Below are 72,089 nucleotides of genomic sequence, written 5' to 3' on the forward strand. Positions count from 1 at the left end.
GAGGAGTCTGGAAGCCACTACAGCTGCCCGTAATTCAGTCCTCTGAGGCCTGCTCTAGGTTCGCTGCTGCCCGCACGCCCTCTCCGAACTGCATTCCTCTCCCCACCTGGCGTAATATGCCTTTCCAATCAACCATCCAGGCTGTCTTGGGCTGGAAATTTGTTTTACTCTATCTTTTTGTGGGTTCTGCTGCTTTAGAATTTGTTCAGAGCCATTTTTTGTGGGTATTTGGAGGTGTTTGGGGGAGAGCTGAAGCAAGTCACTGCTTTCACGCTGCCATCTTGGCTCCGCCCCCCAGAATTTAATTCTTCCAAGTGTTTCATTTCTTTTCAGATTTCTCCTGTAGAATTTTATGTGATGGGATTCTACCTGCTCTTTGTTTGAATTCTGAAATCCACTTCCCCTCCTTCCAAATGTAGGATGAGATGCCAAGATTTTCTCCCAAAATCCCTTCCATTTTTACTTTAGCATAGAGGCCTAACCTGACTGATTTCTGGCAAAATTCTGGAACACGTATTATGAAAGGAATAGTTAATAAACATCTAGAAAATAAAAGTACAATCATAGATTAATCAAGAATGAGTTATTTCAGATTAAATTCACTTTCTTTTTACCAGGGATACTGAATTCGTAGATCAGGAAAATAATATAGTTTACCTAGATTAGAGTGAAATATTAGACAAAGTCTTCATGATTTTCTTATGGATAATATAGAAAAATGTGGGCTAGAGAGTTGTACAGTTAGGTAGATTTGGAATGGACTGAATGGTCACTTCCAAGGAATAGTAATTAATGGTTCAATGTCAACATGGAAAGTGGCCTCTAGAAAAGTGTTTCAGAAACCTTTGCTTGATCCTGTTCTATTTAGAATTTTCATCAGTGACTTGTATAAAAATATCAATGGCTGTCTTTGCAGATGAATCAAAGGTAGAAGGTAGAAGTAGCACATTCAATAATAGAGACAAGATCTAAAAAGACCTAGACATTAGAATATTGTACCAAATGTAATAAGATGAAAAGTAATAGGGATGAATGAAAAGTCTTAGGTTTAAAAAAGTTAAAAGATTTAAAAAGTCAGCTTTAGCTCAGAATGGGAAAAGCAGAGCTAAACAGTAATTCATCAAAAAAAAAAAAGAAGCTAGAAATTTTAGTGCACTACAGAGATATCAAACTCTTAGAAAGTACCAGCAAAACTGTCTGGTGAAGCAGCCCATCTAGATTAAAATGTAATTGGGAAATAAATTAAAATAAATTTATAAATAAATAAAAATACAATATAACATAGATAATGTTAATTTGAGGTTTTCTAAGTTAGTATGTAGCCTGTAAGGATTGTTTCTATTTGAGTTTAACACAACTGGTAGAAGCTTAACGAATCAACAATGGGATTTGACAAATAAGAAACCACTCAACCTTTGGCTATATTTAAAGAGGTATAGTATCCAGTACTAGAGAGATGGAGTCCCACTGTACTGTTCTGACTGTACTATCCCGTCAGACATAATTCTTAAATATTATGTTCAATTCTAGGTGCCACATTTTTTCCTTTTCTTTTTTCAATTATTGAGCATTTATTTTTCTCTCTCCTATTCATAGACCATAATTTGTTCAACCATTCCCCCAATTGATGGACACTCCCTTAGTTTAGAGTTCTTTCACACTATCAAAAGAACTGCTACACATATGTTTGTAGATGTAGGCCTTTTTCTTCTTTCTTTGGTGTCTTTGGTGTCTAGAACAAGTAGTAATATCCCTAGGTCATAGGGCCTCTACAATTTAATAATTTGGGGGAGGGGAACATAATCCCAAATTGATTTTCATAGTCGGTGGATCACCAAACACTTCCATAGTGTCTGTTTGACATCACCTCTTCCAACATTTGTCATTTTCTTTTTTTCTCACAGTTACTTGGGCATGTTACTCATGCAGACCAAAACCATAGGAATAATTAAGCCTTCACAATTTGAGTAAGTGATCTTGAGCAAGTGAGTAACTCCTGGCAGTTCAGAGAAAATGTTCATAGTACATGGAGGACCCTCATAGGGTCAGGAAGACTTTGGTTAAAGTCTTGCCTCAAACACATAATGATTTTTGACCACAGGCAAGTAACAGCTCTCAGCACCCACAGTTGACTCCACAAGATTATAAATTCATAGGATCAAAGAATCAGATCTAGAAAGGGGACTGATAGGTCATCTAGTTCAAACTTTTCATTTTAGAGACCGGGGAACTGAGGCTCAGAGAGGTTAGTAACTTGCCTAACGTCACAAAGGAAGTAAATGTCAAGGATAGAATAACAATAATAATAACAACAGCTAACAAAACTACATTATTACACACGTTACCATTTGCAAAGCACTTTGCATGTATGGTGTGTGTGTGTGTGTGTGTGTGTGTGTGTGTGTGTGTGTATATATATATATATATATATATATACATACATAGTGCTGTTCAGTCATTTAAGTTGTGTCTGACTCTTCATGACTCCATCTGAGGCTTTCTTGGCAAAGATAATGGAGTGGTTTGACATTTCCTTCCCTAGCTCATTTTACAGATGAGAAAACTGAGGCAGAGTTAAGTGACTTGCCCAGGGTCACACAGCTAATAAATGTCTAAGGCTGGATTTGAACTCAGGTCTTTCTGGCCCCCAGCCAGGCACTCTATCCACCCTCACCATCTAGTTGCCCTTGTATACATATATACATTCTCTCATTTGATCCTCAAAACAAATCTGTGAAATGGGTATTATCTTTTAGATGGATAATATCCATTATTTTCTTTTTTGGTCACCTTTGCCTACCTGATGGATGTGAAGTGGACCCTCAGAATGCTTTTATTTGTGGTTCTCTAATTATTTGTGATTTGGATCATATGTTTTCATATGGATATGAGTAAGTTCCAAATGGATTTATGACCCACATATAAAATGTCGCATTTTTCAAGGAACAAGGAAGAAATTATCTTTCAGATCTATGAACTGAGGAAGAGTTCATAATCAAAAAAGGGATAGAGAGGATGGCAGAAGATAAAATGAACATTTGAAGGTGTAAGACATGAAAAGATAGTGCACAAATAAATTCCAAAACACTAAAATCAGAAGGGAAACTGTCAATGAGGTGCCATATTTATGAGAGTGCAGCTGGAGAGTATCAAGAAGGTAAGGAGAGACCTCAAGATCATGCCTTGAGAACAGGGCCACCAGGAGCACTGCTTGAAACAATGAGGAATGTTTGGCTTCAAGAAGAGGAGACTTACGGGAAGGCATGAGAGTTATCTTCAAGTATTTGAAGGGTGGAAGAAAGATGAGAATTGGTCTGCTTGACCCCAGAAGGAGCAATGGGTGGGAGTCACAAAGATGTAAATTTAGGTTTGACATAAAGGAAAGCTTCCTAGTAATTATAGCTGTCTAGAAGGAGAATATGATAGCTGTAGATGTAGGACTTCTTGAATTGTAGATTCTGTAAGCTTTTTTAAAAAATTTTGATAACTATATTCTAATAAAATTGATTCCCCTTATAATCCTATGTATTTTACTTTGTGCATTTAAGAATACTATTTGGAAAAGGGGCCCACAGGTTTTAACAGGCTGTCAAAAGGGTCCAAGATGCAAAAAGGGTTAAAAGCTCTTGCTAGAGTTAGTGGACCTTTTAGCAAGTAAGCACAGATGATTGTTTTCCAGATGGTTCTTGTTCAGAGAAGGAAGCAGCTAGGTGGCTCAGTGGATAGAGCACTGGGCCTGGAGTCAGAAAGATCTGAGTTCAACTCCAGCCTCAGATACTTACTAGCTTTGTGACCCTAGGTAAGTCACTTAACCTCAGTTTGCCTTAATCCACTAGACAAGAAAATGGCAGACCACGCCAGTATCTTTGCCAGGAAACCCTATGGCCAGTGTTAGTGTGCTATGATCCACTGGGTCACAAAGAGTTAACTGGACATGACTCAACAACAATTCTTGTCCAGGTGTGACCTAGAATAGATGACCTCTGAGGGCCTTTCCAAATTTGAGATTCTATGATTTCTTCTTATTAGTCAGAATCAAATTCAGAATAACTCTTGTATATGTGTGAGTGTGAGTGTGTATACATATGGATGTACATATGTGTATAGACATATGGGTGTATATATATGTGTGTATATGGATGTATATATGTATACATATGTACGTTGTGTATGTGTGTGAAACTAGGGGCTCAAGCCCACTACCATAAGATTCTCCTCACTGTTATTAATTGACTATGTTTCACACCTGAGTGGGGGGCATGAGAGTTGGAGAGAGCTCAGGAGAAGGGATACACATACACACACACACACACACACACACACACACACACACACACACACACAGAAACTATATGACATAGAAATTTCCTCAATCTATAGAGTTCTCATCTCAACCTGGCCTTGGATTCTGTAGCTTATTTGGGGGTGTGGGCGAGTAGAGAGGGCCCAAATGATGTACTTTCTCTACCCATAAAGACAGCCTCCTCTTCAGCAATCTAGAGTCTTAGAGGATTGCCTGGGGCACTGAGAGGTTGGGGCCCAGGATGAAAGAGCTTACAAGAGAGTATTTAAAATATTATTGGAGTACTTATAATCACATCTCTAGGGAGTAAGAAGGGAGAGAAATAGAGTACTGATCAAAATGCATGCTTTCTTACACTAAACAGTTATGTCCATATGTCCCCATACATCCTCCACAGAAGATCTACCCCAAATGCCAGAGGATTTCCTCTAGATTTTTGGTTTGTTTTTACATTTTAGGGGCATCGAACAGCACTTAAGCTATAGATCCTTCTCATGGTCACTGTCCTTTGACAATCATATATTTCTGCAAGATTCCCCTTAGGCCACTTTTTGTGTTAAGATTAGCATTGGAGGTATGCTTTAAAAAAAAAAAAGGTGTCCTCCATGTACCTATCTTTCATTTATTTCTTGGGTCACTTAAGATATCGATTCTTCAGAAGTTATGGTGTTCCAATATTCCTAACCCTGAGTCATATGAGTTATTTTGGGTATTAGAAATACCCAAATGAACTATGAAAGACATATGAAGAAACACATTATCTGCATCTAGAGAAAGAATTGATAAATAGAAGTATGTGTAGAATAATTTTACATACATATGCCTATTTGTGTCTAATAGTAGCCATATCTGGGGGGGAGAGAAGAAACAAGTTTACATTATAATTTTGTTATATATTTGAAAGGATTAGCAGCTTGTGCATAGTAGATTTGCAGTTTCATATACAGTCATCTTTGTTATTGTACTATGCTATGAAAATGCTTTATTCCATAAATTAAAAATAAAATAAAAAAAAGAATATTAGTGTTAAAAAGCTAAAATTTTTGTGTATGAGGAGCAGTTTGGGGTCCTTGAAAAAACCACATGTTTTCCCAAATGAAATCAAGCCTACTGCTTTCCCTTTATTTAAACTTGTCTATGTTCAGTGCCAAGCCCAGATGTAAGATGAGGAACTTGAACCCAGGTCCTCCTGACAGTGGAAAGCTCTCCATCCACTGAGCTACACTGACCTCAGCTTCATTCTTTTATATGCAACATTATGGTCAAAATAATAGGAACTGAGTTCTAGCTTTTCTTTGGTGCTCCCATTAGACTCTCCAGAGGTACTCTGGACTACCCTTAAGTTTGCTTGTTGAACCATAGATTCTTTGTTGGCAAATATACACACAAGAGACCAGCCCTGGGGGAAGATCCAACCTGGACAAGAAAGAGCTTTTATCCCAGTGACCCAAACCTGTGCTGTTTGTTTGTACTTCTTTGCTACTGACCTCAAGGGCAGCTTTCATTCAGCTGGGCTATCTTTTAAAAGAGAAATCACACACTGCGCTTAGAGTTAAGCTTTGCCTTTATGTCTGATAGGGCTATTCTCCATTGATAATGAAAATTAGAATGGGAAAATAGTATCATTATTATAAATATTAATTCGATGTTTTAATCTAATCATATTAATGATAAACTTTAATTTAATATTTGAATTAATTTTAATATTTGAAAGATTATTATTTAAAGTTAGGTGATTCCCCCCTCCCTTTACTATAAAACTGATTCTTACTTGGTCTGATGGTGAAGTTTGAGCATTAGTGTCACAGACCTAGAGCTGGAAAGGAAAGGAGCCATGTAGCCCAACCCTCTCATTTTGTAAATGAGGAGACAGGGGCCATGGGTGTTGAATTATTTGCTCGAAGTCATCCAGAAAATAGGCCTCAGAGGCAGTACTGATTCCAAAACCAATATCCTTTCCACTATACATCATTTGCTAACTGAACTAGCTCAAACCACTTGCCTATTATTGGAGTACTTGTAATGACTTCTTCAGGGAGTAAGAAGAGAGAGAAATAGGGTGCAGATCAAAATGCATCCATGCTTTCTCATCCTGTAAAGTTATGTCCATATATCTCCGTACGTCTTCCACAAAAGGTCTACCCCAAATGCCAGAGCATTTCTTCTAGGTTTTTGGTTTATTTGTTTATACATTTCAGGAGCATCAGAACAGCTGTCAGTCCTTCTACATGGCCACAGGTCTTAAACAATAATACATTCCTGCAAGATTCCCTTTAAGTCACTTTTTCTGCTTAGGTCACCACTGGAGATATGCTAAAGAACATTGTGCCCTCCGTGCCTCCTTGGGTCACTTGCAACATTGATTCTTCAGAGGCTATGGTGTTCCAAGATTCCTAACCCTAGAATATCACTAAGAGAACATTCATATTAAAAAGTTAAGTTTTTTATGTTTGAGGAGCAATGTGGGGTCCTTGAAAATACCACCTAGTTTCCCAAATACGATCAAGTCTCCTGCCTTCCTTTTATTTAATCCTTGACTTTGTCTATGTTCAGTGTCTAGCCTAGATTTTTATGCTGAAGTACTTATTCAATAGATTTGTCATTCAACTGCGTGATATGATAGGGACAACAGTCCCATGGAACATACTTAATACATGTTTGTTGAATGGAATGGACTGGAATGAAATATTCTTTCCTTCAACAAACTCTAACTGGTTAGGGTGTAAACTTATTAAGCCAGGCAAATACATGTGTATGTGTGTGTATCTGTGTATGTGGGGGGGTAGTGAAAAATAATTTTAGTTTTATTTAAGCACATACATGTATGTTTGCATGTGTGTTATACATACACATGCTACTATAATTCAGTCATTTCAGTCATGTATGAATACATACATATATACATACTATACACATATTACTGTTGCTCGGTCATTTCAGTTGTATTCAATTCTTCATGAACCCATTTGGGGTTTTCTTGGCAAAGATACTGGAGTGGTTTGCCATTTATTTCTCTAGCTCATTTTATAGATGAGGAACTGAGGCAAAGAGGGTTAAGTGACTTGCCCAGGGTCACACAACTGGTAGGTGTCTGAGGCCAGATTTGAACTTAGGAAGATGAATCTTCCTGACTCCAAGCCCAGTGCTCTATCTACTGTGCCACCTAGCTGCCCATATCTACTGACTATATGTGTGTGTATGTATAATATATAACACACTGATGTATATGTATAAATTACATACATATTTGTATATATACTATATATGAAAGTGTATGTTATAGCACCATAAATGTACATTTATACATACATATATATTATATATATACATAAATAATTTCCTTTTGTTTTAAGTTTTGGGTTCAAGGCTTAAGTAACTTTAGAAGAGAGAGAATAACCAGTATCTATAGCTCAGCTAAATTTTCAATCTATACCTTAGAATTAGAAAGGTGAGGCATAAGTTCCAGATTCTTAGCACAGAAGCAATAGCAAGGAAATTGAGAGCAGAAGAGGGAGGGAGGGAGAGAGAGAGAGAGAGAGAGAGAGAGAGACAGAGAGAGAGAGACAGAGAGAGACAGAGAGAGACAGAGAGAGAGACAGAGAGAGAGACAGAGAGAGAGAGACAGAGAGAGAGAGAAGAGAGAGAGAGAGAGAGAGAGAGAGAGAGAGAGAGAGAGAGAGAGACAGAGAGAGAGAGAGAGAGAGAGAGAGAGAGTTCACAAGGTTGAGGGAGTGGATCAGGAAAGACTTGGGTAGGGATTGGCATCCAAACTGTATCTTGATGAAGACTATGGATTTCTAGAGGCAAAAGTAATGAGGGGGAACTTGTAGGGGAAGCCTTGTACAAAAACCTAAATATCAGAAATGAAATGTTGTGTTTGGAGAATAGTTTAACTGGGACAGAGAGTGTGTAAAAGGGAATAATATGAAATAAGACGAGAAAGGTACATGATGGAAGCCAAATCAACCTAGAGGCAATAGGGAGCAAGTAAAAATATTAAATCAGGTGTGGTGCCATAGTCAGGTGTATGTTTTTGGAATATCAGTGAGAATAAATTAGAAGGGGCAGACATTGAAAACAAGGAGGCCAATGAAGAAGTAGTCTGGGTGAAGGGCTATGAGGTCCTTACCTGGAGTGGTTACTATGAGCAGAGAGAAGGGAACAAATGCAAGAGATGCTGGGGAGATAGAATCACAAAAGACTTCGTAAATATGGATGATGTGGGGTTGGAGAGAGAGCAAAGTCAAGGATAATTTTAAAGTGATGAACCTGGCTGACTGGGATGATAATGGGGGCCTCAAGAAAAACAGAGAGTTTTGGAGGGGAGATGGGTTTGAGGGGCAAAGTCAAGGAACTCCTGCCCTCCATCTTGTAAGCAGAGGAAATGATCGGCCACTACCTACTTTGCTCCTTTTGATTCCTTTTTCCCTTTCCCTCTCACCCCTGGCTCATTTTTTTTTATTCCTTTCACCTGCACAGCAATGTAATTACAGCAACCTGAGTTGAGTAACTACAGAAGACCCCATGGTTGGGGACCAGAGAAAGATCCAAGCTTTTTTGTTTTAAAACCATCAGTGTTCCATGAAGACTATGAGCTTCTCAATGAGGAGGAGTCTTTGGGTCCTTGTGTTCTGTACAGCACCTGGACATATTACTCTTAGTAGTGATTCATGGTAGCCTCTTTCTTCACTCATATTATTTCATTAAACAGAGGGATGCATGAAGTGGATGAGCTCATTAGGGTCTCCCTCCACTGACAGCACCTGGTACATTGCTCTGCATCACAGGCACCCAATAAAGGCTGTTGCCAAGATGATTTGAGCAAAATGGCACTTTTTTTCTCTCTCTCTGAGTCATCTGTCGCCTTTTCTTTTAATGTCCCTTTGGCTGCAGAGCTGGGTCTCTCAGACAAGAGAACAGTGAACACGCTCACCTGTCACATGGCACTTGAAAATGAGCACATTCAGAAAGCCAAGTCTTAATGAGCGTGTGGCGGAACATGGAGGGTCCCCGTGGATTTGCATGACCTGTGTGTGATGCCAGACCCATAGCTGCAGCTTATTAGTGCAGATGACAATTTTTTTTTAATTTAAAAAAAGTGTGTCATTGACTCACACAGCTAGAGAGACAGAACAAGAGGCCCCTTAATTTTTTAGGTCTATTCAGCAAGCCCTACTTTCTCTAGCCAGTATAGACAGAAGAAGCTAACTCCTTCATTATCCCATTCACAGCATTTCTTACTTTATTTATGGAATGAATGTATTCTTATATGTATCATGTTTATCTCAGTGCATGTCTTACAGCCTCAACTAGATTATAAATTCCTTCAGGAAAGGAACCCTTTCTTACTTATCTTTGTATCTCCCAGCTTATACTTAATACAGGTATTTAATACCTGTTTGTTGAATGAATGAATGAATTTGTTAATCACAACAATGGCTGACATTTATAAAACACATTACGTACATTAGCTCTTTGAGCCCCCTGACATCTCTATGAGGTAAGTACTGCAGGCATGATCATAACCATTTTATAGATAAGAAAACAGACTCAAATAGATTTGCTCAGAGTCACATAGCTACGAGTAGTCAGAAACAGGATGCAGGCCCATGTCTCTCCTGACTCCAGCTTTCTTCTAGAGCAACATGACATAATTTAACATACTGACAAGTATTTGTGTAAGTTGCCTCGTATAAGGCAACTAACTATAGGAAAATGTTTTCAGCTCTCAAGAGAATGAAATCCTCTTGTTAGCTGTCAAGAGAATGGAATTGGTAGCCACTTCGTGGGCCCAATAATATTTCCTGTTATGAAGCTAGCTTCACTTCATTTTGCTGCAGTTTAAACCACATCATTTTAGTTTGTATTCAGAAACTTGTGCCTGATAACCTTTCATATGCTTAACGATTGAATAACCCTTTAGTCTCCCCTCCCCTCCACCTCTCCAGGTCTCCATTCCCTACTCCCACCTTCTTCCAACCCTTTAAGGAAAGAAATACCAATTTAAAATAAAAAGTAAATTTAAATTAAAAAAAAAACACAGAAAAACCTCAATTAAATTCCTGGATTCCAAAATCAATGGTTGATGAATGAGTTCTCTTCCCCAGAATGTTGTCAAAGCTCCACCCCAGCAGTGAATCCCTCTTTATAAGCCAGATATTTCCCTTACCACACAAAAAGTGACAGGTAAGCCCAAACCACATGGAGGGAGCAGTTGCCACAAGCCCACAAGGCAAATGACAGCCACCAAAGCAGTGAGATAGCCCATGGGAGAGCTATCATCAGGGGTTGTGTCTCACTGAAATCCTAATAGTTTCCAAGTTTTCCAGAAAAGAAAAAAAAGAGGTGAGGCCCTCTTAGTAATCTTAAGTACTCAACTCATATCTGCCAACTTTATCATTTACATATTTATACATGGTATAGATCGGAAGGCAAATATTCTCCCTCCCCACCCCCTACTGCACACACCCTCTCCTGACTCTTCCTGGATTCTTTGGCTAATGTAGACCAGTGCAGAGCAGATGCGTTTGTGTAGACAACTCCAGTGGAAAGTGCGGTCTAAAGCTTCACTTCTAATTACAGAAAATCCTCTTGTGGAGTTGGAGCCAGCTTGGTTATTTTTCTGAAACAGGGTCTTAAAGGGCAGCAGGAAGAATAGGGAGAGTGAGCCCTTTCCTCTAAGGCCTAACTTTGCTGAACAAAGGAAGTATCAGGATGGTTTGAAGACGGTCTCTATTCTTTCTCTTGCACAATGTGATGTAATGGAAAGAAGCTAGAAACCAGAGGACTTGGCATCTGTTTCTGGCTCTGATATTCCCTAGTTTTCTCTTGGAATTTCAGTTTCTTCATCTGTGAAATGGTGATAACATTATTTTTATTAGTTGCCTCCAGGTGTATCATTTTATGAGGAAAGTTCTTGCCATATAAACTTAACTTGCTATATAAATGAGAGCTGTTACCTTTTTTTTTTTCACTAGAGCTGTGGTTTTATTGGTGTGTGGAAGGAACTCTAATAAAGGAGCTCCCTTTGCCAAAACATAATTGCTCTCCAACTTATAGTCTTACAGAGTGCCTGGGGCATTTACAGTTTAAGTGACCTGACCAAGGTCACATAACTAGTATATGTCAGAGGCAGGACTTGGGTTCAAGACTCTATGATTAGTCCTCTATCTACTGCCTAGCAATAGTATAGCAAAGTAATAGTAGGTAGTAGTTGTAGCAGTAGTAACAATAGTAGTAGTAGTAGTGGTGGTGGTGGTGGTGGTGGTGCTAGAGTAGTAGTAGTGGTGGTGGTGATGGTGATAGTAGGATAGTAGCAATGACGGTGTTGGTGGATCATGAGACTGAACAACCTTAGCCTCCTCCAGTAGCAGGGATCCCAAAGATGTCCCACCAAGCCCAGCAGGGTCTTTATATCTTGAAAGGTACAGCAGCAGCAGTAGTAGTTGTTGCAGTAGGAGGAGGAGAGTAGTAGTGGTAGTGATGGTGATGGTGGTGGGAATGGTAGTAGTAGTAGGGTAGTATTAAGTAGTATTAGTAGTAGTAGTACAGTAGTACTGGTGGTAGTGGTGGTGGTGGTAGCAGCAGTAGCAATAGCAGCAGCGGCAGCAGCAGCAGTAGTAGTAGTGACAGTCATCACAATAGTGGCAGTAGCAGAAGTAAGATCACTTGCCTGGACCCCAAGTTGGGCAATCAAGGCTTTTTTTCTGAGTGAATGCTGTTATAGCAATGTTAAATAAAGCATGTTGCCTCCTTAAACTAATGCAACAAGTTCTATCCCCATATGATTCACACCTAAGGCACACCTAGTCTAAAGGCCACATGGAAATAACCCAATAAGTCCTGCCTACAATCATCAGCACCATGTGCCTTTTGTGCTGCAGGCATTTCACTAACTAACCACCCTCAGTCAAGTGGGTGCTTCATGATTCCTCTTCTGACTGACTTCTTCATCTGAGGAGGGGTTTCCCCTTGCCTTATATGGCTACAAAGGGCCCTGGTGCAGCAGTGATTAAACAGAGACAAATACCAAGGAATCAGCTGCAGGAAAATGGAGCTAAGCCTGGGACCTCACCTACCAAAAGGCTCTCCTTAGTTCATCTGCTTGTGTTTCACAGAATTTAGTTAATATCCTCTCTCTCCCATCCCTTCCAACTAGAACTCATAGTAAATGGACTACAAACTTGAGATCCCCAAATATCTCAATAGTCTTAAAAAATAGACCAAATCTAATAAAATTACACATAATAGAGGTAAATATAAGCCTCTCCTTGGGTTCAAAGATTTAACTGTAGAACAGCAGAATGAAGGAAATATAATGAGACAAACAACCCACTTAGAAAAAGTCCTGGGAATTTCAGAGGATGGAAAGCTGAATATGAGTCAATCACGGGACATGGTACTCAAAAATTAGTCAATATAAGCTCTAACTACATTAATAAAAGCAAAACAATTGAGGTTATGGTTCTGCCTTATTTTGCCCTGCTCAGACCATACTGAGAGCATTAAGTTTAGTTTTAGGTCCCCTTTTCTGAGAATGACACTGACATATTGGAATATAGCCAGAACTGGGGTGCTACAATGGTGAGAAAACTGGAGACCATGAAACATTGGGATCATGATAGCATCTTTGAAGTTTTGAAAGCTTGCCACACAGAGTAAGGATTGTATTTGTTTTTCTTGGCCATTGAGGGCTGAACTAGAAGCAATGGTAGAATTTTAGAAAGATTTTTTTTCCTGGATGTAAAGAAAAACTATAACAATTAGAGCTATCTAAAAGTGGAAAGGCCTATATTGGGAGAGAGATACTAGATTCATGAGGTCAAAGTCACAAGGAGGCAGATTTGGGCATGGTATATAAGGAAAAATTTCCTAGTCAATCAAGCAATCCACCAACAAGCATTTATTAAGTCTTCACTACTTTTCCAGGTACTGTGCTTAAGTATTGGGGATGCTAACAATTAGAGATGTTCAGGACAGGAATGAGCTGTCTTGGGAAGTCTTCAAAGGGAAGCTATAGAAGGTGAATACCACTTGTTAGAAATGTTATAGGATGATTCAGGGACAAGTTGGACTAGATATCCCTTCCACCTCTGAAATTCCATAAAATCCCCAAAGTCTTTAGGATGTGGTCATCAGAAGAAATACAGAGAAAAGAAAGTCAAAAGTCAATCAAATGATAAAGCAAAAAAAAAATCACTTATCAGTACAAGTAACCTGGATTAAATATGAAGGGACATAGTTTTTACAATAAGTAACACTTTTAAAGCCTTTTAAATCAGTCACACAAAATAAGATATGAATGTGCATACCTACACATATGTGCATTTATTTATTTAAATTATTATCATTTTAATATCTTTAAAAACAATTTCCTACCTGACTTTCCAAGACAGAGGCTAAAAGCCTCAGGACTCAAGCACAGCAATAAATCACTTACTGAAGCAAAGTTCATCAGATACCTGGAACAAGGACAACAAGAAAAAAAGTCAGCAACACCTAACAGTCTTACTTACACTATTACTCCATCTGAGTAGGGTAGCTAGAGGCTTATATCATCTCCATCACTGTAGGCCTTCAAACTAGGCCAGATGGATGACTGTTTGTGGAAGACGTCATAAGGGGAGCTTCTAGCCCTGAGTGCTACTGTTCCTTTCTCTTTTACGCTTCTTTGATTGGTCAGACATCTATCAGTGTGTCTCAGAGAGACATCTCTAGGCAGATGTTTACTTTCCTTCAGCTTGCTGGTATGCTGGAGTTGAAGGTAATGTGTGATGTGTACCTTGAGGGCAGGTGCAGGGAGAGAGTTTTGACTTATAAAAGTAAGAAAGATCCAATATAAATTTAGCTGGCTCTCTGGGATTTTAGCTGTCAAGTAGTTTTTGAGAAGCCGTGTGGAGTAGTGGATAGAGAGCCAGTTTTAAAGTCAAGAAGACCTAGCTTTAAATTCTACCACAAGCACTTACTAGCTGTATGGCCATGGGCAAGAAATTTAACCTCTCAGTGCCTGCTGGGAGCATTTAACAAGCCAGGAGCTCCTTTCAGTTACTAAATCACAGACCTAGGCCCCACCCTCCCTAATAATGTTTGAAAGTTACTTGCAAAGCTGTTCCAAAAAACCAAATGCAAAGTCTCTCAGAATAGTAGGAGAATGGGGGGAGGGGGCCAGGAAAGGGGGGTATCAAGAATCTAACAAGATAGCATCGTTAATAAAATGAGGAAGCTGAATTATTTTAATGCCAAATTCCCTTATGACTCTTAACAGGTGATCCTGTGATTTGCCAAAAGCCCATGTTCTATAGTAACTTTGCTACCCATTTCCTGTGGCTTCCTGCCTTCTTTCACCCCAAGTCTATTCAGTGTTACAACTTGAGCTACTTCGTCTTAGAATAAGCTAGGAAATGAGTGATAGTGGATTTAACCCAATGGAGCCAAGACTTATTGTTTGTATGTACAAAAAATACTTGGTCCCAATACGATCAATGTTTATTGATCTCCATTGCCATGTTATAAAGGTAGAAAGAAACTAGGTGGTAAAGCAGACAGAGCTACTGACCTAGAGTCAGGAAGAAGTTAATTCAAATCCAGCCTCAGACTCTTACTAGCTGTGTGACCCTGGGCAAGTCACAACCTCTGTTTGCCTCAGTTTCCTCTTCTGAAAAATGAGGCTAATCATATTACCAGCCTCCTAGAGTTGTTATGGAGAACAAATGAGATAATTACAAATTACTATCTCATCTTAGTATTATTAAATTATTATGTACACAGTGCCTGATAAATAGTAAGTATTATATGAATGTTAGCTATCATCATTATAGTTATTAAGATTTAGGCAGGGGAGACACTCTGGTATAGTGCAAGGGTTTCAAATACGGGCCAGTGGGCACACTGTGGCCCTCAACATTCCCAAGTGTGAGCCAAACCAGATTAACGTATAATTGATAAATATTTAACAAAGTAAATAAAAATATAACATAGATAAATGTTAATGGGGTTTTCTAAGTCACTATGCAGCCCTTGGGCATATTTAGGTACAGTTTAGTGACCCCTATTTTTATCTGAGTTTGAAATGACCAGCTTAATGCAAAGAACACTGGACTTGGAATAGTACCCGGATTTGTTCACTACTTACAAGCCATGTAACCTTTGGCCAATCTTTAAGCTCTCTGAGCTTCAGTTTTCTTATCTGTAAAATGAGGGTGAAAAATGATAGAATGTGTATATTATTTATCTCAAGGAATTGTTGGGATTGAATTAAATAGCTTGTGTATGTGAACACGATTTGTATACTTCTCCCTTTCCCCTAACCCAAGAACCAACCCTTATAACTGAGAAATAAACTGAAAGAAGGGGGGGGAGCAGCTTAGCAAAAGTAATCAATATGTTATATATATATATATATATATACATATATATATATATATATATATGTATGTATATATATATGTATATGTATGTATGTATGTATGTATATATACGTATATATACATATGTGTATATATATGTATATGTATGTATGTATGTATATATACGTATATATATACGTATATATACGTATATATACATATGTGTGTATATATATATATATATATATATATATATATATATATATATATATATATATATATATATATATATCTTAGCCAAGTGTGACACGATATTCAGTGTTCACATCCAAAAACCCCCTACCTCTGTGGAGAAGAAAGGAGCTCCATTCTGATATCTCTTCTTTGATGACAACTATGATCATTTAAAATAATAATGACATGATATTTTTAAAGGGGGAGGGGAAGTGTTTTAACTACAAAGAATAGTGTCTCCTACACATAGTAGGTGCTTAATTAGTTGTCAAGTCTTGTCATTCTATTGCTAGAACATCTTTCTAATCAGTCCTTTCCTATCTACTCACAAAACCATCATCCTTGTTCTGGCCCTTGCTATCTCATGACCAGACTATTTCAACAGCCACCAAATTGCACCCCTGACGCAAATCTCTCTCTTCTCCAACCCATTTTCCATAAAGCTGTCAAAGAGATTTTCCAAAGCACAGATTGGACCGTGTCGCTCCAATGCTAAACAAATTTCAGGGGCTTCCTATTACCTCTCCAGTCAAACACAGATTCCACTGGCATTTAAAGCCCTGCCCAAGTTGGTTCTAAACTGTCTTCCCAGCCTTATTATACATTACTGCTCCTTCCTGCACTCAATGAGACAACCAAAATGACCTGTTTACTATCCCTCATACAAGATGCTCCATCTCCCAACTTTACCTTTGCCTAGAATACATTCTTCTGCCCCTCACCTCCACTTCTTAGAACATACAATTTTTTAAAAACTGAGATTTTTTTGCCTCTTTCCCCCCAAATTACCTTTAATGTATTTTATTTATAATTACATATATACACATTATCTCCTCTGGTAGAATATAAGCTACTTGAGGGCAGGGAATGTCAGTTTTTGTCTTTGTAGCCCTGGTGCCTAGTAGAGTGGTCTGGAATATAGTAGACACTAAACAAATACTTATTGATTCATTGATTTTAAAAGGAGCTAGCCTCAGAGTTAGGAAGACCTAAGTATAAGTCCTATCTCTAGAATAGGCTAGCCATTTAACCCTGTTATTTCATTGATGTGAAGTACTCCTAGAGGAGGAAAATCCCTCTGTCTATGCAAGTTGGTACCTTCCTGGCAACTTCATATTCTTAAGAAAGTTCCTAGAGGACCAAGAAATTAGGTGACTTGTAGGGAGTTTCACAGCCAGTATGTCAGAGGTCAGATTGGAACCCAAGTCTTCTTGTCTCCAAGACTAGCTCTCTCTAAGTAATGCAATGATGCCTCTCGTTGTGACCCTGGTCAAATTGTTGAACTTCTTAGTGCCCTGGATAACTCTACGATGATGAATTACAGAAAAGGTGCTGATCAATTGATACAGGAAGTTCATAGATTGTAGATTATAGGGTTAGAGCTGGGAAGAACCTAAGAGGCCATAAAGTCCATCCTCCTCATTCTATACATAAGGAAACTGAGGCACAAATTTAAAGTTAAGTGACTTACTTAAGGTGTCACAGCTCATAAGGATTTGAATTCAGGTCTTTCTGACTCCAAATCCAAGACTTTATCTAATTATGACACAAGTCGCTTCAAGTTCTTCACCACCAAGTCTCTACATAAAAAAAAAGTGATCCAGCAAAATATATATATGTAATAACATTATGAACATTATATATTTATATGATATGAATATTATTAAATAATATCATAAATAACCATAGAAACAATATATAATTATATATTGCACATATTATACATAGTATCATCTAAGTCATATCTACATATACATCCTTAATGTCTAAAACACTACTTGATACATAATAGATGCTTAATAAATTCATATTGATTGATTAATAGATGGTAGTATGATTATAAAAAGCAATTTACTCTTTACTACTGCTGTTATTATCTTATTTATTTGCCCTGGGATTCAGACACTCCATAGTAAGACTATTTCTCACAAGAGTTCTAGAAGCCCAACACTTTAAGCTGCTTCAGAAAAGAAAAAAAATCAACTCCAGAGAAGTTTTTATTCATAAAGCCGTGTTTCTTCTGCTTATCTTCCTGGACACCAAAACTGACGGATGGGTGTGAGGAATTATAGTGAAACCTAAGCACTGGTGAGAAATGAAAGCTAACACAATGATGTAGGGTGGGGGTAGGGAGGAGTGGGGGGTGAACTTCCCCTCAGTTCTCTTTGTCCAATACATTTGCCGTCAGTTTCAATGTTCTCTACCCTACGTGTCTCTTCATGAACAGGAAGTTCTTTGGGGGAAGGGGTGGGAAGACAAGTCGTGGGAAAAAATTGTCTCTCCAGCTCTGAGAGAAGAGAGATGGAGTCACTTGGATTGCTCCCAAAAGACATCCTCAAGGTGTGCCATAAGGGATGAGGTCACTTGGCTCATTTTACCACCTGCATGATGGCATTGAGGCAACGCCTGGCAAAGCTGGAGAACAGGTATAAGGGAAGCAGTCTGAGGCAAGGCAGCCACAAATGAGGAGCCATCCTGCCCCCAGCGGAGGTGGGAAATGCATTGGAGAAAAATGCCAGCCAGGGCCTCACCCAAGAGCTGTAGATAAGGACAAGGTGATTTCCTGAGGATCAGACTGCCCAAGCAAAAAAGCAGTCAGTGTTCCCTTCACTGAAAAATGGATGCCCAATATCTAACATCCCATTCTTTCCACCCATTGGTGGTGTCCTCATCATCTCAGAATTCCTGTCTCCTTTCAAGATGTAGCTCAAATACCACTTTCTACATGAAGCCTGTCCTGATTCCCCAACCCCACTGCTTATATCCTCCAAAACTACTTTAACTATTTTGTATTTGTCTTTATTTTCTTTATATTTATTCTGCATGTATTTATATACATACTTATTTTCTTCGCTGTTAAATTTTGAGCTCTTTTAAAAAAAAGGAGTTGTTACATTCTTTCTATTACTATCCTCCAGCACCTAACAAAGTGTCAAACATATAGTAGGCATATATTGACCAAGCAACAGATTTCCTGGAAATTAGTTTTTCTTTGAGTTGATTATATTTTTGACTAGTAGAACAAAGAAAACAGGAGGTACACTGGAAAGATGTTATCATGCAGTGTGTCTATTTTGAAAAAGCCTGACAATAAAAAAAGAATAATTGGAGGTGATTGTTTATATGCCCAAATAACTCATGCTAGGTTGTTTTTTGTAATGAAGCCCCTTTTTGCGTTTTAGAAAAGTTTGGTTTTCCAATATTCATTTTGACTACATTTTCTGGAAACATTTCATGCATTTAATTTAATTCACTTGAATTCCATTCAATTCAAATCATCATACATTTACTGAGCACCTATTATATAGAGAGAGTCTTGTGCCAGCCAATGAGGAGGTACAAAGTTTAGATAAGATATAACTAAATGAAAAATAAAAATGTTTCAAATCATCAATATCTAGAGGAATGCAAATTAAAGCAACTCTGAGATTACACTTCACAAATATCCAGATTAATAAACATGGCAAAAAATAAAAATGCAATTGTTGGAAGGACAGCAAGGAAAATAGACACATTAATGCACTGTTGGTGAAGCATGAATTTTCTCATACATTCTTGAAAAAGATGTGCATACATCCTCTTTGGTTAAGCAATACCACCACTAAGAATACATCCCAAAGAAATCAAAGGAACAGGGAAAGACCCATATGTACAAAATATTTATAGCAGTTCTTTTTGCTACAGTAAAGAACTGGAAACCAAGTGGGTACCCATCAATTGCAAAATGTCTGAGTAAATAATGATGTATAATGAAACAGTATTATACTGTAAGAAATGATGAAAACAATTCCAAAAGACTCATGATGTAAAAATGTTATCCACATCCAGAGAAAGAACTATGGAGTCTGAATGTAGATGGAAGCATACTATTTTATCTCTTTTTTTTCTTTTGGTTGTTTTGTTTCTTCTTTTTCATGGTTCCTCCTATTGGTTCTAATACTTCTTTACAACATGACTAATGTAAAAACATGATTAATATGAATGTATATGTAGAGTCTATATCTGGTTGTATGCCATCTTGGGAAGGGGGGAAGGGAAGGAAGAGGAGAAAGTTGAAAACAAAAGCTTATGGAAGTGAATGTTAAAAACCAAAAATAAATAATTGTTTTTAAAAAGAAATAGTTCAAGAAGAAAAAAAAGAAATGACGACAGCAAAAGTTTCAGAGAAACCTGGAAAGACATAGATCAGGTGTAAAGTGAGCAGAGTCAGGAGAATAATTTATAAAATAAACATAACATCATAGAGGAAAACATTTTTGAAAGACTTAAGAATTCTGATCAAAACAGTGAGTAGCCATTATTCCAGAGGAACCATGCTACTCACCTCCTGATAGAGAAGTGATAGACTCAAGATAGAAAATAAGATATACATTTTCTGAAATGACCAATATTGAAATTTGTTTTGCTTGACTATACGTATTTGTTACGAGTTTTTTTTTTCTTTTTTTCCAATGGAAGTCTGGAAGAAAAAGGATAGAGTAGCAAAAAAATGGAAGGAAGAAATAAGAAAGGAAGAAGAAAAAGAAAAAGATTGAAGCATTTTTAATGCACAGAAGAGATCAGAAGGAAGGCTAGAAAGAAATACTGACAAGTAGGACAGCCTTGAAAGTTTTTTGTTGAATTTGTTATATATTTTAAAAGAAAAGCAAGTTGCACGTAGGAGAGATTTACAGTTTCATGTGCAATCCTTTTTTTTTAATTCTGTGTATGTGAAATGCTCATTGCATTTTGTGTTTGCTAAGTTGAGAACAAAAAAGATAAACTTTTTAAATAAGAAGCATTCCTAGGAAGCGTGATGATGTTACTGATTCCCTGCCAGTAAACACTTTGGTTGCTTTCCAGTGATGATAATAGCTTTATACTGATTCATTTGCCATCTATGCCCTATTCCTTCTAGTAGACCAGAGTCATGGTCTTATGAGATGGCTGGTCAGAGTTAGAGGTGAGACCACAAAATAAAGCAAAACAAACTGACCCCAGTGAGAAAAGAACCCATGATCTTAGCCTCATTCACACAATGATCTAACTAATGTTGTAGGAATTATCTGGCAACAAAAAAATATTGTCAACGGACTAGTCAATCTCTAAGAAAACACCTAAATTGACAACTTGCTGGAATAAGTCCTAAATATTTGCCACAATAGGAATTCATTGTGTGTGATGGGAAGCCTTTCATATCATATGACACCCACTTGGCTGGCCATTTGCTTGATTTTCATAAAGCACAGAGCCTTACAGAGGCATTGTTTGGTGAATTACACTTCCAGGGTTTGGTCAAAACCAATTAAAATTGCTTTTGCTTTTCTTTTATTTTAAGAGATGATCTATATTCATAATCCCATCAATCCCAGATTTAAAAAGAAAAAAGAAATTTATACTTTTTCTTTCTTCTTAAAATTCATTTCTTCAGTGTCTTTGAATGAACTACCCTCTCAATCTTTTAGGAAGAAAAGAAAAGCTATTTATTTTCCACACATAACTAGATTGTCCTTTCTTCTGCCAGTGTTAGGGTTTCTGACTGTGGTTTAGCCAAGCAATGAACACACTTGGGTCTCTGCCCACTTGGGTATCACCATTGTCTGGCCTATTGTTCCTTCTTGCATTCTGGTAGCATTTATAATCCAAGGAAATCTATCTGTCTATCTACCTACCTACCTACCTATCTCGTCCTCATGAGACCCCAGGAGGAAACTGTTGCTGACCAAGAACCAATCACTCATCTCAGAAATATTAACTGGGTGCCCAATATGTTTAGGGTTATATGCTAATACTGGGGGGAGAGGGCAAAGGAAGGGGGGAATAGAAGGAAAAATAATAATTCTTGTTTCACAGGAGATTATCATCTACTTAGAGAAATTAGATACGTACATAGCATGATGTAACAGTAGAAAGCAATAGCAAACAAAGTAGTTACAGGAGCATCCTATGTACCACTTTAAAAATCTAACTACCTATGTGACCTAGGGTTAGTTACTTCTCTCTTCTTGGCCTCTCCATACCTGTAAAATAGGTAACTTCTAATGTCCTTTCCAACTCTAAATCTGTGAGCCTATAACTTCAATGTTCCCTTCAAGTTCTGTCATTGTGATCTAGCTTCCTATAAGAGTGGCTTGGGTCCAACATCAAATTTAACAAACATTATTAAATACCTATTTGCTAACTAATGTGGGGCCTAAAAGACAAGTAAGGCACTGCCCTCAAGGAAACTGCAGTCTAATAGGCAGAAAGGCAAAACCATGGTTTTTTTTTTCTGCTAGTCTTAAAAGAAGAGAAGTAAAAGGCACCAGTATTATGCAATATGAATGAATGAAAATGTGTTCATTAATCATTTATTGTATGCCAGGCTTTGTGCTAAGACAAATGCACAAGTGGGATAGCTCTTACCCTCGAGGAACATGCATTCTAGTGAGTAGAGATAATCTGGATTGGGGGGTAATGACCAGACAAGAGAGTTTTAGTCAGGGCAGTGGCAGAGATAATGAGCTGATATCTATGGGAATCAGTTGAAGGAACTGAAGATTTTTAATCTGAAAAAAGAATTATAAAAGAAGCAACTGCTGTTTTAAGTGTTTAAAATGTCTTTACCTGAAAGAGATTTAGATTTCTTCCACATGGCAGAAAGCAGAACTAAGAGCAGTGGGGGCCATTGCCAGTCATCTGGAGGAGAGAGTAAGGCTGATGATTTTGCACAGCTCTGTCTCACTTGAATCCAATCCACTTGTAAGTCAAGACATCACCCTCCTGATGTCATTGGTCCTCTTTGAGAATGAAGGGCAAACAACAGCAATGATCTAAAAATTAGAAGTGCCCAAAGGGCAATGGGCTGCCTCAGGAGGTAGTGAGTTCCTCCTCCTCAGTGGAGGTCTTCAAGAAAAGGTTGGATAACCCTTTGTTGATTATGCTGGGCTTGTTCAGGAAAAAGATGACCTCTGAGGTCTCTTTGAATTCTGAGATTCTGTGACTCTGTGATTCTTTCACCAAAGCAGGATGTGTTAAATGCCATGAGGCTTTAGAGAAGAAAGAGTCCATACCTATTAGGACTATCCCAGTTAACTTCATGAAGGAGATGATATTTGAGCTCCGCCTTCAAAAAAACAAGTAGCATTTTGACAAAGATATAAGGGAAGGACATTCCATGAGGAAGAAACAGTCTGAATTAAGGCATAAATAGAGAAACATATAGAGTGTATTCAGGAAATAATGAGTTAAAGTATGTCTGGAGTGTAGAGGAATTTGTAGGAAATTTGTGAGGAAATGACTGGAAAGATAATTTTGGTTCATGTGAGGAAGATCTTGAATGCCAGGCTTAGGAGTTTGGAATTTCATTGGTAAATAAAGAGTCACTGAAGGCTTAGGAACTTGGAATTGAAATTTAATCTAGAAGCTGTATGCATGATGAATTGGAGGGTCAAGGGCCTCCTAGACTCATCTTTAAGCAGATTTCAGGTAATTTCAATGTTCATTAGATCTAGACTCTGAAGAACTGAAATTTGCTCTAAGAAATTTCCTCTAGGAAACCCTTGAGAATTACCTAGATACCCAATTCAAAGTAAAACATCTGCAGGTGACTACACTAAGACTGACTTTCAAGTCAGCGAGAAATATACCAGGAGTTTTTTTTTCATTTCATCGTCCAATAAGTATTGTTGAGTATGCACTATGTGCAAAACATTGTTGTAAATCCAATGAAGGAAAAAAAATGATAAATCAAGACACATAAAGTCCTTTTCCTTTCCAGTAGAGACTACATGGGATGAAATGACACATGTGTGTCCATACGCATACCCACATATTTTGTGTATATGCATATCTTCATATACGAATGTGTATGTATATATGCATATATAGTGTTACGAAAATAATGCAAAGTTATATGTTTTAATACTCCTGTGAGATTTTTTAACTCAATAAAAATACAAGGGGAAAGACAGAGATGGGGACACATGAAAATCCAGGCTGATAAGGAGGCTGAGTCTAAGCACCTAAACTATATTCAGATATTAGTCACTAGTTTCAGAACTTCCAATCCCCTGTTAAGGATGGGACAGCAGAGACAACTGCTTGAGGCACTCAGAACCAAAGGGATTAGTTCAGATCTGCCCTAGTAAAGGAGTGGCAGGTTCATTGAGAGCAAAATATTCCTGGTGTTTCAATTGTGGTCAAGGGTAGAAGGCACTGCTATAACCCTGAATAATGAGGACATTGAACCATTCAGAGTAAGAAACACAGCAATGGTCAAAGTGTTAGAACCCAGATTGCTAACTTTGGCAGGAGAACCATGGAGACATACTGGTGACCCAATGGTTTGGATTGATTCCCCCCCCCTTTTTTTTAATCATGCCCAATACCATTCCCCTATAGTTCTCCAACAGCGCTGACACTTTCTGTCTCTCTTTAGTTATTACTGCCTGTGCTCACAGGAAATTTTATGATACTTGAATACACATTTGTCACTCTAATTCTTTCCTAAGTGTCAGATATATTGCAAGTCTTCAAGTCAGTAACATATTTCACAGCACTAAATTTGAAGTGGAATTATAAATTTATTTGGGGCTTTTCTCTCAATTGTGAATCCATATTCATCATGATCACGGATGATTTCATAGGTGAGAAAGTAGACATAGTATGTCCCCTACTTTCTCTGCTATGACAAGGGGGTTAGGCAAGGAGAAGAGAATGGTCAGTCTCTGGGAGCCAAAGAGATAGAGATGAAATGACATAACCATGATGTTGTTCAAGGATGTGGAGAGAGGATATGGGATAATGGTCTTGTGGGGCTTGTGTGTGTTTCTCCTTGGCCTCTGGACAGGCCCACAGGCCTGGACTGATCCTTTCCCATGGAGACCTGCATCATTACACTTGCTGGTTTAGAGGAAAATTATGAGCTAAAAAAAAAAAGTGGTAGCTTTAGGAGCTAGCAAAATCTAGAATGCATGGATAGCCAAAATCCAGTCAGAGGAGGAATGAACGTCTAAATTGCGAATGGGCTGCCACTGATAAAGGGGCATGAAGCAGTTGAGTCTCCCAAAATCCTAAGTTCCTCCAATTACCTGAACATTGATCCTCCTGAGTCATTAGTGGAATAGCATTGGGGAATAGCTGCTCTCTTCTGGGAGGGGGTGGGGAGGTGGCTGATAGGGAGGTCTAAGGACTCAAACTGTATTTGGAAATTCCTGGCTTTGGGGCATGCCTATAACTAGTTAAGTATTGTCTAAGAAAAGTTACAATGCCTTTACTGTATAGTAGTTGTGCTGACACGTAATTGTTTTTATTCCTTTTCTTTTCTTTTTTTAATTATGAACAAAAAAAATCTGCATACATTTATCCAGCTTGTCTAGTTGTCTGCATTATGGGGTACATTAAATGGAATTGAAATAGGGAAGTTAACAGGACAGACTCTCCCCAGGGGTCAGGGCCCAAGGTAAAATTCTGATTGGATAAACCCATACTGACTCCACCTCCTTCATTGAATAAGGTGCTTAGCTACCACCTACTAAAGGGCAAAACTTGAAAGTAGCAGTGGTAGCTCTCAAGGAACCAGAGAAAAAATTACATTCTTCCCAAGAATGCTGGTGTTAGGTGGAAAACACAGTCAATCAACCAAACACTGAGCATTTAGTAAGTGTCTGCTATGTGCTAGGCATTGTACTGGGTGATAGAATACAAAGGAAAACTAAAACAGTTCCTGCCTTCAAAGAGCATGTAATCTGGCCAAGGAAGACAATGTGTACCTATATTGGTATAACCTGGGATGTTTTGCTGCTGCAGCTTAAAAATGATTACAGGCCCACATGAGGGGTGGAGTTGGCATTTGAGTTTTGGAGAGGAAAAACATTCATCTAATTCACTCTATGCATTTTCTGGTATATTCTGTTTTGTATAACTTCTCTGATTTCTGTTTGCTATCTGCTTAGAAAAAAATTACTCACTAGTTTCTATTTGTGGTGGTCTTTTGTGTAACTAGTATTTGGTGGGAAAGAGTCTTCAGGTATAAACTTGGGGTTACTCCTCCCCCCCTTAGCGGACAATGACCAGGAAAGCAAATGGAACCTAAAAAAAAAAATCATACAGTTAGGCCAGCAATATTTAAGGGAGCAGAAAAATACAATTCTGGTCCAGTGTTCTGAGAGATGAATAGTGACCTGTCTCATAATCTCTTCTCCAGCTCCCCTTTAGGCAAGAATAAATGTCTCCCTTTGAAAAGCTGTCAGCAAGATTCCACAAACCACATATACTCAACCCAGGTGACATACATATGGGCAACATTTATATCTTACATAGATACATACACAACCACCAAAGTCAGCATGATATTGCCAGCACCTGGGCCCTCCTTCCTAAAAAGGCCAGGTTACTATACAGCGCACCTCCTACTGCACTGAATAGACAAACAAAATGCTAACAACTAGGGGTATGAAATATCAGCCTCCTAGCAAACTTGTCTGCATGGGGGAGGATCAAATCAATAATCAAGGTGGCAATGCTTTGGGAAAGATAAATATCAATAGACTAGGAGAACATAAATATCTGCCTCAAGTAGAATTCTTTAAACTCCAGATGCAGTATCCTGTGAAGGTGGAACCTAAAGGAGAGAGAAAAGAGAGGCATAATTTATGAAATTTGTACTAGACTTCCTTCTCAAATTCCCTTAACTCACATGTGACCTGATTCTTTTGAGACCTTGGACACATGAGGGCTTATTTTTATAAATATGGGAGTTAAAATTATATGACCTTGCTTCTGCATCACAAAATTATAGGATTATAGATTCAGTATTAGAAGGATCTTTAAAGCTAAGGTACACTCAGGCCAGCCTCCTCATTTTGCAGAGAGGTTCCCATGAAAACAAAACAGAACAAAACAAACAAACAAACAAAAACCACCCTCTGCTTTCTCATGATCTCAGCGTGATTTGGTAATTAGATTCTCTGGAAAAAAAATCCCATTTTCTTTCCATCACTCTATAGAAATCCACTTATCCAGAGCTATGGAATGTCTGCCCCTCTCCAGGCTTCTACCCGTAACAGGCAGACCGAACGTTGAAAAATCTTGGATTTGGATTCCTGAAGGCAATCAAACTGGAATGCATAACTTTAATGGTTAGAGCAGTGTTATAAAGAAAAATAGATGAAATTTCAAAGAAGAGAGATTTTTTTTTCCATTTGTCCCTTTCAAACCCTTCTATTTAAAAAATACTTGTTCGTCTTCATTCTCACCCTGATTGACAGGTGTCCCAGGGTGAAACAGCTGTCCTGTATTCTAGTCCTAACCTTGCCTCTAACTAGCTGTGTAGCCTTGGAAAAGTCACTTAACTTCTCTGTCTGGGACTCAGTTTCTTCCCTTGTAATAATGTAAGGGAATTGGATTAGATGACCTCTAACATCTCTTGAGACTCTAAGACTCTCTGATTTGGTGAATCAATGGCTTGACCCTGTGGCTTCTTTATCTCATCTCAGTGGTGTGGGAGGGAGGTTTGAGCTTCCAAATGAATGACTCTTTGGCCATTTTATGTGTGACTTCCTATTGTTACCAAGAGAGAGCTCTTGTGGGAATTCTAAGTCAAACACAACAGCCTGGGCTTGTGTTTCAGTTAAGCCATAAAGAGGGTTAAAGACGACTGCCAACTGTTTTGTTTTGTTGGGTTTTTTCCCTACAATAGAGGCCAATCCCTGGAGAAATGGAGGGCCTTTAATTACTGGGGGTCCTCATCCACCTGACAAAGGTCACCAAATCTCCTAGTAGTTAGCAGCAACAGTGGTCCCTCTGGGGCTGCTCCATTTGGAATACTGAGATCAAAGCTTTGCTTGATGGAGACTAGTTGGGAAAGAAAAAAAAACAGATTGCAGAAACTGTGCCAAGATGGGCCAGCATTCTTAGTATTTGGGCATGGGCCATAAACCAGGGCTTAAACAGTACTGAGCCTACCCTGATTGCAGTATTGTGACCCTCCCCCAGCCTCATATCTCAAGGACCAACAAGATTATTCTATTACTCCTCATACTAGCTGAAAAGCACCTTGTTGTATGTAGTAGAAAGAGATCTGGCATCAAGTCAGAATACCAATGTTGTTCCTGCCCTGGCTGACTGGGGCATTTTAATGTCTCCGAGCTTGCAAATCTGTGTTTGTAAAATAGGAAGACTGAATATTCTACCTAGTTCATAGAGAGAGTTAAAAATGAAATAAGACTATGTATTTTACTTTGGAAACTGAAAACTTCATAAAAACAAAAGTCATTACCTTCTGTGTGCTCTTGACCTCTGTTCGCTACAAATTGAAAAAGCAGGAGGATGATTAGAGCTCACGGACAGGCAGATAAAACAAATTCTCATCACCCTCATTCCAATGCTCCACTGAGTCTCTTTGATTTTGTCAGTCAACAGACACTTATTAATCCCATACTGTGTGTCAGGTACTGTTCTAAGTGCTGTAGATACAAATACAGGTATATCTGTTTTATTGTGCTTCACAGATATTGTGATTCTTAACAGAATCTGTGGCAACCCTGCATCAAGCCACTCTGTGGGCGCCATTTTTTCCAACAGCATGAGCTCACATCATGTCTCTGTGTCACATTTTGGTAATTCAAACAATATTTCAAACTTTTTCATTAGTATTACATCTGTCATGGAGCTCTGGAATCACTGATCTTTGATGTTACCATTCTAATTGTTTTGGGGTGCCACAAACTGAACCCGCATATGATGCAAACTTAATTGATGAATATTACATGTGTTCCAGTTCCTCCATCAACCTGCCATTCTCTACCTGTCTTCCTTTCCTCAGGTCTCCCTATTCCATAAGACACAATAATATTGAAATTAGGCTAATTAATAACCCCACAATGTTCAAGTGGAAGGAAGAGTCAATCTATGTAATAAACTTCATTGCTGTCTTATTTTAAGAAATTTCCACAGCCACCCCAACCTTCAGCAACCAACATCCTGATTCAGCAGCCATCATTGCTGAGGCAAAACTCTCCACCAGCAAAAAGATTATGACTCACTGAAGGCTCAGGGATGGTTAGCATTTTTTTTTAGTAATAAAGTATTTTTAATTAAGGTATGTACATTTTTAAAGATAGAATATTATTGCATTCTTAACACACTATAGTATAGTATAAACATAACTTTTATATGTGCTAGGAAACAAAAAATATTGTGTGACTTTGCTTTATTTCATTATTCACTTTATTGCTGTGGTCTGGAGCCAAACCAACAATATCTCTGAGATATACAAAAATGAGACAGTTCCTGCTCTCAAGGAGCTTACATTGTTCTGGGGGAAATATAAGGCCACATACATGTAAATGCAGAATATTTGCAAAATAAATACACAGCAGTTTAGTAAGTAGACACTAAGAAGTGGGGAAATCAAGAAAGGCCTCTAAAAGGATGTAGTATATACAACGCTTATGTGACACTTTGACATTTGTATTCTGTGAATGGCATGTGCTCTCCAAAGACCTACTTAAGATCCCCTGTTTTTATGCTTCCCCTTTTGCCCAGTCCATGGCTTGCCTGTTCTGTAGCCAGTGGGGCACACTCTACTTCTCACTATGCTCTTCTGGGAAGCTGTAGTAAATGTCCCACCTGCACCACTGGTGTGAAAGCTTGCTTTCCATAGCTGCTCATCCACCTTTGGGGTCCATTTGGCACTCAACTCTCACCTGTGGCTCCAAGAAGCTGTAGCATGTGAAGGGGACACGCTTCAGTAGAACCATCTGGCAGATATGCTGAACTAGATTGAGGATAACCAACAGATCTGTCAAACCCATCAGTGAGTTAGAGGGATGTCTACCCTAAACATTCCCTCAGAGGAATGGGCAGATGAGGCCATTTTGTTCCAACGGCCATGAAGGCAGCTGAAGCAGGTGCTTAGAGCTTAGAACCAAGGTCATCCACTGCATCCTGGGCTATTTCCAGTTGTCTTGACTTTTGTCTTACCACTGGACTTCAATGACTTTGAGACAGTGAGGGAAGCTGATGACTGTGCAACTCTGCCTCACTCAATTCCAATTCATCCACAAGTCAAAACATCGCCCCATGATGTCACTGGTCCTCTTTAAAAACAAAGGACAAATAACAATAAGCTTCCCTGGTGGCCAGAAAGGCCAAGGCACTCTACCCACCTTATAAATGGTCAGAAGAGCAACTCCAGAACAGCACCTCTGCCTGTGGGTTTTCTTAGGAAATATCGGGCCCTTCCAACCCAGAAACTAGTCTCTGATAGGACTTGACCCTCACTCATAGTAAAGATTTGAAAAAACAACCCTGCATTCTACCACCAATCAAAAGCTCTTACCTCTGACTCTAAGGCCACGTTCATGCTCTTCATTCTTGGTATATGCCAGAGGAAACTCTGCCCTTCCCTATAGACATTACCTAGAACTCCTCTGACCTGTTCCTCTGCATTACAATTTCATTTTTCTCTCTGATGCCATTTGCCTCTGGACCTTGCTGTCCACCCCCACTCCAGAGCTTCCCCAAAAGTAGAGGAGCCAGACAAAATATAGACTGACGGTCGTGGCATTCAAGCTCCTGAAGGAAGCTCGACATTCTCTGAGGTAAGAGTGAGGAAAGAGGATGGTGCTATGTGTGGTGGTGCTATGTTTTATGTGAAGAACTTTTAGTAGGCTGGTTTGACTGAAGCATTGAAGGTATGAAAAGGAGAAAAGTATAATCAGCCTGGGAAGACGAGCTGGAATTCAATTGTAGAGGGCTTTAAGTGATAAAAAAAAAGGATGTTTGTATTTCACCCTAAAGTCAATAGAGATCTACTGAAGCTTCTTGATGAGGGGAAAAGATCTGTGCTTTGGGAATATAAATTTGGTACCTGTGTTGGGGAGGGGCTTAAGAGAAGAGGGATTGGAAATAGGGAGACCAACTGGCAGCTATTGCAATAGTCCAGAAGAGAAGTGATGAGGGCCTGGACTAGAGTGGTTATAATGTGAGTAGAGAAAATGAGTACATAAAAGAGAGAGAAGACTTAAAAGTTGAGAAGATAGAATCAATGAGATTTGGTAATTGGCTGGATATGGGGAATGAACTAGAAGGAAGAGACAAGGACAATTCCTAAGTTAGGAATCTAGGTGACTGGAAGAATAGGACTGCTTCAATGGAAACACAAAAGTTAGAGAGGGGGTGTGGAATTACGGGATGATAGTCTCTGTGCTTCTAAAAGCTAGTTTCACCAGGAACCTTAGACTTTACCTCTGGGATGCAGGGCCCTGATAGGTTAGCTTTCCTCTTACCTTGCTGAGATCCAGCTGTCTCCATATTTTGCTGCCATTCTGTACCCCTCTCCCTTTCCAGATCTTCTTTATTAATTATCTTCTCCCCTCCCCATTAAAATATAAGCTCCTTAAGGGCAGAAACTCTCTTATTTTCTTCTATTTGTATCCTCCGTGCTTAGGCCACTGTCTGGTGTATAGTAAGCATTTAATAAATGTTCTATCCTTCTATCTATCTATCATCATTATAAACATCCTCATCTATCTATCTATGTTCAGTTAAAGATAATTCTGAGACATCCAGGTATAAATGTCCATTACTCAGTTGGAAGTGTGGAAATGGAGCTCTGAATAAATGTAAGTGCCAGATACTTAGATATGGGATCAATGCCCTAGAAATAAATCCAAATCTAAAATGAATGAATCAATGGGAATTGATATCACCAAGAAGGAGAGAGTAGTGATAGAGAAGAAAAAAGGACTCAGCAAAAAGCCCTGGGACATACCCATACATAGGGAATGTGTCCTGGATGAGGAGGAGATGGAGGAGAATTGGTCCTAAAGTCAGAAACAACAGAGTAGTACCACAGGAACCCAGGGAAGAAATAGTATCCAAAAGGAGGGGGTAGTCAACAATGCCAAATGCTACAGTCAAGAAGGATGAGGATAGACAAAAGGCCATTGGATTTAACAATAAAGAGAGCATTAATAACCTTGGGAAGAGCATTTTCAGTCTGCTGGGAACAGAAGCCAAACTTCAGCAAATTCAGAAGTAAGTGGGAGGTGTAAATACGGAGGCAACAATTTTAAGAACAACTTGTTAACTCCCAAAAGGAATTAATATGGTTCCTTTTAGAAAGGTACTTCACATATAAAGTAGAATAGATATAGGACAGCTATTTATTTCCTCCACCACAAAGAAGTGCTTAAAACACAAAAGACATAAGCTCACATTGGCAAACACTTAAAATACAAAACAGTAAATCATAACTTCCATTATACTCTTCCAGGATGTAAAAACTCCCAGGAGACTTGAGGGACTGCTGAAAAGACATTCATTTTCATCGTAAATCTTCACTACAAGTCATTAAAAATCAAGGTTTTTAGTTAGTTTTTCATCTGTAGTATTTACCTGGTGGTGGTCATCTCCATGAAGTTGATTCGGTGAAGACCTCTTGCTGGGGAACTAGCACCTAGAGTTCCCAATCTCTCAAATTCATGAAGTTGTCACCCAGGCTAAGAGCATCCACATCAATATTGCCATTCAGGGAAAGAAATACAAAACTGTAAAGACACCTAGGTCCCTGAGATTCAGTTTGGGGTTCATCTAGACAAGCATACGCTCTTGCTGCCATACCATGGAAGCCACCATAGCTACCAAGGATGAAGAGGGTGATTTACCTCCATCACAACAAGCAAGCTCTCACCACTACAGGAAGTCTTAGGGTGAGCTGAAACAGTCCAACAGTCCAACAAGAAGGTGAGAAAAGGGATGATTCAGTGGTCAATCCTCTTTGACATAGCATCTTCCACTCCAGTCACAGAGACCAAAGGGCAGACCAGGAGCTTCTCATCTGAACATGCACAGAGTGTCCACTCCTGATTCCAGTTGAATTGGTGTGCTAGCATAGCACACATCTGATCAATGTAGGGATGATGAACTTCCTGGCCAGTCATGGGTACTCAGTGATTAAAGACTCAGAGGCTTTGGAGGTGACAAAGCAATCCCCTTATTGGCCACTAAGAAAGAAGAGCCGAAGATTTAGTGGACCTTGGAAAAGAAAATGTCCTGCAAGCAGGATGATTTCAGAAAAACCTGAAAAGACTTACATGAACTGATGCATAGTGAATTGAATGGAACCAGGAGAATTTCATACAGTAACAGCAATATTATTTAATGAAGAATTGTGAACAACTTAGCTATTCTAAAAAATACAGTGATCCAAGACAATCCCAAAGGACTAATGATGAAGCATACTATCTGCCTCCAGACAAAGAAGTGATATTGATTGAATACAGACTGAAGCATGCTATTTTTGCTTTCTTCCTTTCATTCTTTCTAGTCTTCTTGCATAATATTACTAATATGTAAATGTTTTACATGATTGCACATGTATAACCTATATCTGATTCCTTATTCTTTCAGGGAAAGGGGAAGGGAGGGATAGAATTTGGGACTCAGACCTTTAAATAAAAATGTTTAGAAATTGGGCAGAAAGGCAGGGCTTAGAGGCAGTCTTGTGAGTTTGTGGGGCTGAGAGAATCTGAATGAGTGATGACTACACTTGAGAAGTCATTCCTGGCAACAACTCCATCACTCTTTGGGAAGATAATTACCATTTGGAAGAGGAGCCCATTCCCTCGCCAGACTCCTTGCCAGAAGGCATTTGTCTTGAGGAGGTCAGTGCAGAGCTGAGGTGAAATGTAAGATGCTTATTCACTAGTCTCTGATGAATATTTGTTTTTACAGTCTTAAGTGTTTCTAAATAGAGAATAACAGTAGTTATTACTGTTGCTTTTTCAACTAGCTTTTCTGTCAATGTTTGCTTGTGAGAGGCTTTTGGGTCAAATTTTATTTTGTGTGTAGAAAATTAATACCTGTCCCATACCTGATTTACATTATAGATTGAATACCATTCTACTTTCTTCTTCAGGGGCACCCTAGACATGAACCAAAAACAAAGTTCCCTGGGGCAAAAGTGTGAGAAAATAATGAGCCAAAGTTATATTAAAAAAAAAAGGAGTCTAATTCTTCTTTCAGGTCATCATACTTCTCCAGGACTGAACCCTATTTGGATCACTGAGGTTCTAGAGATGGAAGAAGCCTCTTAGTGGAGAGGGAAAGGGCAAAATGCCCCAGGAATCTAGGCCCAGCAGCAGTTTTAAGTATTAATATGCATGACCATCAGCAGAAAGTCAGAGCACATGTGGGATCAGGCAGAAGTAGTCAGGTTACAGGCTTAGCTACAGGGAAAGTACACCATCCAAAAACACGTATCACTCTAAATTATCAGGGATCCACTCATGCTCCATGTTGTATGCAACAATTTATCCCTAAACTATACCTTTAATGATTGTTTTCTTGTCACAGAATTTGTTAAATATTGGGTACAATATGTTTGTTATAACAATAAGCAATCCCACATGTGCAGAGTTATGATTTCTTGATACATTTCCCAGAACAGAAAACTAAGCCTAAAGAATTGAAATTGAGGGAAAGAGAAAATGGTGATAGCTCCTAAGGTTCAACTATCATCTCTGCAGATGTCTCCAAAAGCTACATATCTAGCCCTAATCCCCCTCCTGAGCTTCAGTCTCACATTTTCAACTGCCTGATGGATACCTATCTCTGGGTGTCCCATAGGAATCTAAAACATAACATATCTAAAAGAGACTTCATTTTCTCTCCCTTTGAACTCATCCTTCTTTCCAATTTCACTATTTCTGTCAAGGGTACCACCATTCTTCTACCACCCAAGTTCCCAAACTAGGCATCCTCATCTCTTCATTCTCATTCACACCCCATATTCAATTCATCACTAAGTGTTGATTCAAATTCATCAACAATCTCTCCTCATTCAACAGGCATCCTAGTCCAGACCCTTACAACTTCTCACTCACCTAGACTATTTCAATGGTCTTTTAATTGGTCTTTCTCTTTATGTCTTTCTCCTCTCTAACTCATCCTCCACACAGTTGCTAACCTAATGGTCCTCAAGCATGTGTGATAGTGACACTCCACCCTACCACCAACACCAGCCCCCTACCATTCAAGAAGCTCCTCATTGCCTTTAGGATAAAATGAAAATTCCTCACTTGGGTATCGAAATCCCTTCACATTCTGGCTCTATGATGATTGCATTACCTCACATTCCCCACATATTTCATTCCATTTCCTTTCCTTTGTATAGGACAACCCGTAATTCTCTCTCTCCACATCTCCACCCCTCGGAACCTCCAGCTTCCTTCAAGACTCAAGTGCTACCTTCTTTAAAGGTCATTTTTGATGCTCCTTCTCCCAATTAGCTGAGTTCCTCCACCAATTCCCTTCATGTGTATGTACACACACACACACACACACACACACACACACACACACACACACATTCTGTATTTATTTGGCTGTGAACATACTGTGTTCCCCTAATAAAATGTAAGCTTTTTGAGGCCAGGGAATATCTCACTTTTGCATTTATATCCTCAGCACCTAGGCTATAGCTGCTCTATAACTGATTAATTATTGAGGATTAAAGATGTGCCCTTTGACATTAGTTCTGGATTTTGACCACTGACTTTCACCTCATCCCTATGAAACTGGCAATTACCATTAACAATTATGTGTTGAGCAAAGATTATGCATAGTATCCACAGTAGGTCAAAATTAAAGATGAGTGGAAAGGGATGAGCTACTCTTCAGCCCTTTCAACACCATCCATTATTGGGGGGGGGGGGATGATGGCAACTGAGAGCTGTTGAAGTTCTTGCTGACATTTCTATAGGACCTCTTCATAGTCTTCCTTCACTAGATAGACCAAGGCCCTTATAGAAGAGCCAGAAAGAATCTAAAATATTAATCCACTTGTTACTTCTCTAGAAAAGTTACAAGATCAAGGCACCCTAGGAAGAAAAGATTCTTCAATTTATATACTCTTCATGCCTTTTACAAGTTTTACCTGCTCTTGGGAATTATAAAACAATAACATCAAACCAGTAGAGTAGGGAAAAATATTTATTTCTAAGGTCAATTACCTTGACAGGCAAAAAGCATTTCTCAATTTCAATTTCATTCAGAAATACATAAACCATGCATAGACCAATATGGCCTGCCCCAACATATATTTAACATGGTAAATATAAGGAATAAATTGTCTGAATATAAATATCTATAAAAAAATAAGTACATCATAAAATTTAATTCAATCTCCATTAGCCAGTTCCAATAAGGTAAATGGTTTTGCTGCTCTAAAGTATACCCAATTTTCACTGCTTAGCATTTTTCATGAACTCTTTATCAGCACTTTTACAATAAAGAGGAAACTAGGGGAATCAGCTACCTGGTTCAGTGACCTTTTCTCATATGCATCAAATAGAGTAGATCATCACCAAATTGTGATGTCTACTATTGCTCAAACTGGACTTCTATGAGGCCAGAGGATGGGTTTTATTTGGGAAGGGGGAAGGGAAGGGGAAGCAGGGAGCAATGAGTAAAGGCAAAACAATGTGGTGAAATACTTCTGCAGGAGTGCAATACAGGTGAGGTAGACTCGTATTCATGAAACACATCCAATATACAGTAGTATAGTTTCTTTCAGTTCTGCATTTTTATGAATTGAAAAATAGTATCTTTGATTTCTAACTTGGGTGTCTCTCCATGGCATGTGTTTCCAATTTGTGCATTCCTTGCAAAATCTTCTCATGGAACTTTGGAGTTTCTCCCTGAAATCTGCCAGACATTTGAGCCAGACACACACTCCCCTTCGGACCCTCTCTTCAGAAGCTCCATCCAAATGTGTTGTCTCCTCTCCTCCTCCTGACAGATGTATCACTAATTAATATATTACTTAGTCTTTGTTTTCTCCCAGATTGGCCCCCAGTCAGCCATCCATTTACATTCCTGGATGAGGAGGAGCAAAGCTTTCAATTGCTCACAGAAGCAAATGAAGACAGATTTCAGGAACTCCTCTACCTTTCTTGGAATGTTTGGAACAAGGGTCCCCAGTCCTTTGCCAATCTGGAACAAAGAATGGCCAAAGCAGGGAAGATGCCACCCTGCTTTGCCAGCCAGAGTACATGAGGATGAACCATAGAGATCTCTTAACTAAGATGTTGTCTTCAGGCGGTCCCAAATGCTTTGCGTTAGATGTGCTCGGTTATGGGTTACTCTCTTTGCTTTGTGGAGCTCAGCCCTCTGCTTTGCAATGTGAAAAGATGCTTTGATGCTATTGCTGATGGCCTCCAACCTGTTAAAACAAGACAAGAGCAAACTTTGTCAACAAAGCTTGTGAACATATCAGGATCAAGGAAATACATCAAATCATCATGGAGAGAAAAATCAATCTCAATCTGATTCCTAAATTCTTCTCACCACAAAACTAGAGCAGAATCCTACCACCTTCCCAAACAAAACAAAACAAAACTCAGAAAATGTCTATTGAAAGCTATGAAAGTAGGATCTCTGTATGATCAGAACAGGCAAAAAAATCTGGTAAATCTAATGGAAATTAAGTACGGGGCTTAAAGGAAACTTTTTTGTCTCCTTTGTTCTTTTTTTCACAGGACTCTTTTCATTGAGAAACTCAGTTTATCTTCAGAAGGCAACTAGTCTCCTCCGGGATGAAAGAAACAGAAAGCAATAGAATGAAGTAGGTGGGAGGAGAGGGGAGAAAGGATGTGTCTAGGTGAGCCTAGAGCAGATTGTGTCAGGTAAAGAAAAGTTTCTGCAGGTCTACTATTTGGGGGACCAGGGTTAGGAGTGGAGAGCTACTTTGAGGGCAGCATAGCATAATGGATAGTGCTTGGGCTTGGGAAAAGACTTGTGTTCATTATAGCTCACATCATGCACTTACTAGCTAGGTTACCCTGGGCAATTTATATGATCTCTAATAACCACAGTTTTCTCATCTGTAAAATGGGAGTAGTAATACTTGCAATACTGACATGTGTAAAGGGCTTTACAAAGCTTAAAGCACTATGTACATGTTACTTAATTTTGAGAGGCTAGTTTACTTCATTGAGACTGACACCTTGACGATTAACAGCTGACAGGATTTAGAATTGGATCATAGGGAACATGAGAGATCATCCAACACAAAACCCTAATTTTACAGATGAGGAAACTCAGTCCCAAGAATGTTAAGACTTTCAAATCATTTTACAAATTGTGGTTCAGTAATCCACTTCACTCTAGGCAGGTAGAATTAGTCTTATTTGAAAGAAACTGAGAGACTAAAGTAATAGCGTGATTGGTAAAGTATAAAAAAAAAGTGATTGGTAAAGGCAACAGAAGTTAGTAGTAAACAGGTCAGAAGTCCCTGACTTTAGGCCCATGCTCAGTACACTCTGACCACAGAACTTCTTGCCACTGAATTTCCAGGAAATATTGCCTTTGACCCTAATAGGAAAATGCAGAACATGTGGCAGATCCCCTGGGCACACAAAACCCAAATGTTAGGGGTTTGGAGGTTTCATCGTGTTAAAGGGGCTCTGATGTGATTTTAATGGTTCTGCCTGATTTAAATCTTCCCTCCACTCTTATGTCATGACTAAAAAAGGGAGGGAGGAGAGGGGAAGCAAGCAGAACTAGTCTGGATTGACACTGGTTATCTGCCAAATAGAGTCCCTTATTATTTAAAAACAATAACAACTCCCTCCTCCTTGCTAACTCCAGCCCCACCCCCACATACAAAACAGTATGTTCCAAATCTTACCAACCCTGCCTAATAACTTTATTTTCCTCATGGATGGCCATATGAATAAATTTCTCCCTTTGAAAAGCCTAGATCCACATGACAAGTATATGAAAAGGGATTCTCTTTGAAAAGGGATATTTTTCCCCCTCAGGGAAGGCAGCAAGTTTCCTCACAAGGAGCTCTGTAGTAAGATTGGGATGTGACTGCAAGTGCTCCACAAAACCGCAAATGTGCATGAGGGGGGCAGCACCCTGCATTTATATTCATAACCCCAAAATTAAATGTCAAGATGGCTCCTCTGCCCTATTTTAGCTACCAACCACAGAGCTCTTCAACTGAGGGGGTTCCCCAACTTCTGTGAACCTCCTTGCAACAGAAGGTTACTTAGCTGATATTTTCACTTCTAATGAAAGGACCTTTTCTGTGTCACTGAAAACCCTCTCACCTTCTCATTTTCTTGCTATTCACAAGCTGCTGGTGCACACACTTCAGTCCATGACCAATGCAATCTTTTCCTTTCTTAGGTTCCTTCCAGGCTTTCTTCAGAGTGTTTTGGGCCCTGAGAGAGTGAAAGAAAAAAGTTAAAGCAATTGTATTGTCAACTCTGCCCCTCTGGGGCTATATTTCAACACAATGAATATCTTTTTCCAAGGCTAGAATTGTAATATTAGATTGTGCAGAGGTCTGGGTGTCTACAAAGTTGACTAAAAGGGAAAGGTGTCTTTACCCACCAGAGTTCCTTTCCTGCTTGGCAAAAGACCCAGCATTTCTTGTCTTTTTGGCTGGAACATTGGCATCTCTTCCTGGAGTCTGCTGTCTCAGTAAGAAGTGAATCTTCTAGGGATCGTTTGGATCGAGAAGGGCTTCCAAGTCCATATGGAACTGTGTGCCTAGGTTTAAAAGAAGAAAAAAGTAGATGTTAGCATAATTGATTGCCCTCAAAATAGCATGGTCATATAATAACAGGGTATATTTATCCCCTTAAGTAATACAAAGAGCTCATCTGACCCAAGGTTTTTGGCAGCATAAAGTTGTCAATACAAAAGGTAGGACCTTCAGGGGCATGTCAACTGCTTGTTCAGAATGTGTATAATGTGCACATTATCCTACTGCTCCCAGTGTAATTCAGCTCTTAATGAGATTCAAATTCCTCTTTCCATAAGCATTTTTTTTGAGTCCAAAATTATTAAAAGTCAACACATAAGTGACTCTGGTGTCTGTTTCACATTTTCTTATTCTGCTGATGTTCTACACAGATCTTTACCCCCACCTTGGATTTCAGTGAAGCACCACAACACATGGGATTATTGAATCCCATCAACTTCAGGCTCCAGATTGTACACAGCAAACTCCTACCAGAAGTAAGCCCCAACTCCTTCCAGAAGAGGAGACTCTAAAACTCTGCCTGATTTATATCCCTAGGTCAGAAGCTTTTGATATTGTTATCAAATGTCTCTGTGAGATGATCCTGGCCAGCAGAATATCTAATAGCGTCCAATGTATCTGATTTGATTCTCACCTACGAGATGAAACCCTACCCTTAAAAAAGATCTCTTTACTCAGGTAATGCTTATTAGGATTTTTCAGTCATCCCTAAGCTAAACTAGGACATCGTGGATATTAGATGTGTTTTTGCTTACAGTTGTTTGGAGAAAAACAAATGGGGAGGGAGGATGCATATTCTTCTAAAATAGTTCCTTCTAAATGGAAAGAGTTCAGAATTGAGAGTGAGGAGACATGGGTTCCAATTCTTATTCAACACAGTAACTCTAACTCACTGTGTTGCTATAATGTTTGACTCTTCATTGACCCCTTTTGGGGTTTTCTTGGCAATGGTACTGAAGTGGTTTTCTGTTTCCTTTTCCAGTTTATTTCACAGATGAGGAAGCTGAGGCAAACAGATTTAAGTGACTTGCGCAGGGTCATACAACTAGAAGTGTCTAAGGTTGGATTTGCACTCAGGTCTTCCTGCCTCCAAGCCCAGTGTTCTATCCAATGTGCTACCTAGCTGGCTCTTAACTCACTGCATGGCTGTAAGTGAATTATTTTTGAATCTCTTGGGCTCAGTAGTATAGTGGAAAGTGGATATTGGAGGCAGAGGGCCTGACTCAAATCCCACTTTTGAGGCTTACTATTAGTGTGATCTCCTTGGGTCTCAGTTTTCTCAGCTGTAAAATGAGGGAATTGGACTAAAAACCTTCTGAGGCCCCTTCTAGCTCTAGATGGATGATCCCATACCTAGATGGTGATCCAGGCTCCCTCCACCAGTAAAATGCTATGATTTTATATAATTCTTAATGATCATTAGTATTCTTACTAAGGATTAATCGTTTCCATAAGGAAAACAAATTGAATCTACCACATGCAGTCCTGAGAACTCATTTTCCAAGCCTCAGCTGGTATAACATCTTGGAGAATTTCTTTCTGAGGCACTGATATAAAGTCGCTTATCTTTAAATCTTGCCACAGTGTCCCACATGTATCAGACTCTTCCTATCTATCAATAACTACCTATCTGACTGACAGGTAGGTGGAACCAGTGGTCTAGAGAATCCTTTCCACTCTATCGCTAGACTGTCCTGTGTTGTTGTTTTGTTTTTTAATGGAAGAATGGCATTCCAGAAAGGCACTAAATCTCTTCAGATGTATTAGTTTCTAGAAACCTAACAAGGAGCTCCCCAGGAAAGAAGCTATAGTTTCAACTAGGGCTAGAATGAATGACTAGAGTTACAATGCCCTCTAGAGACTTACTCGGGAGTGTTGATCCAAATGATGTCCAGGTGGCAGAAGTACACGCACTCTTTATCCAACAATGACGAGCAGGAGCAGCGTTTAGACCGGCGAGACCTCCAGGGTGCACTGGGAGGTTGGTTGGCCCCACCAGATTGGGCTTCTGTGCTGAGCTCAGCACCAAAAGCTAAAAGAGAGATAAAGAGGAGAGTGGGATGAGCCAACCAACTTCATCTTAGAGCCACAGAAATACATGGAATTTTAGCATTTGACTCATACCTAGCTGCTTTGGATGAAGCACACTGCTTTTGGGGGGAAAATACATGAAATGAACTCTTTTTTCTTCCCTACATAACCTAAATGCTTTGCTTTGCCTTATCCACTCTAGTATCAGAAACATGGGAAAACAAATGCCTCAAGAAGCTACTTTATGAAGCCCCTTAGTGTTTCAAGAAATTCTTCCTGTTATAAATTTGGTTTGGGTTTGGATAATGACCTTTAAATTGCCCCTGATTTTTAAGAAAGGGTACCTGGTATTCCCATATACCAGTCTCCCTTCATATACTACTCCATATATATATATACATACATACATACATATATATATACATATATATGTATGTATGTATGTATGTATGTACAAATTACTTTGTTTTTACAGCTTTTAGTGACCTACTAACATCAACTTTTATAGAGTAATCACTGTTATCTCCCACCTTACTCCAAATCTGCTTTCCTCTCTAATATAGTCAGAGACTATAGAGAAGGGAGAAGGGAGAAGCATTTCTGGGAGAGAGGAGACATGAGCTCCAAAGCATAGATTTCAGAAAGTATCTAAAAAGCCTTAGGAGGCTGCTGTTCTTAGGCTAAACTCAAGAGAAGTTTTGGGAACCTGATCTAAGCAACAGGGTTCCCAAACTGTTGTGCCTCAAAAAAGAGATTTTTAATACCAGGTCCTGAGTTTGTAATAAAAAGCACAGTTTGTGAGGAGTATATTCAGACCCTCCTACTAGATCCTGCAGCATTCTCTCTCCTTGCTAGCTCTTTAGATGGCTTTTGGCTGCAGAAACTGACTTGCCCAGCAGATTTCCAGTGATCAGACAAATGCATGACAAGGTTTTTATTCCTTGTCATCCACTCCCTCTGGTCTGGGTCACACAGACAGCAAGCCAAACATGCACACAGGTACACACTCACAAAGTTAAATCTTCATGTAACCTAGATTTATCCTATCTCTCTCCCAAGACAAGTGAATAAAACTGTAAATAGAGCTCACGTTGTGCTGAGTGCCAAAAACCTGCCAGAAGTAAAACTAAAGTCAATAATGACGAGATTGGAAGAAAGCATCTGCTCTCACCCTGAAACCACCTGGGGGGGTTTATTCAACAGACCGTATTCTAGGTGATGTTTCTGCTCATGTGCTCACTGAATCAGACTTGAACAAAATTCCATAGCTTCAGGTTGAAACACTCTCTAATATCACACATACTGACATGTTAGTATCAGCAACAACATTATGTGATAGTAATATTTATACTTCTGTGCATTAATACAGGTATATTACACATGTGCACTATGCTTAAATTTTGTCCAACATTTGAATGTTCTTTAGCGATAGAGAAAAGACCAACAAAATTGCTTTGCATAAATAAACCCAACGATATACTGTCATACTGTGCACATATGCAACTTACTTATTCATTATTTTTCACTCCACGATTTGGTAGCTATAGACAGTAATTCCCAGACATTTGATCTATGAGCCACAATAGTAAAGGATAAGGGGAGGGAGGCAAGCAAGAAAAGCACTAAAGTGGATAATTAAGTCATTAATACTCAGAAGCTTACAAGCCAGCATGCCTACCTGTGTCTGGAGCTCCTTGGAAAACCACAAACAGCAGGGAGAAAATCATCTGGAAATAATCCATTCTGAAAACACCTCCTCTGCCAGCTAAGCTCAAATTAAAACACACAAAACCAACTTCAATTTCACCCTGAACTACTTCTGATATTCAGATACCCAAAGTTTTCTTCAGTCTGGGTGTCCAGAGCAAGAGAAAAAGAAAAGCTTCTGCGTCTGCCGGGAGAGAAGGCAATCCAAAAGGTCTGAAAATTCCGCGATCGTCCAGTGAGCTGCACTAGAAACCCGACGATCTTTTCAGTGACTTTCAGCGCTCATGCAGAAGCCAGTCTGGCTTGGACAGCTCTCTGCCTCCTTTTTATACTGAACCCCCATAGAGCGAGTAAACAGCTCAGACTTTTTTTTTTCTATCCTGAGACAATGTTATTGTGTTATTAGTCACCAAGAGGCAGCAACGTGCGGACCAAGATAAGGCCAGCCTGGAAAGGAAATCACTGCAAACTTCAGAGAGGCAGACGCCGTCTGACAATTCAGGGGCAGGGCTAAGAAAAAGAAAATACCCATTAGAGACCTTTGGTAAACCTGCTGGTGCAGTGTCAGATTCTACTTCCCCTTCACAACGCTGCCAGCTCCAGAGTTCAAGAATCAGACTAGGGAATAAAAAAAAAAAAAGTCATGAGATTGGTATGAAAAGTATGAGCCACAGTTTAAATGGATTGTATTGTTATTCGAAGTTTTTTTTTGAATTGTTGTTGGGTTTTTTCCCCTTTTTTGTCTTTCCTGATTTTTAGAACACTTAGGCAAACAGGGGAAGCCTCTCTCTTTTTTTTACTTCCCTTTCCCCCTCACGGAATTATTTGGCAATGGTAATAATTTTCTTATTCTTCCAGCAGCAATATCATTATAATTCCCTCATTCTATCCATTTCTTCAGCCTCTCCCCCTGTTTCTTTTTTTTTAAGATCTCAGAAATGTTGGGGGAAGAGGTTATTGAAAGTGGTAAGAAGGGAAAGATTTTCTTAAACCCTTTTATATATCATTTCAATATCAGTAAATCAGGAAGACATTCCTCTGGACTATGGTGGGGGTGGGAAACATAAGGGTGATATGAAGAACAAACGGAGCTGATATTTGATTGGAAAGAAAGTAGAAGGATGGCTTCAGAATGACAGAAAGTAACTCTATTGGGGAGGGCAGAAGAAGATCAAGTAAATACCCCAGCAGGGCTGTGAATATTCCACCTAAGAGATTTCTTGGTTTCTTTTTGGCACTAGTAGACAGGGAGGGAGGTTTTTTGGGGTGGGGAGGGGAGGAGAAGAGAGAGGAAGAGAAGACAGGAATTTTCCATGCCTGGGCAGAGGAATGAGATAAGACCTCACATTTGAATAAAACTTTAAACTTTTCCAAGGAATTTCACATCTATTACCTTGATCAATTGCTTGTGATACATAGTAGATATAGTAATAGATGTCAAAGTCCGTAGAAAAGTATACAATGCTAAACACTTTAAGAAATTAATATTACTTTTATCAGACCTTTACCCTCAAAGAAACTAGCTTAAAACGCAATGTGGAATAAGGCAAAGAGGACTACAGTGGGAGTTGGAAGGCCTGGATTCACATCCCAACTCTACTACTTTAACCTCTCTGAGTCTTAGTTTCCCCATCAGTAAAATAAGAGGATGGGCCTAAATTACCTCTAATGTCCCTTCCAGTACAAAGCTATGATCTCAATTAACTTGTCCAGGGTCATGTTTTTTTTCAGGGTCATGTTAATTAATGGACTATCAGGTCCAGGTACTTTCTAATGGAGCAGGTTGCCAAGGCTGGCTATTATAAATCCAGCATCTTCCTCTGCCCCAATGTGAAAAATCCTCCTATTGGACATTCTTTCTAAGAATTTAATCTTTTATTTTTTTTACTTCTACGTGGCTTGTGTGGGTCAACACTTCCCAATTTTAAGCACTAGAATGGAATTCAACAACCCCACTTCCCCCCATTTTTCTCCTCTAGGAAAAAAAATTCTCTACTACTAGAAGCTGAAGGAGAAAATCATTCCCTCCCTCCCGGTGGAAGTAAGGAAGCCAGACATAAACCAACCTTTTTGCTGTCACTGGATTCTTGAGGAGTCTCCACAAAAGATCTTGCTTTGCTTCAGCAGTGTCAGTAGGAGGAAGAAGCAATAGCAGTATTATTAATTTTGCATCAGAGACTTTTCTCTTAAATGCTGGGGGGATTAAATCCTGGGGCCACCTCAACAAGAAGGGGAGGAGGAGATGGAAAAGGAGAATAGTGGATCTGGTCACCAGATCAGACCCTACTAGATTCTAGAACAAAAAGCTTTCCAAGACATCCAAACTGTGAAACTGAATCCTATTGATTTAGCCTTATACATCTGAGTGCACCATTCTTGATACTTATTCCATCACCACTTTGTGCAGAATTACAAAAGTAAGGAGGTTCTCAAAATTTTTTAAATGGCCAAATAGATTTCCAAACGAAGTGAGATAGCCTCATAGAAAAGGCTATCAAACTCCACGGAAAACTCTCCCTGCCCCCCCCAGCTACTCCCAGCTAGATGTACAAACTGGAAAAAATCTTCGCCCCCATTCAGGCTCCTCTCCCACTCTCCAACCCCATTACAAAGGGAGGGAGACATCTCACAAAGTTCTACTGTACTCAAATTTTTATAGTGTTTTAAAGTCTTCAAAAGAATTTCCTAAGCAGCAAGCCTTAGAGTTAGGTGATGTTAAGCATTGACATATAAGATTATAGAGCTACGATTGGAAAGAACCTCAAAAATCATTGGGTCTAACTAATTTTACAAATGAGGTAAATGAAGTTCAGAGATGTCCTCCTCAAAGTCTCGTGGCTAGTGTCGGAATCTAGGTCCTCCTGGTTCAACACTCTTTCCACTATAAGACTGTTCTTTTTTTTTTTTCTGAACAGCAGTCGCCCTTTGCCCCCAAGATTCATAGGATCAAATGATTTAGAACAGAATGGAGACTGAGCCCAGAGAAATTAGATACTTTGCGTAAGGTTACTTGGATTAAAAAAAAAAAATCTGACATTTGCAAGTGCTTTTAAGTTTATAAAGTGCTTTTTTCATACGTATTATCTTATTTGATAGGTATTATAGGCATGATTTATACCCATTCTATAGTTAAGGAAAGCGAGGCTCACAGACATTAAGTGACTTGGTGGTAGTCACCGAGACGGTGCCAGAAGAGGAACTAGAAACCTGAGTGTTCCTGACTGCACGTTCAGCATACTTTTCCCTGCACCCCAGGTCTACTGATTTCAAAGCCAGTGTTCTTTCCCTGACAACCAGGCTCTGTGCTGAGTCTTCTAGACCTGCAGGGTCCATCCAGCTCATAGCTCCCTTTGGGACCAGGTGAAGTCAATAAGAAAGTTAGCTGTCACTCCACCTCCAGGCTGCAGGAAGAGCAGCAGCAGCAGCAGCAGCAGCAGCAGCTCCTGACACATTGCCAAGCTTCTTCCACCCACCCGGGCAGACCACAAGCAGAGAAGAGATGACCTAAAATTCCCAAGGGTAAAACTCAATGAAACACCCCTAGATAACAAAAGGCCTCCTGTGGAATGCGTTTGGGCAAACACTCCTTTCTTTCACCCCCCTGGCACTTTCAGTGCAACCTCCCCCTTCTCTTTGCGCCCCCCCAGCCACAGGCACTCCCCGGAAACTGCAACCCCCGCCCTCCTCGGCTTGGGAGGTAATGGGGAGAGGTGTCTTCTCCCTGCTTCTAACAAATATCCCTTGTCTCTTACCCTTCCCATCTCTGCCCCCGGAAGGGTCAACAGGACCCAGCTCTCAGGTCCAGAGATGAAGCAAAATGAAACCAACCCACACGTCTCTCCAAGCCACCACCACCTCTCTGCTGTCTGTGTCATCTCGGGCTCCTTATCTGAGCTATAAATAAACCTCGGGGCAGGGCCAGGGACCTTGTCTCCTGCAGAGGTTTGGTCAAGTCTCGGGGTACTCTCTATCAGAGTGGAACAAATACACGCTCGTTCTCGCCAGGGCTTTATCTCCCCCTCTCCGAAAACACCAGCTCCCCTCCACCCAGATGGATTCCGACTTTCCATGAGCCCAGGGCCAGCCCCTCTCCTCCAAGAAAGTAGAACGAGCTGCATCCTCCCTCCCTTCCATCCATCGCTCCCCCCCTCAATCCTCGTCCCTGCGCCCCGCATTAAGAGCGTGCAGAGAACCCAGCGGAGGAGGGAGGCACTGCCAGGCTGACCGCTGGTGCTGCCGCGGCGCAGCAAACAACTTTCCTGAGAAGTGGGGGGTGCCAGATCCCTGTCTAAACCAGTTTTACAAGCCATATGTCCCACCCCCAGCTCCTCCACCTGAGGGAATGCCAGCGGGGGCGGTGGGGGGGTGTGTAGGGGGACAGGACAGCGGGGGAGGGGAACACAAAATGAACGGGACAAAGGAAAAGACGCCAAGCTCGTCCTCCCCTCTTTGGGACGCGTTGGGAAATAGATGCTTCCAGCTTTATGCTTTTCTCCGGGGAGCCCTCGGGGAAGGAAGGGGAGAGGCAAGGACAGGTAAAGAAGGGCATTTTCCCAACAGAAACAATTCATTGTTGCTGTTCTTGCTCTCACTGTTAAGCTCAGACACTGGAAACTATTTGATAATGTTGTTTTAAATGTATTTTTCTTTGTATCTCTTTCTTTCTATTTATATTTATAGATATCTATAAATATAGCACCCTGAGCTCCGAAAATAGATACTACAGTAGCAAAGTGTCCAGTTTAGCACTCTTTAGCTTTGCTATTTCTCAACTTTTGCGTAATAAAATTTGCAACTTTATCCAGCGGGTACATCAGTGTGAGATGTTGCGTTTAACCCAAGCAGCAGCCGTTAGCCTGCCTCAACCACAGTAAAGAAAAATAAGGAACCACACTGTAGGAGGCAACTGTGAATGCATATTAAAAACAATTGGCTTACGGATATGTATTCATGCAATTAGCCATATGTAGCAATGCCCATCACTTGCAAAAGTTCCAATCATAATCTGACTATACTGAGTCTCTATTTCCATGATTCTGGCTGGCCCTTTGAAATGCCGGTTTGTTTTTGCTTTTGTTTTGTTCCCCCACCACCACCAAAAAGCTTGCTATGATACACCTTCAGCAGTCATATAAACAAATATCCCAGGAAGATGGCTGATCTAACACAGCAAGCGTGGTGACTGTCAAATCAGGTTTATCACTTACGTATTTTAAAATTATATAGCTTGTGCAACTGTCTTTTCTTCACACTTTCATGCATAGTGTTTAACATATGGGAAAATCTTTAGTTTAAAGGAAAATGCCCATTTTCTTAAAAACAACATGCCTATCTTCTCTAGGTCTCAGTTTCCTGATCTTTAAAGTGAGGACACCTAGAAAATATCAAAAATCTCTTTCAGCTCTAAACTTCCATTCTCCCAGCTCCATCCTTCCACCTTGGTCCTTACCAAATGCCTCACATTAAAACTCAGGAGGCATAGATGTGTAATCTGCCAATGCCTTAAACATATTGCCACTGTTTGGGCAAATGAGAGGAGGTGGAAAACATGACACTTAGGGAGCCAGAAGAATGGGGGGGGGGAGATGACAGCCAAAGTGGACCTACTCCAAGTCATCATCCTCCATCCTACTCCAATCATTGCATGAAACATCTTCCAAAATGATCTCAGCTTGATTTCATGGCTTCTCAAGCCACATTCTTCCTCTATGCCTTTTCTTTTTCTAATTTGAAGGAAAAAGACATCCAAAAGCCTAAGAGAAAATGAGAGAGTCTCTCTGGTTGTTATCTAGGCTCCTATCCACTATCCTTCCCACTAACTCTTCTTTGTCGGCTCTCCTTTCCCTCCACCTACAGCATTTTCTCTAAATGTGCACCCTGAGTTGAACTCCATTTTGAAAGTTCCTCACTTGCATCTTTATAATGAAGGTGTCATACTCTTAGGTCCCTTTTAGCTACAGATCTATGACCACATATGACCCTTTTAAGAAGTTAAAACAATGCATTCTACTAACATATAAACTACTAATGAAACATCTAAAATGAATTTCTAAGTTTTTCCTTAGGTTTTAATAATGAGTTACTCTCACCTGAATGGAGGGGGTGAGGTTATTTATATCTTTTTTTTTTTAATATAACCTTTAGTAAATTTAATAGAACTCATATGCTAAGGTCGGCATGTAACATATAGCTAGACATGGTCCTAGCTTTAAAGGAATTTACATGCTACAAGCCATAGCACCTCTAATATTGAGAAACTGACTCACTAAATTTCTCTGTTTCCTACGTACACAGACACAAATACAACATAAACAACCTAAGCATTAGTTCTTTTCTCTCATGCTTATGAGATTCACAAGGTGTGAAAGACAGTTAGAGGCACAGCCATAGTTTGTCATCTTTTTTCCTGTTCTGGTTTCAAGTTTGTAGAATGAAGAAAAAAATAAAATAAAACTTCAAGGCAGAAAAACCAAGTGGTTATTTAGGTTTTTGGGGTATCAAAGGAATCATTCATTTAAGGTTATTTGAAGTCATTGTAAATAATGGCATTCTTCCAGAGACTAGAATAGGATGGCAAGAGGAATAGATTCTAGGGAACTGGCTGTTGCATCCTCTCATTTGGTTCTCTTAGTCATCCTCATGTTTTCAAAAGTAAAAGCAAACTGCATATGTATCTTAGGCAGGGAGAGGTCTCTGGTTTCATTCCAATGTAGTCAGAACTCTTCACATAGTTCTTATTTCCCTGCTGATGGAAAAGCTCATTAAAAATAGAAATAGGAGGTACTGGCCATCACTTGTTTCAGTGACACAGAAATATGGTGGATCTATTGTGGAAAGTAGAAGGAAGGTGATTTTTTTTCCCTAGAATTCAAAAAGCTGCCTTTCAGCCAATTCAGTAAAGCCTTAGGAGAAAGAATCATGAGTAAACTCAATTTTCACATAAAATCTAATTCAGAGATTCCTATTTCACATTTATTTAATATTGCTAAGTTATTTTCCCCATTCATTTGTTTATCATGACTTGGTGCAAAAGGAAGAATGCTCTCTTTCCTTAATTGTCATTTATAGTAGTGGTGTCAAAATCAAATAAAAATGGGAGCCGGTAAACCAGTCGAATATTTAACAACAACAAGTGACATTTATATCATGCTTACTACATTCTAGGCACTGTGCTAAGTGCTTTGGCCCATGTTAACATTATCTACATTCTATTGTGTTTTTATTTATTTTGTTAAATGTTTCCCAATTATGTTTTAATCTGCCTGGGTGGGCTAAACTCAGAAGTAGAAATCTATAAGGACTAGTAGGCTGAGCACACACCATGGTAAGAAAAGCTGATGCATTGATAAGGGGTATCATGGAACCCCGGGAGTAAATTTTAAGGGGGAAAATCATTGAAACAGAAGCCTCCTCAGCAAGGTTTTGAAGGACAAAGGGACTTTTCAGATAGGAAGAACTGGGGTATCAGGCTTATGAAAAATAGTGGATGAAGGCCAGAAGCAATAGATTGATTTTTTTTTATAAAGGGGGACAAGGTGATCTAAGATGGTGACTTGGTGAACTATAAAAGTAGAAACAGGTAAAAGGCAATGAGTCTAAAGGAGAAGAGGCTAGGGAGATAAGATAGTCTTCTTTAAGCACTTGAAGGACTTCACATGGAAAAGAAATTAGGATTTTTCTCCTTGACTCCAGAGGATAGAACCTAGGTGATCCTAGTAGAAGCTGCACAGGGCCAATTTTAAAGCCAATGGAAGGAGCAATTTCTTGATATTTAGAGGAATCTAGACATGGAATCAGCTGCCTCCAGAGGGGAGTGGGTTTCTTCTCACTGGAGGTCGTCAGAAAAAAACTGATTAACAATTTGTCAGGGAATTTTGTGGGGAGACATCTCCATCAAGTAAAAGTTGGACTAGATTTCCTCTCTGGTCCCTTCCAATGCTGAGAATCTCTGACACTGATAAGGGGTGGGAAAATGTGAATGAAAAAGGGGATGAGAACAAAGTCAAAATGAAGAGCCAGAGCTGTAACTAGTCATTTCTGTAACTCAGGTAAGAGATGAGAAAGGTGCCTTCAGCTAGGGGTAGGGGAAAAAGAAAAGAGCTGCCTATACATGACCAGACTCCTTCACATCCTCTAATAGCTTCCATAACAATTCTGTGCAGTCCAAGAAACATTTAAAAGGCACTGGTGATATGAAAACAAAATGAAAAATAGTCTTTGCCCTTAAAGAACTTATATTTTACTGGGTAGATACTACTTGTAAACAGGTAAGATTATGCAAGACAATTTGAGGAGAAAGAAAATGTTAATGACTAGAGGGATCAGGAAAGGCTTGTCATTAAGAAGGAGCACATGTGCTGAATGTTAAAGGAAACTAGGGATGTTAAAAGGCAGAGATAAGGAGGGATGCATGTCAAGAATGGAGACCAGTCTGTGCAAAGGCATAGGGGTGGGGAGGGGTGAGGTGAGATGAAGTGCTTAGGTCTGGGAAACAGCAGGTACACCAACTGGATCAGAATGAGAAATGTGTAAAGGAGATTAAAGTGAAACAAACCTGCGCAGGTAGGTTGGACCATGACTTGGAAGGGCTAAAACAAATGGAGCAGTGTATATTTTTTTTCCCAAGACGGAGTTAGTTAAGCAGGAGAGTTTCATGGCCAGCCTTATGCTTTATTTTGGAAGTCGGGTGCAGAATGGATTGGAGAGGGTAGTCTAGAAGAAAGGGACATCTGTAATAGTCTGGACAAGAGGCAATGGGACCTGTAACTAGTGTAGTAGACATGGAAGTGAAAATAAGAGGACAGACAGGAAAGATGTTGTAGAGATAGATTCAATAGGACTCAATTGGACATTTGGGGTAAAGTGATGGAAGAGTCAAGCATGTTACCAGGGCTAGGAACCTGGAAGGATAACGGTGTTATCAACAGAAGTAAAGAAGTTTGGAGGAGAGAAGGGTTTAGGGAGAAAAGTATTGAATTCATTCTGTTTTGAACATTCTGTGTTTAAGATGCTAATAAAAATATCCAGGTGGAATTGTCCAGCAGACTCAGGAGCATCAGTAGGGGCGTAGATGTAAATGCAACAAAAGATGATAGCTAAAACCATGGGGATATAACAAAATCATTGAGAGATGGAGAAGAAAGGAAAAAAAAAGAAGAGGATTCAAGCCATCTGTAATGGGGCAAAGCATGAGTGATTATTCAGCAAAGGAGATAGGAGACTACATAAATTGACGAGAAGAGAACCAGGAGAGAGCAGAGTCAAAAATACTGAGGGAGAAGAAAACATTCAGAAGGAAGTTTGGAGTGGTTGATGGTGTCAAAGCTATAGAGAAGAAAAGAGGGATGAGAACTGAGAAAAAGCTATGGAATTTAGCCATTGAGAGACCCTTCATAACCTTGGGGAGAGCAGTTTCATTTGAATGGTGAAGTCAGAAGTCAGATTACAAGGAATTAAGAAGTGAGTGGGAGGAGAGGAAGTGGAAGCAGATTGTCGATTGCCTTTTTCTACTAGTTTGGCTGTGGAACAGAGGAGAGATATTGGGTGATAGCTGCCTATTTTAATTAACGTTTTTAACTATAAGTGCTATTTAGAACATATGTGGGAGTCAGGGTGGTCCAACACACTTCTCTACTTATCTGCCTGCCCCTCCCTTCCATCACCATCATTCCGGTCCCCACACAGACCCAATCCAAACACTTCTCATCTCTTGCCTTCTTTTCTTGCTGATGGAGGTTGAGAAGGTCCATCTCCAGGGATGGGATAACAAAAATCCTACACCCTTGGTGGGAGCTCCTGCCCCTGACTTACAATGAATGTGAACCTATGCAAGGGGTGGCAGATGGGAAATCATAGGACTCCATGTGGGGTCCCTCAGCATCACTTGTAACCCAGGTATTCGTGTCTTCTTCCATTCTTGACTGGGGGTGGGTGGAACACCCATAAGGGGAAATGACCAGGACCCTTATGAATGGCTGGGGATTTATGGCAATGCTGTGTCTGAAGCCAAACAGATGCTCCCTCCCACCTTGACACATTTTCTGGATTCCCATGGTTGGGAGGAGAAAGAGGAGAAACACTGGTCATTTGGAGGCTGGCTATGCATGTTTTTCCTACCCCTTAAGCCCAGATACCTGGTTCATTTAGAGATTTAAAGATTAGAGGCTGTAACTCCCTTCCTCAAGCTCTTTTTCTCAGTTTCCATAGGAGGCATCAAGGGTGTTAAACCCACTATACTGGCAAAAAGAGGTTATATCTGGCTCAGGCATCTCTAGACATTGGAGAAGGGGTGGTTGTGGAGAAATTGCATTTTTAAGAGTAGACTGGAGTATTGGACTCTTTAAATTAATGTCACCTGGAACAAATACTCCCACCCATCTTGGTTACAGTTCTGTAAGGAAATATGGCCAATGGAATAGAAGGCAGCCAATGAAACAGAAGGAAACACAGACAAGCAGGAAAGCTTTGAAACCAACATGTTGAATGTATCACATTCTTTTTTAACAAATGGGAGGCATATGCAATTATGTCATAGTTTCATGTACAATCCTCATCTAACATTCTTCTGTGTATATGGAAATACTCCTGTTTGGTGATACTTACAAAGTACAACAAAAAATGCTACATAAATAAAAAGAGAGAAAGAGATGGGAAATGTAATGGAAAGTGGATGTAAGAAGGGATGGAAGCTAAAGGATAAGACTGACTCAGGAGCAAAAGGTTTGTAGTTTCCTCAGTTTGAATTTTAATGTGGTAGGGGTGAGCATGAGGAAATGATGAAGAACATGGATTATGCCCAGGAACTATGAAAGAGTGCTGCTTATTACATAAGACCAAATTATTTTAACAGTTTATTGTGTGGGCTATATCCCTATTAATATGTCTGGATTTTCTTTGAATTAGAAAATACTAAATGAGTGAAAAATTCATTCCATATGTTAGGATACTCATTTTTGGACAAAAACAACTAAGAGTGAAATCTCCTCTAAAGGAACATTGAGGGAAAAAACAATTGGCTCGCTACGAAGTCTTCCCATCTCCTCCTACCTTTTCAGTGACAATGGCAAGATTTGTTCATGAATCCAAAGTCTATTTCCAATTAACCATGACTTTTCTCTTTGTACGTATTATTTGATAGATGTCTAGTCTTTACCAGAAATATATTCTTTCTAAAAGCATGGCTATCCACTGACAACTTTATTCTTTAAGTACTTGTAATGGAAAGAAAAAATAATAATTGGGGGGAAAGCTGAATTTCTTTTGAAAGGGCATTTGGATTCATTTTAGAAATTAAATTGAATTTCATGGCCTTCAGATTATTCTCAGGGCTGGAATTTTGCTTTCATTTTGCTTTATTTTATGTTTTTGGTGGTTTTAAGACTATTTTTTTCCCAAAAAAGTGGTGATATGTATATATTATATGTAGTTATTGTTATTTCTATGAAGATCAAGAGGTTCTAAAAGTAAGTACTGTTGTTATTATTTAACATCAGTTGACTTTTGAAAATGTCTTAAGAATTATATTTAACATGGGTTGTAATGGTAAGAAAAAAAAGTAATTAGATTCTTTTCTACTCTTAAGAGCAAAGAATAAGACCACCACTGCCACCAAGTTATGAAATTACATTAATCCTTAGCCAAACGAGAGTAATAACATTTTTAAACCAGATTTAAAACTAGAAGACAAAAGAGGAAGGACAATATTTAATTCTTGATCTGTCCAAGAGGGTGAGAGGGTCTTCTTGCTATTGGCTGGGTCTCCTGTTCAGTGGTCAAGCTTTGGACCAAGCAGGGATTGTTTGCCCCCTTTAAAATAAAAGAAAAAGGCTAAGGCATCAGTATGATGGCCCAGTTCCCAGCCCTCCCCCTTCCTGGGATGCTGGGGGAGCATGAGTTAGACAATCCTGAAACTGATAAAGTTTATATAAAGCACATTATCTTGCTACAAAGTGGGAAAGATTTTGTGAACTGCAAAGTAGCCTGTTTAAAGACTTTTTTCCCAACTTGTTTCAAGACTAGTCCGGGAGCACTAACATTTTCTAGATAAAGCATTTATACTGCATCGTTTCTTCCTGGCTGTCCTTTCTCCCCCAAATTCTGTTCTATTTTTGTCCTCTGACTGGAAGAAAACCATCTCCCTGGGTTAATGACCTAAGAGAGTTTGCTGCTGAAACCTGGCCAGTTTTCCTACCTATCCATCCAAGTTCCAGGAGTAGCATTTTACTACTTAATTCTGAAAACAGGTGAGGACAGAGATTCTCAGAAAAGAGGATTCCATTCTGCATGTGTGCTTGCTTCTCTCCATCTTCATCACGTAACATCTCTGCTGCCTTATATTGACTGCCTGATATGAAGTGGAGACAGCTTGGGTTGAATGTTTTAATCTGACTCTAAATTGGTATTGCACAACCTCGAACCATTTCCCTAGAGCTTGATTTTTCTTTTCTTTGTGTGCAAAATGAGGAAACTGTTTGGCCCAAGACCCTAAACATAAAAGCAACAGGTGGGAGATAAAACAGTACAAAGTGTCTAGACATCTTCTTCCAAAGGGCCTGAGCCCCTTAAGGATTGATATACATGTGGAGTCTCCACAGCAGGAATCACACAATGATACCTTGAATTTATATATCTTTTTAAGGTTTAGGAGACACTTTAAATAAATTATTTCATACTATCTTCACAAAACTCCTGTGGGGTCAGTAGTACAAATAATAGCTCCATTTTACAGACAAAGAAACAGACAGAGAAAAGATAATACAAGTAATAACTAATGTAGGGCAACTAGGTAGCACCATAGTGCACAGAGCACCAGGCCTGGAGTCAGGAGACTCTTCCTGAGTTCAAATCCTGCCTCAGACACTTACTAGCTGTGTGACCCTAAGCAAGTCACTTAACACTATTTGCCTCAGTTTCTTAATCTGCAAAATGAGCTGGAAAAGGGAAAAACTGGGCCATCACTCCAGTATCTTTGCCAAGAAAATCCCAAAAGGGGTCATGAAGACTTGGACATGACTGAAAAATGACTGAATAACAATGACAAAAATAACTGACGGAGTCTGTTTGAACCCACATCTTCTGATTTCCGTCCTAGGTTCTTTCTGCTACAGGACACTGTCTCCATATTGTCTACAAGAAATAGTTTTTTCTGGAATAAAATGCAATAATTACCATATGGCAATTTTGGAGAAGTTGCCAAGGAATTACAAACTGGAGAAACCAAAAGAAGAAATTTAATAGAGAAAATTACCCAGTTTTGAATTGGGCCACAATGATACCAAACATTAAGCAACCCAATTCTTATGAAAATGAAACTCTGCAACATAGACTGGACAATTCAGGGGAAGTAGTATCATCTGATTGAAAGAGTGTTCAGAAGTTAGCCCCTGACTATGACCATGGACAAGTTATTTAGCCTCTCTCTGTTTCACTTTCTACATCTGTAGAATGGGACTAATAATCTAATCTGCCCCTGCCTCTTTCATTCAAAAAGCAAAAATATTCTGAGTTTGCCAAAAGGGTGGAGACATAGTATAAGGCTGAAGAAAAGTTCATAGGGAGAGGCAGAGAGGTTAGTATATAATTCCCTCTTTCCAACCGCCTAGGAAAACAGAAGACCAAGAAAGAGTTGATACAAAAGGAAATCCTATAATTACGTAAAAGAAAAAAACAAAGAAAAAGAAAAGCAAGCGAGCCAAGAAAAGAAATAGTTTGAAATCATCTCTGTGAATGGCTTTTTACCGAGGGAAAGATGTATGCTATTGAAAGTAGGGAGCATCAATTCAGAAAACTAAAATAATTAAGATAAGAAATATATTGTGCAGAGTTTTATGGGATTGGATTTACTGCCCTTATAAGGAATCGGACTATGGGAATTACATTTGGGGGGGAGCGGGACAAGTGGATGAAGTATCCAAAAATTTAGCTAAAGAAGTATCCTTCTAGTCATCAGAATACTATAGGACCTCAGAGCTAGAAAGCATCTCAGAGATCACCTAATACAACCCATCCCTGAAAAATCAACATACCCCAAAGAGATCAACCAGCCTTTGCCTGACAGCCTCTAGTAAGAGGAAACTCCCTATTACCAGAAATAACTTATTTCATTATAGGTTAGCTCTAATAGTAGGGAAGTTTTTTTTTCTTTTTTAAAATTAGGTCTAAATTTGGTACTCTGTAGATTCTACCAATCGCTCCTGGTTCAGCCCTGGGGGACCAAGCAAAACAAATCTAATCCCTTTTCCACATTCTTCCACAGCCCTTCAAATACTTGAAGACAGCTATCAGATCCTGCCTATGTCCTCTCTTTTCCAGGCTAAGTAACCCTAGTTTCTCAAACTGCTCCTCATGTGTCATCATCTCAAACCTTTCAAACCAATGTGGTCTTCTCCGTCTGGACACTCTACAGCTTACTAATGTCATTCTTAAAATGTGGCACTCAGACTGAACACAATATCCCAGATACTATCTGACCAGAGAAGACCCTATGTCTTCTCTGTGTGCCTAAGATTACATTAATGTTTTTGACTGCCATATCACACTGCTAATTCATATTGAATTTTCATTCTACTAAAACTCTCAGTTCTTTTTTTTTGACAAACCACTCTCTAGCGACCACCATTCTGTTGTGTACTTGGCAGGGAAAGAGAGTTAGGTGGTGCAGTAGATAGAACACTGGACTTGGAATAAGGAAGACTTAGCCCCAGGAGTTCAAGTCTGGCTTCAGACATTTACTACCTGCATGACCCTGGGCAAGTTAGTCAACCCTGTTTGCCTCAGTTTCCTCACCTGTAAAATGAGCTGGAGAAGGAAATAGCAAAGCACTTCAGTATCTTTGCCAAGAAAAGTGCAAATGGGGTCATGATGAATTGGATATGACTTTTAAAATATATATATATATATATTTTTAATTTTTTAAATCATAAAAATTATTTTCTATGGATTCAATTTTTCAATGAGGGAAGAAATCAGGTCATCTGCTGAGAGAGGATATAGGCAAAGAACTGGACTTTGATAAAATTGAAGAACATTGAGAATAGTTATAGGAATCAACAAGAAATTAATAAAAAGGGACCACTGAACAGCAGCAAAGAGAGTTGAAGCTGGGTCATGTATCTTTGCAATTGGCCAGGCTTATGCAGTTCTGTAACTTTCCTTTAACTTTGATTTCATCGGTGGTAAAGGAGTTCATATGTGAATTGGTTCAGAAAAAGTCTTAAGTTGCATAAGGTACATAGCAGTTGTGACTTGCTCTGGATATCATGAGAGATTTGAACACAGGTTTTCCTGATGCCAAGGCAGCGTTCTATCCACAATGCCACATTGTCTTCAGCTTAGGAGAGGAAAAACTGAATAGTGGGGCCCAGCCAAGGTTGGGGCTTAGCACAATGGGAAGTTAAATGGGGGAGGTAGTCATGTTTAGCAGGAACAACATGACAGTGACTGACCATGGAGTCCAGCCTGGAGGAAGGGTGGGGACAGGGTGGCTGAGTCAGCTGTTAACAAAAAGGAACTCAGTAACTGTTAAAGGCAGATGATTAAATCAACTGAAGATCTCTGTATGAAGGTCTTTACCTCATCTTTCCAACCTCTCATCCTCAATTTATCTCTGTCTCTACACCCACCTTTTCATCTTTCCCTCCAGCCTCAGGAAAAAAATATGCCTTTACTTCTCTCCATGGCTAACACCTCTAACAGAGTTATGGAATTTTTCTTCTCTTCCCCCCTGTAGGACTTGGAATCCAGGTCATTCTATCTTTATTCAGTATTTTCTGTCTCTTCACCTCCACTAGATCAGTGGATGGGGGCGGGGGGGGGGGGGATGTGGTTGGAGGGCAAAAACATCAGATCTAGAGCTTGGAGGTAGAACAATGCCAACAAAATCCAGGAGCGATGGGTGGATGATAGGAAATGGAGTTGGGGGTGAGTGGGGCTGGGTGAAGAACTGTGAGTTTAGGATGTCCAATAGGTCATTAAAATAGGTATTGAAAAATTAAATAGGTATTGAAAATGTTAAAAAAAAAAATAGCAGGGTTCAAAGCAAGTAGGGATCATTTTGAGATGCTTGCCTTTTAAAAGACAAGGAAAATAATAAAGAGACTAAGAACAATTAAAAAACAATTTAGGAAAACAATCAGGTCATGAAATTAAAATATTGAAATTACACAGATACTCAAAATAAAGGAATAAATGAGAGAATGACAATATAAAGAGAACCAAGTGAATACAAGAGAAAAGGGAAAGTCAGGGCATGAGGCCCAGTTTTGGTTCTAGACATTGCCAGTAAAGGAGGGAACATGCCAAGAAGTCATGATATACAAGCACAAAATAAAGTTCTGAGTAAACCAAGAGAAAAGTAAAAAATGTTGGTAGAGTTTTTCTTCACTTTAGCTAGAGGAAAAAGGAAACAGGCAAGAAATGGGAAAATTCAGGGATTGTCCCTAATGTTGCAATATCACTGCTAATTAAGAAGAAGATAGTATTTAGAGCTAAAACTGGAAGTGATGATGTTTACCCACCCCTTTTGGATCTATGAAGGCACTTTACTGATACCTTTCTCATATACTATTCTGTATTATAGTTATTTGTATGTGTATGAGAGATGCCCCTCTATAATACTCTCTATGTTTTGAGCTCTATGAGGGTAGGTACCCTGTTTTATCTAAGCTTTGTTATTCCACCAGTACTTAACAATGTACTGCACTACATACTCTTTTTTCATTTTCGTCAATTAATTTATTTTTAACATTCACTTAAAAAAATTTTAGTTCCAAATTCTCTCCTTCCTGCACACATTGAGAAGACAAACAATATGACATCAGTTATATATGTGAAGTCACACAAAACATATTTCCATATTAGCGATGTTGCAAAGAACAAAACAAAAAAGCAAGAAAAATAAAGTGAAAAAAGTATCCTGCAATCTGCACACTCAGAGTTCATCAGTTTTCATTCTTGGCAAGTCTTTTGGAATTGTCTTGAATCATTGTTTTGGTCAGAGTAGCCAAGTCTTTCAAGGTTGATCATTGTTACAATTTTGCTGTTACCATGTAAATGCTGTCCTGGTTCTGCTCACTTCACTTTGCATCAGTTAATATGTCTTCCCAGGTTTTTCTGAAACCATCTAACTCACCATTTCTTATACCACAATTGTATTCCATCACAATCATTTACCATAACTTGTTCAGCCATTCCCCAGTTGATAGGCATCCCCTCAATTTCCAATTCTTTGCCAGCATGAAAAGATGTTATCAATATTTTTGGACATATAGTTCCTTTTCCCTTTTCTTTGATCTCCTTAGGATACAGATCTATAGTGTTATTACTGGATCAAGGGGTATACACAGTTTTATAGCTTTTTGGACATAGTTCTAAATTGTTATCCAGAATGGTTAGACTAGTTCACAACTCCACCAACAGGGAATGTCCAGATTTTTCCACGTCCCTACCAGGATTTGTAATTTTCATTTTCTGTCATGTTAAGCAATCTGATAGGTGTGAGTTTTAAAATTTGCGTTTCTCTAATCAATAGTGATTTAGAGCATCTTTCTGTGTGACTATTGATAGCTTTGATTTCTTCTTCTGAAAACTGCCTGTTCATATCTTTTGTCCATTTGGGGAATAGCCCTTATTTTTATAAGTCTGGCTTAGCTACTACAAAGATTTTATTAACTGTTGGTAGAAGTGGAACAGGGATGAAAAATCTAATAGGGATTAGAAAGGAATATGGCCAGCCTTAAATGATAATAAAAGATTCACTGACTGCAAGGTAGCTGTGCAAGAAGATTTTTTAATGCAAATTTTCTAGAAAAAGGAAATAAGTTGTGGGTCATCATTAACTATTGATCAGTCTAAGAAAAGATATAGAGAATCCATGAACCTTGGAAACTATTGAACTTAGATCAGAAAATGACATCCTCTACAACATGATCATCCTCACTCATTTATCCCCTCTTTTCCTTTGTTGCTGCCTCAAAATGAAGTGGTACTTCTCTTTGCCAACACTATCCTCTCAGTGTATGCCGTAGATCCTCAATCCCCATGATTTCTTCTGGGAGCTTACTTCATTAATCATTTCTAATCCTTCTCTCTCATATTAACTCCCTTCCTATCTAATAGGGTTTCTTCCTATCTACCCACAACCATGCCCAGACATCCCCTTGCCAGAGGTGAGGAACCTGCAGCCTCGAGGTCACATGTGGCCTCTAGGCTTATTCAAGTTTGGATTCAGTCAAAGGGCCACACTTGAGAACCTAGAGAGCCACATGTGGCCTCAAGGCTATAGATTCCCCACCCCTAACCCCACCCCTCTTAAAAGCAGCAACAAAACTCATTTGCTTGTTATTCCTTCAAGCCATCAACCTACTTTCATTTGACAAACTTCTAGAAATATATCTTATCTTCACTTCACCACTCCCTCTCTTTGTAATCACTTGCAATGAAGCTTCTGACTCATCAGATCGGCTGAAACTTCTCTCTCAAGGGTTACCAATGATTTCTTAGGCTTTTGTCCACCTCCTCCCTGCCCCTCAGTTCTAATCACAAAGCATAGAGTGCTGGACCTGGAAGCAATCAAAAAGACTTGAATTCAAATCCAGCTTCAGACGCTAGTTGTGTGATCATGGCCAAGTCCCTTAACTTTTCCTCAGTTTCCTCATCCACAAAAATGGGGGTAATAATAGCACCTACATCCCAGGATTGTTATGAGGATCAAATGAGATAATATTTGTAAAGCATTTTATAAACATTAAAATGCTATATAAGTGCTATTTTTTATTGTTGCTGTTGTCATCATCATCATGAACCATTTTACCATGTTTTATACTCGTTACTAAACACTCCTCCTGCTACTCTCTTGTTCCTAGCATTCTTTGACATTCTCTTCATTCTTCTCTGAACATTTCTAAACTTACAAATTCCTTCTTACTCTCTTTTACAGAATTATCATTCACCCTTATTACAGATCCTATCTGTCTGTGCCTATCCTCCAAGCCTTTGTCCTAGGCCCTCATATCTCCTTTTTATGTGTGCTCATTGTTGGTGTGTGGGGAGGAGGAATATTGCTCCCTTGGATTTAATTATCACTCTATGCAGATGATTCCCAGATCTATATATCCACCTCTAATCTCTCTCATAACCTGCCTATTGGGTATGTCCACCTGTTCACTAACTCAAGCTCAATCTATCCAAAAAGGGATTCATCACTCTCTTCCAAAGGTTCTTGTCCCTTCATGGTCATCCTTCCAGTTATCCAGCTTTACATCTTCATGATGATCCATGACAGTTTTTGCTCTTTACCCTCACAAAGTTTACCCCAGGAAGTTGCCAAGAACTATGGATTCTACCTTTAAAATATTCATATTCAATTGGGGCAGAACCAAGAGAACCACTGTATATAGTAATAGCAATATTGCTTTAAGAACAACTTTGAGCAACTAAGTCATTTTGATTATTATAAATACCCACATTAACTACAAAGGACGTATGAAGGAAGACGCTATCTGCATCCAGAGAAGGAACTAATAAATATAATTATGGATAGAATGATTTTGCATATATGTATATATATACATACATACATACATACATACACACACATGTATTTGTGTCTAATGGTAACCATCTGGGGGGAGGGGAAGAAAAGAAAAATAAAAAGAAAGTTGCATGATAACTTTATATTATATTAATTATATTATATTATATTATATTATATTATATTATATTATATTATATTATATTATATTATATTATATTATATTATATTATATTATATTATATTATATTATATTATATTATATTATAATTTAAAAGAAATTGTACATAGATTTACAGTTTCATGTGCAATAATCTTTTTTTCCTATCCTACAATGTTATGTAAATACTTGTTTTATTTCTTAAGTTCAAAATAAAATTTAAAAAATACTCATATTCAATTCTTTTTCTTCATCTTCAAGGCTGCCACTCTAGTTCAGGGATCATCACCTTTCACTTCAACTACTGTAATCACATCCTAATTGGATTCCTGCCATCCAGGCTATGCCATCACCATCTATGCTACTTAGCTGTGAAAATAATCTTCCTAAGGCATAGCTTGAATCATTCCATGTAAACTTTTCAAAATCTACTCAAAAACCTTCAGTCACTTCCTATGATCTCTAGAATAAAATGCTACTTCTTAAAAGCTTTTAAGAACCTCCAAAATCTAGCTCCAACCCAGCTTTACAGTCTTATTTCAAATTCTTCTCTTCTTTTTTCTTTCCATGTTCCAGCTAAACAGGGCTACAAGTTGTTTTCCCTACTTACCATTCCATCTCCCACCTTCATTCATTCACTCACAGAAGCCTCTCACATTGCTTATAGCATATTCCATCCTCAGCGTTACTTTTCAGAATCCTTATCTTCCTTCCAAGCTCAGCTCAAACGCCACCTCCTCCAGGAAAACTTCTTGATGGCTTACCTTCCCCCAACTCCAGTTTATAGGAAGCAATCAACCAGCAATTAATATGTAACAAACACTGTGCTAACTGCTGGGGATACAGAGCAAAACAAACAAACCGACCAACCAGATAAGCAAACAATTTTTCATGCGGATAATTAAAAGAAACTATTCCTCACTTTCTCACCTGAAGAGAAGTAGTGGAAAGTAGGAGAGGCAGTGTGGGAACAATACTGGATTTAGAGTTGGGAAAGGTTTGCATTCAAATTCTGTCTCTGACCCTTATATGATGGGTAATCATCAGACAACATCACTGAAGCTCACCCTCTTCTCTCCAGTCACATGGACACTATCTTAGTTCAGGCTTTCATTACCTCTTACTTGGCTGCTTCAAAGAATTGCCTAACTGGACCCCCTTTTTACAGTATATCTCTTCTTCTAATTCATCCTTTACACAGTTGCCAAAATAGTCTTCCTAAAGCACCATAAAATCTATTTCTTTCTCTTTTGTTTGGAAGAAGGAGGCCTCTATTTTAAGAAATTCTTTGAGTTACTAGTGCCAAGTGCATTACCTTTCACATAGTAGATGCTAATTGTTATTGAAGCAATTTAGATAGGACTGGACTAACCTACCACATAAAAGTCAGCTATAATAATTATTATCAGAGTGAAATGGTTTTCCTTTTAAGCCCTGCAATCCTAAGGAGAGAAAAAACAGCAAGATACTCTTTTTTATTTTAAATAATATGGGTAGTCAACCATTTTGTAAGTTATTATGTCAAAGCAAGATTGGCAAAAATGAGTTGCCCAGATCCTCCTTTTTCTTTCTTTTTCTTTTTTTTTTTTGCATTCTAATTTGAGTATTTCTCTGAGGTGATAAGGGAAGGGAATGAGTTGAAATTCAAAACCATCCATTTTGTCACTTGCTAGACATTCTAGTTTAAAAAAGAATTAATGGGGAAGAAGTGAGAAATTGGAACATAAAGTGAGGTTCAGAAGAGTGTAGGTGAATTTAAATTGACAGAGAAGTCAAGTCAGCAAAGATTTATTAAGCACTTATGTGAGAGGCCCTGTAATGAGTGCTGAGGATACAAAAAAGGGGGGAAAAAAGAAATAGCTCTCAAGTAGCTTATGGTCCAATGTGGGGAGACGACATGAAAACATCTATGTACAAATGAGATATGTACATGATAAATTGTGGGTAGTCTCAGAGGGAAGGCACTAAGAATAAGGAAGATGGGGAAATGCTTCTTGTAGCAGATCTATAAATCTCTGTCCCTTGTCACCTAAGATCATGGAGGATCTAAAAGTTTATTTTAAAATATATTTATAGCAACTTTGAGATGGCACAGAATTGGAAATTGAGGGGTTGCTCATCAGTTTGGGAAATGGCTGAACAAGTTGTAGAATATGATTGTGATGGAATACTCTTGTGGTATAAGAAATGATGAGCAGGATGCTCTCAGAAAAACTTAAAAAGACTTAAATGAACTGATGCAAAGTGAAATGAATAGAACCAGGAGAACATTGTACACAGCAACAGTAATGTTGTACAATGAGCAACTGTGAATGACCTAAGTATTCCCAGGAATACATATATCTACAACAATTCTGAAGGACCTATGTTGAAAAATGTTCCCCACTTCCAGAGAAAGAACTGATAGAATCTAAATGTAGATTAAAATATTCTGGGTTTTGTTTTGTTTTGTTTTACTTTCTTTATTTTTTTGTCTGTGTTTTCTTTTACAACATGACTAACATGGAAATATGTTTTGCATGACTGCAAATGTGTAACTTTTATCAAATTTCTTGCCTTCCCAATGATAAGGAAAGGGAGGGAGGGAGGGTGGGAGAGAATTTGGAATTCAATATTGTTTAAAAAAAGAAGGTTAAAAATGTTTTTACATATGATTTGGAAAAAATAAAATATTACAATTCAAAAGAAGGAAAAAATAGCATTTCCTTGTATGCTCAGATTATATCTTTCTCCTTCCTCTCTCCCTCCCCTCCAAAGCTTCACTGTTTAGACCATTTACCTGTTAAAAAATTTAATTCTCTTCCTGGAAACTGCCCCCAGTTTGTCAATCCCATTCCACAATTCAATCCCTCAGTGGTTCTGGGATCTCATTGATGTGAGTACCACTTTCACTGGGGCAAACTATACTGCTTTACCTTATGTGGATCTTGACCATATAAATCTTCTAGAGAATCTCTACCAAAATGGCAACCTCTTCCAGGTCAGTTACTATTCTAGTAGTACCAGGACAGCCCTTGAGATGTTCATATTTTACTCCTTATTCTTGTTACTTCTCCTTCTGTTTGTACATTTCTCAGATTAGATGATGCCACTTTCTGCACCCAAGCTGCGGTTGGTAACAAGCCACTTACTTAATGTCCCCCATTCATCTCTACACTATTCTTTGGGTCACCTATAATTTTGATTCTTTGAAGATTGTGTTGTCCTAGGGTTTATAGTCTTATGCCATCAGTAGAAGAATATTTTGGTGTTTGGAAAATATGGAGGTTTGTGGGAAGGAACAAATTAAAATAGATGAATATTCTACATAACATCCCAAATGTCCACCTTCTTCCTTCTCTTTAATTCTGGGCCCTACTTAGTGCTTATCTCCAGCACCTATCCAAGATACTTGCACAGATGGGCTAAGTCAATGGGCTGTCCCTTCAAGTGAAAACAAGAGAACTGAAAACATTACCCCAGGGATTCTAAGAATACTGTTTTTTATTTCATTCAAGTGTCAGAACACACCCTTAAACCACAGTTTCTCTCTCTCTCTCTCTCTCTCTCTCTCTCTCTCTCTCTCTCTCTCTCTCTCTCTCTCTCTCTCTCTCACACACACACACACACACACACACACTCACACACATGATACAGAGGAAAAATGCTCTTACTCAAGCTAAGCTCTCTCTGTGCTGAAAAAGTTATTCTAATGTTACAGATTAAACAGGAAGACTTACCTTAGAACCCCCTCCACAGCAGAGTCCTCCTGAGACCTTTCCAAAAATAGCAATTGGCCACCTACCTGGAGGTGTTTGCCCAGGTCCCTACCATGGGGAGCAGAGAGGAGGAGGGAGAAGGGGATGGGGAAGGGAAATTACGCATTTGTAAAATGGGTTATCATCTTCATGGTTAGTCAAAGACTGGGAAAGAAGAGAATTTTGATTACAATATAGTTTGGGTTTTCTTTAAAAACAAACAAACAAAAATCCCTGACTCTAAAACTGCTGTGTTGAGCAAAAGATGTCTATTTTCATCAAACTTTTATAACAAAAGAAATATGTGTAACCAGGCCAAATCTCTCCCTTTAAAGATTTCATGCCAAGACTGCTTCTCCAGCCCTATCCCCCCCAGTTCCCCAACTCGTAGTCAGAAATGGCATCCTGAGCCAAATATGACTCATCAGGACAAGACTTTCCTTTTCTTGTCAGGGGAGGGTATTCTGCTACGCTCCTGCATTTGATTGCAAGGCATCGAAGGCACCAGCTGGCTAGATGAGGGATACTGCTTGCTGCCAAGCTTGTTTGATTCATGGGTTCTTTGGGGGTGTTCTATTGGTATCTGTCCTGGAGACGAATTTGTTATGGAGTCTTTTTGTGGTCATACAATGTCTTTATGTATGTCTTAATTGTTTTCTGAACCTATGATTTCATTCATGTGGGGAAATTCCAATGAGGAAACTGGAAGGTTCTATCAACGTGAGAAGGCAACTATTCTGCAACTCATAGTTTAAGACAATTGGGTGAGTTAGAGAGAGGTGAACTGACTTACCCAAGATCACACAGTTGATGTATGTCAGAAATAGGACCTGACCCCCAGGCCAGATCTCTGCCTACTACCTCATGCTTCATATCTTCATGCATAAAAATCACAGAATACTTGGACTGAAAGGGACCTTAAAGATCATTGTCCCTTACCCAGTTCCTCTGGGGAGACAGGCAATGGGAAGGAGCAAAGCTTCTGACAAGCCTCCATCCTGGATGCAGACATAAACAGTACACTTCCTTTCCAAGAAAAGGCCAGTTTCTCCCCAGATGCGTATCTCATGCCATCCTTTAGTACTAGTAAGTCCTGTCAGCAAACAGGCTTTCAATGAGCTCTTCAAGGGCCAGGTGATCCCGAGGGAAAAAGCAATGGGATGCAGATCTGTTTTCAAGAGCAGAGTCTCATTCTAATGAAAATGGACTGAAACTTGGAGGGATATAAACAGCTCTAACTTCCATGTCTGGATGCCAAAAGCATCAAATACATGAAAAATATGCCCTCCCCTCCCCTCATCCAGTTTTAAGCTCACTGGATGGTTCCAACCCTTCCCATCACAGTTTTCTCACACTTGAAATAATTTTACACTGACCATAGGGTGACTCCATGCCATTAAACTTTAGAGGTCATTCATTTTCACTCCATTCCTCTCCCTGCCTTTCTCCACTGGGAACCTATCCCCACCAATCACAATTCTCACATGTCCATAGCCATGATTGATGGGCAGGGTGCGAATAATTGAAGTTCATGGGAAATTCAAAAATATCACTACAGCCATCAACCTGAGCTATCCACAGGCTTTGGCAAGGATTTTGAAAAATAAAGATGCCAAGATGTTTTAGGAAGCATGCATTTGACTGTTGGGTAATGACTGAATTTTCATTGGGGAGGAAGGTCAGAGGTATTTTTAAATACTTTAGCAGAAAAAATAAGGATAGAGAGCTAGCCTTTGCTTCAGGAAGATCTGAATTCAAGTTCTTTCACTGATACAGACATACTGAGTGCCACTTGACCACTTGCCACTTGACCTCGGAGACCCAGGCAACTCTATAAGACCATAATCAGTTACCTGTCTGCATTGGGAGAAGGAGTTCCCTTATAGGTCGTTCCCTACACCAATAAAATCAACAATCAGGTCTATGAACAATCTCAAAAGATGCCTAAGTTTCATATATGTACAATTAATTCAAGATTATTCTCTTCCTACTTTATTCATCTCTGTGTTCTCTCACAAATCCTTCAAAAGAGAGCCTACCCAAAACACTGAGTGCCTTGTTCTTATTCTTTTGATATCTGGGAGGTACCAATGTGCTGCTTAAACTGTCCATTTGTTATCTCTCATTCCCACCTCCTTTTCCAGTTATACACATCCTCAATAATGGCTTTTGCCCTACTTCTTAAACTCATATTGTCATTGGCAACATGTTTTGCAGCTTCCTTACTCCCATCATGCATCATACCATTGACCTTTGGGTTATTTATAATTTGACTTTTTATGAGACTCAAGAGTTTCATGATTAACAACTATGTAGCATTACTGGCTCCTACAAAGTGGTATTAAAGGGATAAGTTTTGGCATTAGTACATGGTTGGGGATCCAAGATTGATCCTATACTGATTGTTATATGGTTATAAAATATTCTATTGTTTTCAAGGGGTGCTGGGATGTCCCAGTATCCTGAAAAGGAGAATATGCTAGTAAAGTCCCAATTAGCATCCTGGAACTTTTCTAAGCTCTAAGCCATCCTGGAAGAATGAGTAAAAATCAGTTTAGACTCCTCATTTGCAGGTGAGGGCAGACGGGTATCTAAATAAAAGAAGCAACCAGTCAGAACTAAGTCAGGAGGTTTTGTTGATTGTGAGATTCCTCTTCCTTACAATCTCTTCAGGGGAGAAGAGGCATTGCTTTGGGCTCTAAGGAAATTAAAACCTTGGGAGGATCTTGGAATTTATGCAATTGGTCAGGAGTCCTTTGGAACTAGCCTGCATTGGTCTCTCCTATTGTTCCATTTACCTCCGAGGAAGCCATGTCTTTATAAAGTGAAAGGTTATACATGTAGGAAAATTGATTTTGGCAGGACATAATGAATTTGAGGCTGGTGGAGGAGGCAGGCTAGAGAAAAGGGGGGAAGGTATGAAAGCACATTGATGAAACTCCTCAGTTAAGTATGCTTAGTATTTTCATACTAGAGTTAAAAGATTCTATTATTAATATTGTCATCATGTAGGACTAGTTGATTAGCCATCATCTCTATCTCTCACTTCCCTTATCTCCTCCTATATGTGCCCCAGCACATTTTTTCTGATAGTCTTAGGCAAACCACTTCCCCCAACCTCAAATAAAGTCACTGATGCCTTCAAGGACTTTTCTAGGCCACATCCTTTCCCTATCCCCCTCATTCCAACATCTCACACTCCCTTCATTCACCAGGAATTGTTATAACACCTCTTTCAGGAAGTCTTCTCTGACTAATTGGGAGAAAGCTGAACATGTTCTTTTGGCCTCCCACATCTAAAATGACCATCCTTGCTCCATCCACTCCTTCTGTCACCTTCCCCTCCATACACAATACATTGTACCTTATGATATGATCATTCAAACATGCTCAGTTATTTGTTTTACCTTTAAATCCAATATGATTTTATTCATAGAAGCCACCTTTAAAATGGTAGTGATGATGATTATCATTGTGATGGCTAGCACCCAATTAAATTTTTTAAAAATTCTTATAGAGGTTTCTTTAAAATTCTTTTGAAGGTTTCTTTACAATTATGATGTTGATATAGGGTTGGACTTAGATTCCAGAAGGTTTGGATTTGAATTCTGCTTTAGACACTTGAGAGCTATACGACTAGGCAAACAACTGGACCTTTCCACGTCTAAGTATCCTTATCTATAAAATAAGGTGGTTGAACTTGGTGACTTCTAACTATATAATTCCATGTTCTCAATAGCAAAACAAGCAGGAATGTCTTCAGTCAACCACGTAGCAAAGATCTCTAAACTGAGGAGGGAGTGGAGGCAAATCCAAGTATATGTAATAATATCAAAGCTTACCTGCCTCTCTTAAATTGTAGTACTTTATAGTTAGAAGAGGCTTTAGGGACCAACTAGGCTGGCCCCATTCATTATATGGATAAAGGAACAATCCCAAAGAGCTTGAGACCTTCCCAAGGTCACTGGCAAAGCTGGATTTGAAGCCAAGTCTTACTAAAAAACCAGGCAGCTCTCCATGATGGCCATAATGCTGGCTCCCACCATATGACAGCTTTGATTCCCCTTTTCTTCTGTTTACTTGTATAAAGCATATTGATGTTCACACATTCATCCCTGTGTAAATATACAGATATTGTATAAACTCAGGGATATTGTTGGAGCCACCTCCAACCATCAGACAATTGTTGAATTTTCAGTGTGAGCATTTACACCTCAGAAGTCAGCAGTTCCTGAGACTTAAGAAAACATTAATAATGCAAATTAAACTAAGAAGTGTGTATGCATACGTTTTCACTGGGAGAACCAGATTATTAAACATTTACTAGCATGCCCCCCTATATTACTCTATAAATATTATTTGAGCTAAAGAAAAGAACAGTAGAAGGTTCAAGGAATAAAGTCATCCTGAGTCCAGAGGCGTGGCAACTATAGTTGAGTACTACTATCACTATCACCACCAGCAGCACCACTAGCACCACCAGCACTACTACTGCTGCTGCTGCTGCTACTACTGCCACCATTACTACTACTACTACTGCCACCATTACTACTACTACTACTACTGCCATCACTACTACTATTACTACTATAATGATGACTACTACCATTACTACTACCACCACTACTACTACTATTACTACTATGATGATGACTACTGCTACTACTACTACTACCACTACCATTCTACTACTACCACCACTACTACTATTACTACTATGATGACAACAACTACTACTACTACCACTAGCACCATTAATACTATTATTACTACCATTATAACTGCTAGTAGTAGTACTAGTACTACAACTTCTACTACCACCACTACTACTATCACCACCACTACTACTTTTATTACCACCACCACCACCACCACTACTACTACTACTACCAACAACATCAACAACAACAACAACAACAACTAGCATTTCTATGGCATTTTATATCTATTATCTTACTTGAGCCTCTGAATATTCCTGTGAGTAAACTATTTGCTATTTGCTTTCTATTAATTTCCATATCTCTTTAGTTACAACTTAATGGTACAAATTGCTAAGTCTTTTTTCATTATCAAAAGCTTATGAATGCTAGGGTTGGAAATCATTATATAAGATCAAAGTAATAAAATGGCACTCTTTCTTAACCATAACATGACTCAATTCTCCTTTAAGGTTCAAAAGAAATAAGCTCAATGACTTCAAACTTAAATTCAAGGAGAACCTTACTTATTATGTCTTTCCCTTCTTGCTTCCTTTTGGAAGATGGGAATTCTTTGGCTATGTTTTAAAATACAAAAGCCTATTCTCAATATATACTTCTAGGACCCTTATTCCTTTCTTCTTTTTTAAAACAAAATTTTCAAAGTGATGGGGAAAATAATTAGAGTGAAATAAAGAAACATTTAGAGCAAGAAAAGGTGGCCTGGAAATGTTAGCAGATTATAAACTCTCCCAAAGGATGTCCAAAAGAATCCATTTAACTCTCTTGTCCAAGATCTAGCAGTGTTTATGTAACATGGGGT

The 72,089-nt window shown here is 39.1% G+C and overlaps 1 protein-coding gene across 1 annotated transcript; it reads right to left on the reverse strand.

Moving 5' to 3' along the window:
* Nucleotides 1-35,823: 35,823 nt before the first annotated feature.
* Nucleotides 35,824-43,660, reverse strand: EDN1 (endothelin 1). The gene is made up of 5 exons (XM_021009916.2): nucleotides 43,116-43,660; nucleotides 41,273-41,438; nucleotides 39,253-39,411; nucleotides 38,967-39,080; nucleotides 35,824-37,072 (listed from the first exon to the last, which is right to left on the reverse strand). Exons 1-5 carry the CDS (start codon nucleotides 43,177-43,179, stop codon nucleotides 36,931-36,933), a joined length of 645 nt encoding a protein of 214 aa, XP_020865575.1. The 5' UTR covers nucleotides 43,180-43,660; the 3' UTR covers nucleotides 35,824-36,930.
* Between the last annotated feature and the right edge of the window lie 28,429 nt (nucleotides 43,661-72,089).

The sequence above is a fragment of the Phascolarctos cinereus genome, unplaced genomic scaffold, assembly GCF_003287225.1.
Source record: "Phascolarctos cinereus isolate Bilbo 61053 unplaced genomic scaffold, phaCin_HiC Scaffold_4;HRSCAF=312, whole genome shotgun sequence".
In the NCBI taxonomy this organism is placed as follows: Eukaryota; Metazoa; Chordata; class Mammalia; order Diprotodontia; family Phascolarctidae; genus Phascolarctos; species Phascolarctos cinereus.

Excerpts from the sequence above, each read along its gene's own strand:
- EDN1 (XM_021009916.2), bottom strand. The coding sequence starts at position 43,179 with ATGGATTATTTCCAGATGATTTTCTCCCTGCTGTTTGTGGTTTTCCAA. Across the intron at positions 41,439-43,115 it reads CCAAGGAGCTCCAGACACAG|CTTTTGGTGCTGAGCTCAGC; the intron begins GTAGGCATGCTG and ends TCTCTCTTTTAG. Across the intron at positions 39,412-41,272 it reads ATTTGGATCAACACTCCCGA|GCACACAGTTCCATATGGAC; the intron begins GTAAGTCTCTAG and ends TTTTAAACCTAG.